At 42.1% G+C, this 72,089-nt stretch overlaps 3 protein-coding genes across 4 annotated transcripts; 2 read left to right on the top strand and 1 right to left on the bottom strand.

The window, feature by feature from the left end:
* Positions 1 to 4,769: 4,769 nt before the first annotated feature.
* Positions 4,770 to 9,345, top strand: LOC135527018 (aristaless-related homeobox protein-like). Its single transcript, XM_064955682.1, has 6 exons — positions 4,770 to 5,454; positions 6,659 to 7,698; positions 7,847 to 8,168; positions 8,330 to 8,375; positions 8,641 to 8,906; positions 9,017 to 9,345. The coding sequence occupies exons 2-6, from the start codon at positions 7,560 to 7,562 to the stop codon at positions 9,168 to 9,170; spliced, it is 927 nt and encodes a 308-aa protein (XP_064811754.1). The 5' UTR covers positions 4,770 to 5,454; positions 6,659 to 7,559; the 3' UTR covers positions 9,171 to 9,345.
* A 2,559-nt stretch (positions 9,346 to 11,904) lies between these two features.
* Positions 11,905 to 20,365, bottom strand: LOC135526174 (protein FAM199X-like). 2 transcript variants are annotated; one of them, XM_064954316.1, is made up of 7 exons: positions 20,258 to 20,365; positions 19,622 to 19,802; positions 19,304 to 19,520; positions 19,058 to 19,228; positions 18,810 to 18,971; positions 16,943 to 17,212; positions 11,905 to 13,302 (listed from the first exon to the last, which is right to left on the bottom strand). In XM_064954316.1, exons 2-7 carry the CDS (start codon positions 19,786 to 19,788, stop codon positions 13,126 to 13,128), a joined length of 1,164 nt encoding a protein of 387 aa, XP_064810388.1. In that variant the 5' UTR covers positions 19,789 to 19,802; positions 20,258 to 20,365; the 3' UTR covers positions 11,905 to 13,125. The 2 variants fall into 2 exon arrangements, with proteins under 2 accessions (XP_064810388.1, XP_064810389.1); XM_064954317.1 differs by having other exon boundaries at positions 19,058 to 19,210.
* Positions 20,366 to 36,139: 15,774 nt separating this feature from the next.
* Positions 36,140 to 49,615, top strand: LOC135526173 (LON peptidase N-terminal domain and RING finger protein 3-like). Its single transcript, XM_064954315.1, has 10 exons — positions 36,140 to 37,047; positions 41,801 to 41,919; positions 42,034 to 42,312; positions 42,428 to 42,665; positions 42,790 to 42,880; positions 43,247 to 43,483; positions 43,617 to 43,775; positions 45,205 to 45,367; positions 45,480 to 45,629; positions 47,247 to 49,615. Exons 1-10 carry the CDS (start codon positions 36,396 to 36,398, stop codon positions 47,406 to 47,408), a joined length of 2,250 nt encoding a protein of 749 aa, XP_064810387.1. The 5' UTR covers positions 36,140 to 36,395; the 3' UTR covers positions 47,409 to 49,615.
* The last annotated feature ends 22,474 nt before the right edge of the window (positions 49,616 to 72,089 follow it).

Here is a 72,089-nt window from a genome sequence, read left to right as displayed (position 1 = left end):
TTTCTAAATGCATCTTATGCAATTCTGACTGGAGACTTTGGCAGAATCTTTTTTAATACCACACAAATGATTGAAATGGCACTGACAAACTACCACCACTGTAATGTTCTCCCAAGTAAAAATGTGTTACATTTGGACTGTTTTTCTCAGATGTATATCTAGGTCATAAGGTTATCAACAATGTTGCATCCTACCTTTGAAAGATTTTGTCATAATAAGCTCTTAAAAAAACAGCAGTTACCCTGACCTCCACAAGAGGATGTCATTCCTAAAAGGGAAAGCACCTTCAGGAAATCAGGAAATGGAATTCTCTGCCTTCTACCTTAAGAAGCACGGGCGACTTTAAACCCTTCTCCATGGAGGTCAAAACATAGATCAAGGTGCATCAACCCTGCACACAATGACCTATTCTTATTGCACTCAAGTCTCAATGTGTTTTATGATGTGTCCTATACGTATTGTATCATTTGATGTATTTTATGTTTCCTGTATTTGTTTTAGTCTGTTATATCCTACAAAAATATTGTATGAGTGATGTGTACTTAGCTATGTTTATGTATTTAGTCACTGTGTGTTTAGTTAGGGACTGCGGATGAACATTTGCTGTGTTTAGCTAAATGTATGAAATGCATGTTTTTATTAGCATCATAAAATAAATAAACTACTACTACCACTCTCCACAGACAACAACAGGAAACTAATACCAGCTGCAATAACAGAAGTAAACAGCCTAGTTATGTTGTACACTGTGAGACCTGAAGGGGCACAGATCTGTTGCAGCGAGAGCAAAAGGTGTTTGATGGTTGTAATTAGTGTTCAATTATTTGAAACACAGACAGAACCTGAGAACAAAGGTGGCTCATAAGGTCTGAGACTCTTCTAAAACACTGGTCCCTAAATCGTATTTAGCTAGATGTACAACCAGTGCAACACATTTATTAAAAGAAACAATTGTATTTTCCCTCAGCAGACAGTGTATTATACCCACCTTATTGCTAAAGCTAGGAACATCGCTCTAATCAAAACATAGCCCAGCTTGTCATGAAATGTATTAAGTCCAAAGAGTGGGAGAAAAGCCCAGACTACAGTATGTGTCTCTAGCCTAAATTGCATTTCTCTTAGATAAACAAAGACAGCAGAAATACAGTTGTTTAAACTGCTGCCTCGCTATGGCTGGCTTCAGAGACCACAGATTACTGTCAAGATTAAGAAATATATACAGAAAATGAAATTGAATGTGTAGTTCTTCGTATCTGCACTGAGGCTGAATCCTGCTTCTGAATTCATTTTCACAGCCGGAAATATGACTATTGCTTGTGTTAATTACTTTTCAATTACGTAAGCTACAGCAAAATGTGGGGTTTGCCTGAAGAGGAAAAACTCTTGTTTTCCCAGAGAAAACAAGAGGAAAAGGGAACTTTCTGTTTAGATATCGATGATAGACCGATTCTGATATGTGATGTAGATTGATAATGTTGCCCAATTTCTCCATTCCATAATTCACAATCCAATAAATATACTGTACCTTGAGGGTATAGTGGGAAAGAAGAGTTACAGCCTTCATGGATAGAACTACACAAGGAGTAGTCAGGGTTTATGAGTCAATACGTCTCCTGATAATTAAACATGTATAGATGCTACAGAGAGTGTCATTCACATGAACATGCAGATTGTGTTGTGTAAACTATGTAAACTATGACCAATAGAACCCTGACTTAAAGATCCAATGTAGCCATCTTTTAGCTCAACATCAAATCATTTCTGGGTAACAATTAAGTACCTTACTGTATTTGTTTTCAATTAAAATGGTCAAAAATAAACAAAATAGCTTCTTAGCAAAAGAGCAATTTCTTAAGCAAGAACTTAGCTGGCTGGGAGTGGTCTGAATGGGGAGGGGGTGGGATGGGCATTTGACATGTTTTGTCTGTTCGGGTACTTCAATTTTTTTTAACTAAAAAAGTATATACATTTTTAGAACACAAGGCCCGCACTAGAAAACAAATGTGCGCACATTTATCTATATACTAACAGTGCGCAACAATGCCTAATTTATCAAAACCATTACAGATAACAAATCCTAATTGCTAAATTGCCCCATACATATTCAGTCAATAAATAAGCAAGTGCCATTTAAGATTCATTTAATGGAACCGTAATATCAACTGGTTCTATTATAACCTTAGAACACAATCTTCAAAAAGCCAGTAACCTCAGCAGTGGCACTTGCTTGTAGAAGCCTATGGCTGTGCAATGGCATAGCCTTGTTTTGTTCATTTAGCAGACAAACCATCTTATTTTCCGAGCCCTTATCACTGTCAATACGCACCAATTTTATAGTAAAGCAGGATGTAACATAACCGAATGAAATAGAACAGAATAATTTTCCAAATGAAAAAAGTTGCCAGTGTGAAGTGATGGGTATCTCTCATCTGGAACAGTCATTCTCAAAGAGGGATCATTTGAAGGGGGGCTCAATTTGATGAGTTGAAAGACAAGTTTTTCAGGGTATACCAACCATAATCTGTCTTCTTTTCGATATACAGACGTTCAATTTAGTTTATTCTGCCTGGTCATTGGAATTTTCTAAATGGATGAACAATTCTACATTGAACACTGCATGGTGGTAAATTATGGCCACACCAACTGTTTGGTGAGTAGGCCTATGCTTAATAATTCTGATTCAAATATGCTCTTTGTCTTTATCAAGCTAATATTATAACATATTTTCAGTGCGCAACCTGTCTAGCTTAGTTAGGCTAACCAGTTCTAAATGGCACTTGCAGTTCGCAAAGTAGCCTAAGCGGAAAATAGACTGGATGCAATTATTACAAAACTATTACAAACTGCAGCTTGTTGTTTTTTGGTATATTCGGATCCCCATTAGCATTTGCAGAAGCAGCAGCTATTCTTCCTGGGGTGCACAAAAAAACACAAAACATATTGGAGCACATATTTTCCTACTTCAATCAACCAGTTCTTTTAAAATTTGTGTTAAAATAATAATTTGGCAAGGAATGCAGCTTGTGTATCCCATCAGTTAGATACGCTTTTATAGGCATTTAATTGTGTAGGCCTAACGGGAGCTTGTGTGCGCAACTGCGCAGTCAGCGTGCCTGTGTGGAGGTAGTGGTCAGAACTCAATTGAATGAGACACAGAGGGGAACGTGAATTTAGCGGGAACTGTGTGATGCTTGGCTTGGTTTCTTTTTTGTTGTGCCCCACAAATGTACATGTACAAATGGAACACTTGAGTCAGAGCAAATTAACGTTGTCTTCAAGACAAAATTCAAGACATTCCACCAAATAGTTTTAGAGTATTGTAAAAATATTGAATCTCAGTAATACAATTTCACAGTAATACTACGGACTCAGTGTGAAAATATATATAAAACACAGGGAAATCACGTTTTTGACTGCACTGGCCTTTAAAAACAACATACTGTGTATACACTTGATGCTCGTTACTGTAGCTACAATCATTACACAACATGTGCAATGTTGTTCTTTTTGAGGAGTTTTAAAGCAAACACACGGAAAACAACCCACACAATAGATAGATAAAGTACAGTTAACAAGACTCTCAATGAGTTATTGCTCTTTTACACTGAGAGTATCTTTGTCCTCACTCAACCGTTATTGCATATTAAAGATGTTGTAATGCACCATCAGGTTTATGGCACACTAAGTGTGACTCCCTGCTGCCCAGCAAATCAGCATTTTACAGCCCATAAAGGGCCAATAATCGGCCCTAAATGAGTGTTAAAAAAACTGTGTCAAACACATGGTTGCCTTCTTCTGTCAGACTTTCAATGGAGAGAGACAGAATTTCCAATGACTTTGTTCTGTATCTCATTCAGTATTAACCATCAGAGAACTGCAAAATTACACAATATTTAAACCTTTCAAAACAGTTCAGACCAATGAAAGCCATTGTATATATAGCAAAATGTAGGATGTAATTGAACCAACATTGCCTTGGGGCTAATTGTACGGAAGGCCAATTGACAGTGGTGTTTTGAGGTAATTATTAAAGCAAACACTTGTAGTGAAATATGAGAGAGTGGGTTGTAATAAGGAGATGTGCCTGGAAAAGGAACCAGCGTGGCATTAACACCTGGGCCTCATTCATATGCATGACAACCTGCTCCCATGATAAACAATGTGATTCTTGTAAACCATTTAATATAAAAAGCTGTCATGCAGAGACATAAAACTACCTAATTCACACCAAGTTTTTAATTTGAATTCCGACAGCAAATTGGCGAGTGATCAAGATGACCCAGCAGTATTTTGAGGAGGAAGTCTCCTATGTCCCTCTCTCTGTCTCATCAACCAGACCACCTGGGCTGGAGAGATAGAGGGATGGAGGTGGAGGACACCCAGTGTAGCGCAGGATGACAGGAAAGGACGAGGACACACTCTGCAGGTCAGTCCTCACAGGACTCTAATGGGGGAATCGTGAATGCTGCCATGGGACAATATGCTGATCTGAACACACAGAAACATAAGCTGTGAAAGTAGAAAAGTAGCTGAAGCAAAAAGAAACTGCAGCGCCAGCTGTGCCACCAGAGACTCTGGGTTCGTGCCCAGGCTCTGTCGTAACCGGCCGCGACCGGGAGGTCCGTGGGGCGACACACAATTGGCATAGCGTCGTCCGGGTTAGGGAGGGTTTGGCCGGTAGGGAAATCCTTGTCTCATCGCGAACCAGCGACTCTTGTGGCGGGCCGGGCGCAGTGCATGCTAACCAAGGTTGCCAGGTGCACGGTGTTTCCTCCGACACATTGGTGCGGCTGGCTTCGGGGTTGGATGCGCGCTGTGTTAAGAAGCAGTGCGGCTTGGTTGGGTTGTGTATCGGAGGACGCATGACTTTCAACCTTCGTCTCTCCCGAGCCCTTACGGGAGTTTTAGCGATGAGACAAGATAGTAGCTACTAACAATTGGATATCACGGAATTGGGGAGAAAAAGGGGGTAAAATTCAATAAAAAAAAATTAAAAGACGTCAGACATTACAGGGAAGAGTGCACAGTGGTGGATTGGGGGTCAGTAGATTGAATGGGACTGCAGTTGAAACCTCAACAGAAAATAACTTGTTTTTCCACAGTCTTGGAGCAAGGTGTAAGAATCCTTTCTGTCAGAGTCTATAAATCTGACTTTCAACACTTGTTTTTTCCTACCAAGAACCCAAGGAGTCACCCCTTCTCTTCCCGTTCTCTCGATACACATTTACATTTTTCCGCTTAACGTCTTCGTAAGGGCTCAGCACACTGCTGTCTTCAAAAACCCAGATCCCAGAGGTGTTTGACTGACTGCCACTTGGGCAGAGCACAGATATGGTTCTGAGCAATGATCCAACTTTACTTTGAAGCATTCATATTTTGGCTTGGTGACAAAGGTAGTACGTGTCAATGTGAAGCAAAGAGGTTTCCTATCTCACAAGAGAAGAGAAATCTAAGGTAAGCCCTTATGAGCACTACCATTTTGTGAATATTTATGTATTCACTGTGTGCTCAGGTTGCATTTTAAACACAAGGGTCATTCCTGTGGATTAATTGTAAATTCTAAATGTATATTTGAATGATTTTAACTATGACATTATTCCACATGGTATACTACTGCCATCCAGTGGCAATGAACCACAGTAACTGTTGGGACGTTATTATTTTACCCTAACAGCAACATCATAGGACACATTATAATAATGTGACATAGTCTGGTAGAAAATGGTTCAGATTGGTTGTTTTTGAATTTGTTGACTTGAAAATCAAACACGGTGATGCACTACACACGCACGCCCACAAACGCCACGCTCGCATCCCTGCCCGAGTGCACACACACACACACACACACACACCGCACACACTCACCGATTTCACATTATCCTCAATGATTCAAATCAATTTATGTAAAATATCCATTCCAGTGGCATGTTAATTCAAAAATATGATTTGCATAAGTGAAGCCATGCTGGTGCACATTACCACTTCTCACATTTCAAGCATTCACCCATTGGCCAAATGAACAGCATCCTTCTAACATCAAAAAAAGAGTGCTTGGTCAATTAGTCAGTCGGTATGCTGGTATTTTCAAAGTGGCAGCAAAAAAAGCTGTGCAGCATGGAGCAGGCTATAGCTGGCTAATTGAAGGACAGGCTGGCTGGGATTCCAAATGGATGTGAATGGCAATATTGACACCCTGTGTCTGCATGACAAATTGAGGTCAGGGATTTCAAATTGGAGTCCTTCCTGCTGCTTCCCTACAAATAGTCCTTGTCATAAATCATGAAGAGGCAGAGTTCTCCTGTACATTCATCAGAGCCCCCTCCATGCTTCCATTAAACAGCATTAACACCTCATTTTAGGCTGGCCTCCATATGTCTGCCTCCTCACTGATCAAATTAAATAAGCTGATTTTCATATTCCTTTTTTCAAATAGCCCCAAGACTGTTTGGAATGTATCTATTACTGTGGGTGTCCAATGTATGTTTGAATAATTAATGACATTATTCTGGGAAAGCCCTCCTATGCTTGGACTGATTTGTGCTGTATGGACAACAACCAGTCAAAACATTCTGAATTCTGCACCAATGAGCAAGCTTTAAGACTGAGCTTACTTGAAGAGCCTATGTGAGATCCTTGAATCACCAAAATCTCTCTGCAGCACAGCAGTACTGTACCTGTCGATGGAGAATGCTGCAATGATGGAAACCTCTGTCCTGCCACTGCCAGCATGACATACCATGCTCAAGGTAATAAAACATCTTTATAGATAAAATCCATACAGTCTCACTTGTAAAAAATGTACAGGAGGAAAGGGTTCCATCTGTAGCCAATGGTCTGATTTATTGACAAACGGAGCATGTAGAAATGCAGGCAAGAGTCACTTCAGACTTTATAGGACTATTTGTCTCATTAGATCTGGTGTTGAATGTATACAAGACAAATATGTGACAGATTTCAACAAAGATATGCTTAATTTGGACATGTATGTCACTGCTAAAAATGATGTACAATAATCATGCTGTTCTGATCTCATCCTTTTTTGTTCCACACTCAGTTCCACGGGTGGCCACTAGGCAGCACCCATCTCCCATCATTAATAAACATTCTTATTTAGTGTTATAATAGTACTAATTGGGTGAAATCATATTGCAAGTAAAGGAAGTCCTCCATAATAATATATTTAGGATCTATGATTAAATAACCTATTACAACTTTATCTCAAGGAGAAAGCTTTATTTCTACTGTTTCTACTGCTGCTTCCACTTTTACTAGAGCTGCTACTAAAATGTATTTTGGTATTGATAGTAGTATTACTTAGTTTTGCACAATAAAGATAAAGTAGGGCTATCAATAGACATTCACAAACAAGTGGACACAAACATCTTCCTCTTACCTCTACTGTTCCCTTTCCTGCCAAATGGAAAAGTAAAAATGCTAATGACATTGATAACACTACAGTGATGGGCCAATAAAGATCAGCACAGTTTCCACTATTTGAGAGGCAATGCTTTGTAGACAGCTGACTCTATCAGAGTAACTGTGAGATCTGTAAAGGACAAATGATTGAGACAACTATGAGGGGGTCTTCTACACCACAGTCATCACATGGGCTAGAGAAATGTCCATTTGCATCATCTTATTTGATTGATTCCATTCTGAGCAAAGGTGTGAGGAAAGACACTGGGATCAGCAGAGAAGGTACGTGCCATTTGTTTCAAACTAAAATTTGGAAGATTGTCAATTCCCTTTTGTAAGTGGCACAGGGGAAATTGTGTTGGTGGGATTTCCAAATAGGTAAAGAGAATTCTGTTCACATGATAGATAACTGTGTACATATTTTAAACAGTGGATTCCATGGGTCCAACATCTCTCAAAAAGACTGAGAATCAATCCAACAAGTCCGAGCAGATATCAATAGCAGATCATACTGCCCCTGAGGAGAACAAATGCACTTTACAGCCACAAGATACTAGGAAAGAGATGACAGTAAATACTAACAGAGGGACAGAGCTTGGCTCCAACAGAAACCAAACAGAGCAGCTGAAAACACCAAGTTCGGGTGGACACTCAAGGAAGCAACGACGTTATCGCACCACTTTTACTAACTTCCAGCTGGAACAACTGGAGAGGGCTTTCTGCAAATCCCATTATCCAGACATTTTTGCCAGGTAAACACATTATATTATACCATTACTACTAGTTATTGACATTAGTAGTGAGAGGCTTTGTTACTCTTAGTTTTATACTACAACATATTTACTGTTCAATCATGTCAACTATAAAGGACTGTTTAAACTGTTCATAGATCAATGTCTCTTTATTACCCTAGAGAAGAACTGGCAATGCATCTAACTTTAACAGAGGCAAGAGTTCAGGTACAGCTACTTGCTCAATCATTTGTTTTTGCCTTTCATACACTTCACAAATATATGTTGCTTGGCCTTGGAGCTGGTTCTTATTTAGTACTGAGTTAATATGATGCTGCAACAGATATTATTCAGTCGTGGATCCATCAATACACTCTTAATCTCGGCAACCCAGAACCAAATCTCTAAATGCATGCTTGCTTCCGGCCAGCTAATGTTTTTGTTGTCACGAGACCATTATAGACTGTTGGCTTTTCTCCACTCTTGTGTCTAGGTTTGGTTTCAGAACCGCAGAGCCAAGTGGCGCAAGAACGAGAAGGCTGGAGTGTTGAGCTCCCTCCCTGGGCTACCTTTAACCAACTCCCTGGGCGTTTATCTGGATGTCCCCTTGCACCAGGCCACTTTGGTGGAGCCATCCTGGGGGGGAGCCCGATACACAGCCTCAGTGTATGAGCCTGACTCTGTTGGAAACCTGGGTATTAACACTCTGGCCTGGGCCTCACTGTGTGGACATCCTTTTATCCATCCTAACTTCAGCAGGTATATCAGACTTCTGGTTGATATGTTATACTGTATACTGACTAGGTTACAAGACTTGGGTTAACTCAGCAGCGGATTTAAAAACCACTTAGTTGTTTTTCTCTCCTTAGGTTTTTAACCCTGTTAAATCCATTGGGTAACAATCCAACCTTGATGACCAAACCTTCCAGAATATCCCAGGCCAGCCCAGGCGCCATGCTGGACAATGACAGGAGGCTACTTAGCACTGGCCACAACAAGGAGCACTCTGTCCACATGCAGTAGTCCAACACATTGCGGGACATTGTCCTGTCCACCTTGTCCATGCCTGGTTACAATTTGTGCAATGTTTTGTTCACGTATGCTAGCGTAATAACATTATGTTTCAATGTTTGTGTTGCATAATTTACTGGACAGCAAAACGTCTTTCCTAAATATTTTCGATAAACGATGTAACTATATAAACAATAAAAAAAATGTGTGTACCACTTGAACATTATCTTTTCAATATGCACCTGACATTTCCAATGGCATCGTGTCAGAGGGTTAAATACCTTTATTCACACAGCTAACACAGGTTATGTTCAGTTGTAAATGATAGTGACCAAGCTTTCACATAAAGTGTGTATGACTTTGTTAAAAGGGAAAGAGGCATTAACCTGTCACTCTGTAATTGGTCCATCAACACCTCCTTAAAATGCCTTACACATAAACACACCATCTGAAAAGCAATAGATCTGCTAACAAGGGGACAGGACACCATGATACAACAAAGATATAACTAGACAAACACTTTCTCCAGATGAGTCCATTAAGGTCCTCTATCTAAACAATAGTTAGGTTGGATTTCAGGAGCAGCCTGCCTGTCAACGGAAAACACGTAAGGCAATAACTGATTGAGCAAAGCTTTAGATGACTGATGAAATCAGATGGGAATGACTTTGGTCCTACCTTATCTGTTGCCCAGAGTCACTTACCAGACAAATAAAACACCTATTGTGACGATTACTGCTCAACTAGCCAAGAAGACAGGGGCCATTAAATTGTTTCATGGGTGAAGAGACTCACACTCACCACCACATCTGGACTCAGAGCATTATCAAAATTAACTTGACTCATCCGCTTCTCTGCCGGTTCACCTTATCAGTTCTAACTGATACAATCAGCACTACAGTTCCTACACATGTGCAAGTTTGATTACGTTCTCCTAAAAAGTGTATTGCCTCTGATATTGGTTGTGCGCTTAATATTCAGTAAGAAGCACAGGAAGCAATGTGTGGCTCTGTCTCACCTATTCTCTTGGATGGGGACAAATCGAACCATCAGAAAGGCAATGGTGCATGATGAAATACTTATTTTGGCTGTACAGTCTGTGTACACCACAGAAAACAACGATAGCTGCTACATTGACAATAGGTTCTTCTCATGCAGATTGTTTTCTCAGATTATGCTGACTTGGCAACATAGGGCTCAATCATAGACCCACTTAGCTCAATTCAGAGAAATTGTGGGTGCAGCAGTACTGTATCTGATGACTTTGTGGAAAAAGGGATGTACTCATTTGAAAGTGGACCATCCCTTCTCAGTAAGATTTTTAAGGTTTCTTAGTAAGCAATAATCACAATAAATTAATAAACTGGCATAATCTGTTCGGTAACACTTGAGTTACCCTATTACATTAGTTCATCAAGCACGTGTTGGATGCTCCATAAATCGTATACTATTCATTTGCTTGGGCCCCATACATTACCTTGTCCATTAAATAAGGCTGAAGGCATTGGTGTAGCAGTGTCGATGGCTTAACTGTGTAACAGTCCCATTCCCTGGCAGCAATTCTCAGCACAGCCTGCCTCATATGATGGGAGAATGGTCACCTTGTTCTTGTTTATTGGCTAATCACCAGTATGCCTGGAAGTTAATTACTGTAAAAAGCCCCTCTACTGAAATTTGCACCTGCTGCCAATTACCTTCAAGGTTTACTTAAAACCATCCAATCAAAAACTATGGCAGTGGGATCGTGGAAAATACTTGCCAGAATGTATTCCCAGTCCAGACAAAAGAACCAGATTTGGTCCAAGAGCTGGACTGAGTTTCAGGCATCATTGTATTTGAGGGAAATGGACCTCTAATTGAGTAGGTGTCAGAAACATTGATAGGCTACATTAACTATAACTTTTTTGATTAACATACATCTTAATCAAATATAAAATTACAAGGACCAAGTTTATTCAGATAATTTTGCATCCAGTTTAATTTAGTGGTTGTAATAGCTACTACATAGGATCCAATCAAAATGATATGAAGCATCTATCACCATTACTGTCCAGCTGAGGATGTGCTTGTATCTATTCCAGATAACACTCATGTAGCTAAGCAAACACATTTCTAATGTACCCTGGACTGTGGAGTCACTAAGACACTATGATTAATCACAGATCTATTTCACTGCCTTCATTTACACGCTATCTTTCCCTTGCATAACTGTTCTCTTGGTTTATACCTATAATGTATTTGTTCTAGCTAATGCACTACCTATTGACCTTCAGTCTCCGATAGATGAAATTGATTTGCAATGAAGCTCAAATGATGAACTCCTATGCCACTGCATGCTGTTCCAAATACTGAAATGTGTAAACACAATAAAATACATTAGTCTTAACAAATGTAGATCCCAGACATGTTACCACCACATTAAGTACTACTTCTAATAGGCTTGTAAAACGTACTATTAACAAGATAAAACTACTACATTTTAGGATTAGTTTGATTGTAACATAAGACATATTTAGCATGCATTTTGTGAATTAATTTCTTTACAATGTGTAATTGTAATTTCTGTCAGAGATTTTGTATATTGCCTTTGTAAGTGGCTTTTGAGTGAACAAATATTGGAGGACATTGCTCCATTGCGACCATTTTGTGTTGCAATAGCCAATCAAGAAGTATGGTTTATCAACGTATATAGTCAAGCAAGGTGATATCGCTCTCACGTGAAAATTAAGACAAATCTGAAGGAAAATTTGATGCGATGACAATTTATTTCTCATTTTGCATTATTGAGTAGATCACACAGAAACAACTGCATTCTGGTATGCTTCTGTTCTGCAACTACATTTCCCAATATCTCCCTCACGTCAAAAATACATTGCAGTGGCATATACAGCAACTTGAAATTGGACACCCAAGAAAGCAAGCAATGAATACTCCCTAACTTGGTGCAGCAACATTTTTTTCCACCAAATGAATGGTATTTCATGGCTATTCATTTATTTATTCAAAATAAAGATCTACTCACAACATCTAGTTGATCTAATATATTGTTTTTATAATTACTCAAAAGGGGAAACTTTATACAGGAAAAAGACAAAGCGACATACAGGTGATAAAGCTTCTTTAAGTAAATACATTTTCTAATATACAGTAGTTAGTGTTGTGTTCATGTTGAAAGAGTAAATACTGTCGCTCCACAGGGTGGGGTCCACCACAATATCCAAAGATGTCAAGAAATACCTTCCCATCTAAAGAACATGCAGTCATACTACAGTTCAATAGCATTAAATATGGGAATCTCTAATTTGCACTGGATAGCTGCATTATTTTACATTTAATTTAAGTCTACCCCCCCCCCCCATGCACAAAATACACAAGGAAAACAAAACAAATTCATGTGACTTATTAAATCACCTTTGACAATGTAGGATTAAATGCTTCATTTCTATGTATTTGTTAGAGCCCAAGTCTGTATCACCACTTAACCCTGTTGTGTTTATGAACATGTAGGCCTTAACTTAAGGGGAAACAATGTAAAAACAGTTCTTTATGATTTAACTGCATTTATATACAAAAACCACAATAAGAAGCCACTGAAAATGTGTTAAGCATTTTACAACTCATAATGCCAACTGTTAATTCACCACAATGCCAACGGTGATGACTTCCCATGCATTGATTCAGTGTTCCCTCTATGCCTTCAAGATTAAGTTAAATCACCAGAATGAAGTTAGTCTTGGTAGTTTTTACTTGAACTCATTTTCAGAAAAATACTCCAATGTTTATACAGCTTCAGTTTTTAGAATTCTGTGCAGTTCTAAGGACATAAAATAACTCCAGACTGATTCCAATAGTGCAGCTTCGCTTCAACGTAAACTAGGCTCTAGGATGTGGGACCACCTGCGACGTTTGTGGAAGATGTTATTGTGAGGCTTAAGATTAAGAAGGAACACTGACTCATTCACTCTTGTCACATCAAGACGTCGACCACATCTTCTCCACGATCCTCCTCCTCTGTGACTTTGAGTGACAGCACCTCTTCGTTGAGGAAGAGGCCACTCAGCCTCTCCTTGCGAGCCTGTCTCTGCTCCTTCAGCTGTCTCTTACGCAGGGCTTTCTGCTGCAGCTTTCTCTGCTTAGAACGTTTCTACAATACAAATAGGAAAATAAATAAATGTGTGGCAGTGACACACCAAGCACACAAGATGCAGGGTTCTCCCCAAAGAATGTAAGAGGCACTGCATCACTTTCTGGACTGAAGTGGATTTAACAAGTGAAGGATCAAAAAGGATAATAGCTTTCACCTGGATTGACATGGTAAGTCTATATCATGGAAATAGCAGGTGTTCTGGATGTTTTGTATACTCAGTATGTATGCATGCATGCAGAGTATTCGGGAAGTATTCAGACCCATTGACTTTTTCCACATTGTTACGTTACAGCCTTATTCTAAAATGGATTAAATTGTTCCCCGCTCCCCCTCAATACACAACACGCCATAATGACAAAAGCAAAAATGGGTTTTAGACATCTGAAATGTAACATTTACCTAAGTATTCAGACCCTTTAATAAGTACTTTGTTGAAGAACCTTTGGCAGCGATTACAGCCTCGAGTCTTCTTGGGTATGACACTACAAGCGGTATTTGGGGAGTTTCTCCCATTCTTCTCTGCAGATCCTCTCAAGCTCTGTCAGGTTGGATGGGGAGCGGCGGTGCACAGCTTTTCCAGGTCTCTCCAGAGATGTTCGATCAGGTTCAAGTCCAGGGTCTGGCTGGGACACAAGAACATTCAGGGACTTGTCCCGATGCCACTCCAGTGTTGTCTTGGCTACGTGCTTAAGGACGTTATCCTGTTGGAAGGCAAACCATCGCCCCAGTCTGTGGTCCTGAGCGCTGTGGAGGAGGTTTTCATCTTAGATCTCTCAGTACTTTGTTCCGTTCATCCACCCCGAATGGTCTCCCAGTCCCTGCCTATTAAAAACATCCCCACAGCATGATGCTGCCACCACCATGCCTTAGGGATGGAGCCAGGTTTCCTCCAGATGTAACACTTGGCATTCAGGCCAAAGAGTTCAAACTTAGTTTCATCAGACCTGAGAATCTCAGGCTGTCATGTGCCTTTTACTGAAGAGTGGCTTCCATCTGGTCACTATCATGAGGGCCTGATTGGTAAAATGCTGCAGAGATGGGAGAACCTTCCAGAAGAACAACCATCTCCACAGAGGAACGATGTAGTTCGGTCAGTGTGCCCATAGGGTTCTTGGTCACCTCCTTGACCAAGGCCCTTCTCCCCCAATTTCTCAGTTTGACCAGGCTGCCCAGCTCTAGAAAAATAGTCTTGGTGGTCCCAAACATATTCCATTTAAGAATGATGGAGGCCACTGTGTTCTTGGGGATCTTCAATAATGCAGAAATGTTTTTGTACCCTTCCCCAGATCTGTGCCGACACAATCCTGTCTCAGAGCTATACGGACAACTCCTTAGACATATCATGGCTTGGTTTTTGTACTGCCAAACTTAGACAGGTGTGCCCCTTTGAAAATAAATGTCCAATCAATTGAATTTACCACAGATAGATGTTTACACAACTTGATTGGAGTCTCAAGGATGATCAATGAAAACAGGATACAGCTTTTTACTTGGCTCATCGCACAATAGCAACTCCCTGTGGCGGGCCGGGCACCTGCAGGCTGACATCAGTTCAATAGTGTTTCCTCCGACACATTGGTGTGGCTGGCTTCCGGGTTAAGCAGGCAGGTGTGAAGGAGTGCGGTTTGACGGGTCATGTTTCGGAGGACGCATGACTCGACCTTCACCTCTCACGAGCACGGTGGGGAGTTGCAGCAATGAGACAAGATCGTAATTGGATTGCAAATTGGGAAGGAAAAAGGGGGTAACATAAAAAGATACAAATAAAGTACTTTCCAAATGCATTGTACACACATACATACAGTACCAGTTAAAAGTTTGGACACCTACTAATTCAAGGGTTTTTACATTCTAACATAAGTGAAGACATCACAACTATGAAATAACACACATGGAATCGTAGTAAGCAAAAAAAAAAAAGCATTAAAAACATTTGATTTGTCAAAGTAGCCACTTTTTACCTTCACAGCTTTGCACTCTTAGCATTCTCTTAACCAACATCACCTGGAATGCTTTCCAACAGTCTTGAAGGAGTTCCCACATATGCTCAGCACTTGTTGGCTGCTTTTCCTTGACACTTTGGTCCAACTCATCCCAAACCATCTCAATTGGGTTGAGGTCAGGTGATTGTGGGAGCCAGGTCATCTGATGCACCACTCCATCACTCTCCTTGGTCAAATAGCCCTTACACAGCCTGAAAGGGTGTTGGGTCATTGTGCTGTTGAAAAACAAATGGTACTCCCACTAAGCGCAAACCAGAAGGGATGGCGTATCGCTGCAGAATGCTGTGATAACCAGCATGGCTAAGTCTCTTGAATTCTAAATAAAATCACTGACAGTGTCACTAGCAAAGCACCGCAACACACCACCTCCATGCTTCACGGTGGGAACCACACATGGAGATCATCCATTCACCTACTATGCATCTAAGTGTTAAAAAAAAGACACCACAGTTGGAACCAAAATTTTCAAATTTGGACCCATCAGACCAAAGGACAGACTTCCACCGGTCTAATGTCCATTGCTCGTGTTTACGAGCAATGGACCATGGCCCAGGCAAGTCTCTTCTTATTGGTGTCCTTTAACAGTGGTTTCTTTGCAGCAATTCGACCATGAAGGCCTGATTCACATTCTCCTCTGAATAGTTGATGTTGAGATACATCTCTTGAACTCAAGCATTTATTTGGGCTGCAATGTCAGAGGCTGGTAACTCTAAATAAAGTGTTGTCCTCTGCAGCAGAGGTAACTCTGGCTCTCCCTTTCCTGTAGTGGTCTTCATGAGAGCCAGGTTCATCATAGTGCTTGATGGTTTTTGTGACTACACTTGAGGAAACTTTAAAAGTTCTTGAAATGTTGCACATTAACTGCCCTGGCCTTAAAAATAATGATGGATTGTCTGTATACCACCCCTACCTTATCACAACTGATTGGCTCAAAAAGCATTGAGGAAAGAAATTCCACAAATTAAGATTTAACATAGCACACCTGTTAATTGAAATGCATTCCAGGTGACTACCTCATGAATCTGGTTGAGAAAATGCCAAGTGTGCAAAGCTGTCATCAAGAAAAAAGGTTGACTACTTCAAAGAATCTAAAATATATTTTGATTTGTCTAACACTTTTTTGGTTACAACATGATTCCATGTGTTATTTCATAGTTTTGATGTCTTCACTATTATCCTACAATGTAGAAAATGGTACAAATAAAAACCCTTGAATGAGTAGGTGTCCAAACTTTTGACTGGTACTGCACATACAGCTGTGTCGGTTACCGACACAATGGTGCGGGAAACTTTGCAGCCAGTGCAAATTTGTATCAACTTGTAAGATCACTAGCGAGAGTGCATGCTCAAGACAGACAGGCAGAGTAGACAGGAAGAGTAAAAAGAAACTAAACCAACCTCCATGCATCGTCAATGTGTTTATAGAGGAGATTCAATTCCATCAGGATATTTTCTGCTGGGCAATGTGTCCAGCAATGTTTTTGTTTGTTGTTCTTTTATGTCATTTTTATCTGCCAAAAGCCAGCAATTACTGGCAAATGAAGACACTGGTACAGTCCAAAGTATTTGATGAGGAGGATCACAATACCAGCCATAGTGAACTCTTAACAGGCAAAGTGAAGCTCCTTCCTTACCTTGGAGTCCCGGATCCGCTCAGCAGCACTGGACAGGTTCCCGTCACTGTGGGCGCGGCTGATGTTAGCCGCACTGCAGTTGGAGGCAGAGTTGCCTGTGGAGCCTGTGGATCCGGTGGAGCTGCTGGCACTGCTGACCATGCTAGCGTTGCTGCTGCTGGCCCCACTCACCCCGCTGTTGCTAGCACTGCTATGGCCACTCCTCTTCCAGCTGTCCCGGGTGCTGCAGGGGCGCAGTCGTTGACTGTGCTCCCGGATGTAGTTTCTCACCTGTTCGATAGGAACGCTTAGGCCTCAGGTTCAACACACTTCCGACAACATTTAGATTGGAGTATACTGCCCATCATACAGGGCCACAATCCAAGTACAAGAATGTTGTCATTTTGCACCTAGGGATGACACGGTTATCGATTTCACGATAAACCACGAGTTAGTATGACCGTTTCCAATTTGAATTATCATTAAAACACGGTTTGAAAAAAACACAGTAAATACTGTCCAGCATCAACAGTCTGACACAAGCACAGCATGCAACGTAGGTTTTGTTTTGTGTGAAAACATGGCGGAAAGCAGTGACAATGCTCGGGAGATATTGCAGCCCTCTAAGGGGACCAAATCTGAAGTGTGGTCATATTTTGGGTATTACAAGAGTGCCGAGGAAAACTTAAAATTGCAGATGGTCACCCTGTCTGCAGCACATGGAGAGGGGAAAAAATTAAAAATTTGCTGCGAAAGGGGGCATCACTTCAAATCTGGAGTCATCTTCATGACCGCCACCCACTATTTTATAGCAAATGCAAGGTAAGTTAACTTCTAGCTCAATTCATGATGTGGGACTTCAGAACAGGGGAAAATGTCATGGTATGTGTAACTTGCAAATAGCTTGTCAATAATGTGAACTGAAGCTTTCAGTGTTACCTACTCATGAACCTGTAGACTATTTGCCCATTGCATACGATACCACGTTATGTGGTTTAGTCACCCAACCAACATATTTGGTTCATTTAAAATCCGGCAGATGCCGACTTGGTTGAAAAAGTGTTCCAACAGGAGAAACCCTTAGACTCCTATACAAGACTCCTGTATTTATGTCAATTGTTGTGCCCATTGCAATTACTATCACTTTCTTAAGACTCATTTGTAGTTGTGTAAATTGTGCATGGGGTCATTGCATAGCCTCAAATGCAACACAGAAGACAGTGTGCGTAAGTGAATAATACTTATAATGTAACACCAATAATAATACATTTGCTATTCCCTTGTTTACAGAGTGGGCGCACAGAAGGCAAACATGGTGATACTACTGGTACCTCACCCAACAGTTGACAGACACTCAAGCAAACATTTAAAAGGCAGGCTGCTTATACACCCACATCAAAACAAAAAAAATGCTTTAGACCTCAATGCAGCCCTTTCATATTGCATTGCAAAGGACACAATGCCATTTCAAATTGTTGAGAGGCCTGGCTTTCTGTGGCCGATGAAGGTTGCCGTGCCTCACTACAAAGTGAGTGCTGCTAATTTTATTTGTTGTTTATTTGCTTACTTAAGGTTGTGTTCATTTAAACCTGAACTAAGGAAACTTTCAACTCTCATGGTCATATGGTGCCATCTTTAAATGTTATTATTTTAATGTTTATGCACACAAAAAGTGCATGGTGCTGCTAATTTTATTTGTTTGTTTTTTGTTGATTTTCAGAATAAAACTTGGTGAAATGATTTCAGTGTGTGTATCAGTGCTTCTAAAACATGTCCAGCACATTTTAACCATACCGCGATAATACTGATAAACGTGACAATTTTGGTCACTATAATCGTGATATGAAATGTTCATACCATTTCATCTATAATTGTGCCATTCACTCACCTGTTTCAGTTTCTCATCAGTCAGACAGTTGAGCTCGATGATAAACTCGCTGTCTGTGGGGGATATCTGTGCACACGGGTCAATGATCTTGATAATATCCAACTGCTCTCGTAGCCCCATCTCCGTGCTGACCTTTCTGCTCAAATATTCAATATATTCCACCTGAGAGGCAGACAAAGCATGAAACACATATGCAACTGCTGCTTTACAATTCCTGGCATTGTGAAATTGAGAGCAGGTCTCCATACCTGTTCATCATTGGTCATAGCACTCCAGGGGAGCTCATCCATATTTCTATGTGGTTTGGTCTTTCTCTTGGAGGAAAGGCATGGGGAGCTGGGAACACTGGGTATGATGTCAGAGAGCACATCACTTCCACTGGCTATGTCGCTTCCAGGCAGCTGTGGATAAGCAAAACACTTTTATTCCAAATGTAACAACTACCAACATACGTAAACAATAATATTTCTGTCATCACATTAAGTGTAGCCTACCTGCCACTCAAATTCACTGTCTGACCAGTCCCAGTAAGTGCTGATAGAGGACACGTCGCTGCAGACGCTGCCCTCTGGGAACAGATCGAAGGAGGTGAACTCCTGGTCGTCCAGGAGGGAGTAGCATTCCTCCTGGTCTCCCACGGAGACCGAGGAGAACAGCTCCTCGCTGCATTCTGAGCTGGCCACACTCGTTCCACAGGAAGTCAGGTTCCATCTGAAAACAGTGGTTAGTTTAGCCTATATGAACAACTAAGTTACACTACCGTTTGGTTTTGAAAGCTGTTAGGCGTGCCACAAACAGGTATCAGGTCCTACCTGTTACCATGGAAGCGGCGCAGAGGGTCTGTCCGGTGACAAGAGGACAACTGAAAGCCAAAGTCACTGACATCCAAAGTGCCTGCCTCACTGAAGTTCCCTCGCTGCGACAGCAGTGGAAAGGGCTCCTCGGGGGCTAGGAACTTTCCATAAAGAGCCTCAGACATAACGATTTCTCCCCCTGAGGAAATTGTTAATAAGGCCAAATGTTAAACAAGGCTCTTTTCACTTACATAAACAGATTACCACTAGCGTGTTAGTTACTTGAGCTTGGTTGGCAAGGCAAGAAAGATAGTGTAACAGACCGCTAGTCGCTACGCTAACAAAATATTGCTAACGCTACCAAGCTACGTTAACTTCTCCAGCAAACTTCCGAGCTGGCTGGTTACCTTGTCAATTTAAGTGTTAACGAAATGGTTGACCCTAATAAGTTATTTGGGACAGAAAACACGGAATAATCTTGAAGGCAAACAACGAGGCCTCGTTAGCTAATTCAGCTAAATCGCGTCGCGAAAATGAGTCGTAAAAGACAGCACGCCAGCGGGCTTGTTCGAGATAATCCATTATACCACGACATTATTGTTCGCATAACATCTTGCCTGATTTACAGAAGAATAAGTTGATCAAGCAACAGACCTGCCGTTGTTCAGAGAAAAACCTCCTCCATTTGCAAATTCGCCTCGCCGAGCAAATTATTACAAAACGACGCAACTCCACAACCACACACGTCAATGCCACGCTCTAAAAACTACAGCGCCCTCTTGCGAGAGAAAAATAAAAAAGATGACGTAGCGGGAGTAGCTTCTTCTTCTGTGGGTTTTATGGCGGACTACAACCCTAAAAGGTATATTGCCGCCACCAACTGGGCGGGTTGAAAAACCAAAACATGGCCAAAAGAAAATCCATGCGTAATAGGGAAATTTACTTAATCCACCCAAATAAAATAGTACATTTACAAAAACAAAACAAAACTAACATTTCTTCCTTCTTTCAAATCTCAATATCTCCCTTCCAAAGCTCTAGGGCCTGAGAGGATGCTTGTGACAATATCCCATGTAACTCCTCCGCCTAGAAATGTTTCTAGAAATCTGCCGTATCAACAATGATATCCTCATCCTGGAACTTCTCTCCAGCTTGGCAGTGCCATTAATCACCATAGCTATAAAGACCACAAAGTCCACCTTCTTAACGGTTAAAATGTCAGGATCCTGCTTGTCAAAAGCAACCCCTGCAGTGAAGGCCTATCCACCACCATGGATTATTCAGGTGCACCATTCAAAACCTCAACCCTTTTAACAGCTGCTGCATATGAAATGCTCTGGACAGCCCTGACTTTGGCCACCTCATTTTCTTTCACCCCTGTCGGGCATTCGAAAGACGTGGCTTCATGGTTGCCACCACAATTGCAACATGTCACATTTTCATCACTTTTAAAACACATGACATTATCTTTTCCACAACTTGGACATCTCTGTTTCTCCCTTCTGCAAACACTTGAAACATGACCAAAAGCTTTACAATGATCTAACTGCATTGGTCTTGGGATACATGCTCTGTAGTTTATATACCCCAACTCCACTTGAGTAGGGAGAGAGTCCATGTAAAAAAAAAAAAGAACACATAGATGTTTTCAGTTTTTCTTCATTCACCACACAATTCATCTGACGTGCATCACTCACTCCAGGAATATTTTTAATCTCTTCAACATCGACTTCCCACGAGATGCCAGATATAACCCCCTTGAGGGGTGCCCTGTTCGGAAGAGACAAACATGACACATCAAGCTTATCAAATCGGGTGAGACTAAACAAACGTTCCTTCTGATCCGCAGAAACACAAACAATCCAAACAAGACCTCCTAACATGATCCTCACAGTCTTCACTTTACCCAATAGCATCTCATAGTAGTGGGGACGAAATTGACGAGAGGGTTGGAGAAGCAGCAGCTGTGCAGGAATGCGAACAATATGGGTGTCAGTTCATATGGTATGGAACGGGAGATTGCGGGTCAAGGACCAGAATGGTTGTTAGTGGAAAGACAAAGAGAAGAAGAGAGATCACGATACAGAAAGCAGTGGAGTAAAGAAAGCATAAAAGGGCCAAGGTAGGAAGCAAGAATAATAATATTTTGGAGTGGAAAGCGGTGATGGTGTTACAACCTATCCAACTAACTAATGCCGTACAGAAAGAGGTAATTTAAGTCAAATTAGCTCGGTTCATTGGAAATGGTAGACTGTTAATATTTTGTGGTAGCCAGGCTCAGTAAAGAGAAGATTTTGAAAATGGAAAAGCTTAATGGGAAGATTAAAAGCCATGTCCCTGATGCTTATGCTTGATTGAAGGGAGTCATTGCTGGGGTCCCAATATATATGTCCATAGATGATTTTAAAGAACATGTGAAGGGAGGCAGAGTGATTGAGGGTAAAAGGTGGATCAGTAGTAAATAGGGTCAAAGTAGTGAAAGCTTATCACTGCTGATGAGGTTTGGAAAAGTACAGATTGGAGCAATGTCAGAGAATTTGTCCCATCCCCATTGCAGTGTTTTAAATGCAAAAGAATGGGACATGTAGCTGTAGCTGATTTTGAAAATTTATTTTACCTTTATTTAAGTAGGCAAGTCAGTTAAGAACAATTTTTTATTTACAATGACGGCCTAGGAACCATGGACTAACTGCCTTGTTCAGGGGCAGAACGACCGATTTTTACCTTGGGGATTCAATCTAGCAACCTTTCAGTTACTAGTCCAACACTCTAACCACTAGGCTACCTGCCACCCCATTTACAATGTAAAATAAGGAGATGTGCCAAGTGTGGAAGGGAACAGGATTACAGTGAATGTGGGAGCAATGTGAAGCTTAAGTGTTGTAATTGTGGGGTGGAACATAGTGCAGCATTTGGTGGATGCTAGGTTCAGAGAGAGGCTAGAGAGGCTCAGAGATACAGCATTAGCCATGATGTATTATATGCAGAGGCTGTAAAACAGATTGGTGGAGGTACAGTGTGGAATGATGGAGCTTCCATGGCTGCTCCTGTATTAAGTGGACCGAATGTCAAGGGTGGTGTTTCTGCTGGTCTTGGCATGGTTTCGAGGCCTGATCAGAAATCTTGTGCTCATGAATATACAGTGTCAAAGCACTGAATAATGAATAATGAATAATGTTGACTTCATAGCTTTTATTGGTATGTTTATCAATACAACCTGGGTTGTGGAAAGCAGAAATGCCAGGTTGAAGGTTATTTGTGGAGATGGCAAAAGAGATATTGGGGGTAACAGATGTTACTGTTGAATTGGTTGTTGACATGCTGAACAATCCTAAGGGTGGAGAGTTTCAGCATGTTATAGATCAAGTTTAATGGGGTAGGGGAAGGTTTTTTGGGGGAGTGTGTGGTAGAAGTTAGTAGGGATTTATTTGGTTGTTATTTTAATTTCATGGTAGTACATAATTGGGCAGATCATGATTTATCGTACGTTCCTGCAAAGTAGGTGGCGGCATGGACTTAAATCAAAGATTGTTATTGTTCTGTACTTAAATGTTTGTTTGCGGACCGCAATGATAGAATCAAAGAAGAAGAGGAAGATGATGATGATGGCATGTCATGTCATGTGATCTCATCTACCAATCCAGAAATGGTCTGAAATAAACTAACAATCGAGTCACCTAAAAAACATAATTAGAAAATAATTTACACAAATATAGGTTTGTTCAAGAAGTGTAGATATATATGAAGTATCATGTCGTTAAGCCATGCCAAAGTCGCGGTTGGTGCATCCACAGACTCAAGTTTTTTGGGAGGAAGGATTCCATCAGAAATCAAAATCATGGCAAAACAGCTGAAGGTTGTAGACCAATAATTGTTTAGAAAAATACTCAAAGGTTGGTAATTTAGTTGCATCCCATTCACTTTGGAACACTGAAATTAACTAGTTTCAAAATCAAATCAAAATCAAATAGTTTCCATTTCTCTCTTTGTCTCTAGCCACACACTAGCTCTCTGAAAACCCAAGTTGTCTTATATTGAGGCGGAGTTGTGTTTTGATAACATCGCAGGGTTTTCTAAAAACATTGAGGCACCATAAGTCAATTCTTGTTAATTCTGTAAACCCTTTGTCCTCTAAAACAGCGGTCCTTCCGAGCTGTGCTGAAATTCATACTTTCAATAAAAACTTTTTGCGAATACAAACACCAACTTTTACCTCGTTGCTCATACTACGTAAGATGAGATTCAATTGGGACTCGGCTGTTTGTTCACCCGTACCCGCCCTCAATTGCTAATAACGCATTTGCAACCCGTGTCTATATGTAATAAAGTGAAAATCTGAGGCCCGCACTCAACCCTAACCCACACAGATAGAAAATGCTCTAGGCTACAGTCAAAGTCTTCAGAACAATTTGTTTACATTTTGGTAGGCTATTTGTTGGTCTACTTGTGTCACGGATTTCGTTGTGGGAAGGAGGAGCGGACCAAAATGCAGCGTAGTTTTGATTCATTTTATTAAATACGGAAACTATACACGATAAACTAACAAAATAACAAACCAACGAAAACCTAAAACAGCCCTATCTGGTGCAAAACACAGAGACAGGAACAATCACCCACAAACACACAGTGAAACCCAGGCTACCTAAATATGGTTCCCAATCAGAGACAATGACTAACACCTGCCCCTGATTGAGAACCATATCAGGCCAAACACAGAAATAGACAAACAAGACATCCAACATAGAATGCCCACTCAGATCACACCCTGACCAATCAAAACATAGAAACATACAAAGTAACATATGGCTAGGGTGTGACAGTACCCCCCCCCCCCAAGGTGCGGACTCCGACCGCAAAATGGCGGCTCTGGTGCTGGACGTGGCCCCCACTTCACCGCAGGCTTCCCCCACCTTGTCCGCTTCCGTGACCTCCCAGCCACGGCAACCCTACTTAACAACACGGGACAGAGGGGCAGCTCGGGACAGAGGGGCAGCTCGGGACAGAGGGGCAGCTCGGGACAGAGGGGCAGCTCGGGACAGAGGGGCAGCTCGGGACAGAGAGGCTCTTCAGACTCCGGCAGCAGCGCCGGGCATGGCGGGAGACCCTGGCAGCAGCGCCGGACAGGCGGGAGACCCCGGCAGCAGCGCCGGACAGGCGGGAGACCCCGGCAGCAGCGCCGGACAGGCGGGAGACTCCGACAGCGCAGGAGAGGAGAAAGGCTCCGGCAGATCCTGGCTGACTGGCGGATCTGGAAGAATCTGGCTGACTGGCAGATCTGGAAGAGTCTGGCAGACTGACGTTTCCGGCAGATCCTGGCTGACTGGCGGATCTGGAAGTGTCTGGTTGACTGGCAGATCTGGAAGAGTCTGGTTGACTGGCAGATCTGGAAGAGTCTGGTTGACTGGCGGATCTGGAAGAGTCTGGCTGACTGGCGGATCTGGAAGAGTCTGGCTGACTGGCGGATCTGGAAGAGTCTGGCTGACTGGCGGATCTGGAAGAGTCTGGCTGACTGGCGGATCAGGAAGAGTCTGGCAGATCTGGAAGAGTCTGGCTGACTGACAGATCTGGAAGAGTCTGGCTGACTGGCAGATCTAGAAGAGTCTGGTTGACTGGCAGATCTGGAAGAGTCTGGTTGACTGGCAGATCTGGAAGAGTCTGGTTGACTGGCAGATCTGGAAGAGTCTGGTTGACTGGCAGATCTGGAAGAGTCTGGCTGACTGGCAGATCTGGAAGAGTCTGGCTGACTGGCGGATCTGGAAGAGTCTGGCTGACTGGCAGATCTAGAAGGGTCTGGTTGACTGGCGATCTGGAAGAGTCTGGCAGATCTGGAAGAGTCCGGTTGACTGGCAGATCTGGAAGAGTCTGGCTGACTGGCAGATCTGAAAGAGTCTGGTTGACTGGCAGATCTGGAAGAGTCTGGCTGACTGGCGGATCTGGAAGAGTCTGGTTGACTGGCAGACCTGGAAGAGTCTGGTTGACTGGCGGATCTGGAAGAGTCTGGTTGACTGGCAGATCTGGAAGAGTCTGGTTGACTGGCAGATCTGGAAGAGTCTGGCTGACTAGCGGATTCTGGCAGACTGGCAGCTCCTTGCAGACTGGCAGCTCCTTGCAGACTGGCAGCTCCATGCAGACTGGCAGCTCCTTGCAGACTGGCAGCTCCTTGCAGACTGGCAGCTCCATGCAGACTGGCAGCTCCATGCAGACTGGCAGCTCCGGCTGCTCCATGCAGACTGACAGCTCTGGCTGTTCCATGAAGACTGACAGCTCTGGCTGCTCCATACAGACTGACAGCTCTGGCTGCTCCATGCAGACTGACATCTCTGGCTGCTCCATGCAGACTGACAGCTCTGGCTGCTCCATGCAGGCTGACAGCTCTGGCTGCTCCATGCAGGCTGGCAGCTCTGGCTGCGCTAAACAGGCAGGAGACTCCAGCAATGCTGTAGAGGCGGAAGGCTCTGGCAGCGCTAAACAGGCGGGAGACTCCAGCAGTGCAGGAGAGGAGGAAGGCTCTGGCTGCGCTGAACAGGCGGAATACTCTGTCAGCGCTGTAGAGGAGGAAGGATCTGGCTGCGCTGAACAGGCGGGAGACTCCGGTAGCGCAGGAGAGGAGGAAGGCTCCGGCTGCGCTGGAGAGGCGAGGCGCAATGTAGGCCTGATGCGTGGTGCTGGCACTGGTGGTACTGGGCCGAGGACACGCACAGGAAGCCTGGTGCGGGGAGCTGCCATCGGAGGACTGGTGTGTGAAGGTGGCACAGGATGGGCTAGACCGTGAAGGCGTACTGGAGATCTTGAGAGCAGTGCTTGCACAGGACATGTGAGGCTAGGAAGGTGCACAGGAAGCCTGGTGCGTGAGGCTGGCACCATCTTAACCAGCCGACTAACACGCACCTCAGGACGAGTATGGAGCGCTGACCCAGGTGCCATCAAATCCCCGACACGCTCCGTCGGGCGAATTCCATATTTAAAGCACCAACACAGCAACTCCCTCATTACTCTCTCCTCCAATTACCCCATTAACTCCTTCACAGTCTCTGTTTCGCTCACCTCCAACACCGGTTCTGGTTCTGGTCTCCTCCTTGGCTCCTCACGATAAACAGGGAGAGTTGGCTCAGGTCTGACTCCTGACTCTGCCACACTCTCCCTGAGACCCCCCCCAAGAAATTTTTGGGGCTGACTCTCGGGCTTCCATCCGCGTCGCCGCGCTGCTTCCTCATACCTGCGCCTCTCAGCTCTCGCCGCCTCCGGCGATATTCTCCAGGCTGATCCCAGGGTCCTTCTTCGAACAATTCGTCCTCCCATGTCCATTCCTTCTTTTGTTGCTCCTGCTGTTGCTTTTGCCTGTTACCACGCTGCTTGGTCCTGTTGTGGTGGGAGATTCTGTAACGACGTTCTTCTGTTGAAGGAGGAGCGGACCAAAATGCAGCGTGGTGGTTACTCATGTTTATTAATGAAAATATGACTAGACATGAAATAACTGAATGTACAAAACAACAGACGGAACGTGAAAAACTATACAGCCTATCTGGTGAACATAAACACAGAGACAGGAACAATCACCCACGAAACACTCAAAGAATATGGCTGCCTAAATATGGTTCCCAAACAGAGACGATGATAATCACCTGACTCTGATTGAGAACCGCCTCAGGCAGCCATAGACTATGCTAGACACCTCACAAAACCCCAAGACAAAAACACACCACAATAACCCATGTCACACCCTGGCCTGACCAAATAAATGAAGATAAACATAATATATTTCGACCAGGGCGTGACAGAACCCCCCCCCCCCCCCTAAGGTGTGGACTCCCGGACGCACATCAAAACAACAGGGAGGGTCCGGGTGGGCGTCTGTCCATGGTGGCGGCTCCAATGCTGACAATTTGAGACTAAATTGATTTCATTTATGTATTATATTAATAAGTTAAAAAAAAAGTGTTCATTGTTCATTCAGTATTGTTGTAATTGTCATTATTATAAATATATATATATACATGTATATATATATATATAATCGTCCGATTAATCGATATCGGCTTTTTTTGGTCCTCCAATAATCGGTATTGGCTTTCAAAAATCATAATCGGTCAACCTCTAGTTTGAACTCTGTATCTCAACACGAGGTTGAGACCATAAACTCACCTCCCGGCCATACTGGTATGGCTGATTAGCTGTCCTAAGTAAAAACTCTTCAAACCATCCTATTCTACTACTCTTATAAAATCACTTTTTTTACCTTTATTTAACTAGGCAAGTCAGTTAAGAACAAATTCAGCAGCACGGTCAGGTGGACTGGGGACAGCAAGGAGTCATCATGTCAGGTAGTCCTGAGGCATGATCCTAGGGCTCAGGTCCTCCGAAAGAGAGAAAGAAAGAGAGAATTAGAGAGAGCACACTTAAATTCACACAGGACACCGAATAGGACAGGAGAAGTACTCCAGATATAACAAACTGACCCTAGCCCCCCAAAACATAAACTACTGCAGCAAAAATACTGGAGGCTGAGACAGGAGGGGTCAGGCGACACTGTGGCCCCATCCAGGGACACCACCGGACAGGGCCAAACAGGAAGGATATAACCCCACCCACTTTGCCAAAGCACAGCCCCCACACCACTAGAGGGATATCTTCAACCACCAACTTACCATCCTAAGATAAGGCTGAGTATAGCCCACAAAGATCTCCGCCACGGCACAACCCAAGGGGGGGGGCAACCCAGACAGGATGACCACATCAGTGACTCAACCCACTCAGGTGACGCACCCCTCCCAGGTACGGCATGAGAGAGCCCCAGTAAGCCAGTGACTCAGCCCCTGTAATAGGGTTAGAGGCAGAGAATCCCAGTGGAAAGAGGGGAACCGGCCAGGCAGAGACAGCAAGGGCGGTTCGTTGCTCCAGAGCCTTTCCATTCACCTTCCCACTCCTGGGCCAGACTACACTCAATCATATGACCTACTGAAGAGATGAGTCTTCAGTAAAGACTTAAAGGTTGAGACCGAGTTTGCGTCTCTGACATGGGTAGGCAGACCGTTCCATAAAAATTTAGCTCTATAAGAGAAAGCCCTGCCTCCAGCTGTTTGCTTAGAAATTCTAGGGACAATTAGGAGGCCTGCGTCTTGTGACCGTAGCGTACGTGTAGGTATGTACGGCAGGACCAAATCAGAAAGATAGGTAGGAGCAAGCCCATTTAATGCTTTGTAGGTTAGCAGTAAAACCTTGAAATCAGCCCTTGCTTTGACAGGAAGCCAGTGTAGGGAGGCTAGCACTGGAGTAATATGATCAAATTGTGGCGGTTCGTGTGAAAGTATATGATTACTGTGAGAATAGTTTCTAAAATGTATCAATGATAAGTGTCTATTTCTCTCTCTCTTCCTCCCTGTCCATCTCCTTTGTATCAAGCCACCATAGGTTGTGTCAGTCCGCTAGGGACCTTTTCTCATGAACTAAGTCTGTATGTTTATCCTGTGTTATTATTTAGTTAGCTAGTAAATAAATAATTAAACCAATTTGTCTAGTACTGAATCATAAGTAAGGCTGGGTTTTTTGCAGATGCAGGAGGTTATGAGAATGATGATATGATATGAGGTTATGATTAATACGTTGATTGTTTTATGGATGTGATAGGTAATGACCTTTAGAGTGTAATTTGGGAGATGGTAACTCCTTAAACAACCGCGCTTGTGGTGCCCCAAATTCCTAATGAGTTAATTGTTACATTATTAATTTAATCGGGTATCAATTAAACAAAATGTAACATAACAAAATGTAGAAAAAGTCAATAAGTATGTATATAATATCCACACCAATTTGTAAAGGACAGATGTAGGTTGTTTGTAATCAAGTTTTGAATACACTACCGTAAACAATTTCTGAAAACTGACAAAAAGGTGAAAGGTATTACGACCATCCGCGTTTTACCCTACGAGCAAGAAGGGAAAAGTCAGTGATTGTATTTGCTCAAATATTTTATTAAAAGTATGAATTTCAGCACCCAGAGGAAGGACTGCAATTTAATAGGACAAACGGGGTACAGGTAAGCGTTTTCAGAATTGACATTTTTACAAGACTCAACTGATTGTGACTCAATTTGTTGCTAGTAAATCCCGCTACCAGTCATCAAAACTCAACTCGGCCTCGATATAAGAGAATGGAATTGAGTGTTATATATATATAGCTAGGCTATACCCAGTTTATAGCCGGTGTAGTAGTATAACTCGAGGCGTTGGAATACGATGATACCAGCCAGCGCTTATTTCAAAGAGTGTGTAGTAAACCACGCCTCCAGTGGGCAGAGAGCCTGGCATGTTGCACTGAACACGTTTGAATATGGAGAAAAGCCTCTAATTTTACAGTAGTAGGCCTAAACAGGGAAACAACGACAAGTCCCAGACAGTTTCAATAGAACATACCAGTGGGGAATTGTTTACTACCTAAATGATTTAGATAATCTGGTTACCACCATTGTTTGGAATACATTAAACATATAATTGAATGGTGTTTCCTTTGAAGAGATGGGCCTGGCTGAGAATAGAACATTCCAGTTGTCTGCCTAAGTGTGGCGCTGTTTACCACAAATTTCTGGAAAAGTCTATAATTAACCTGTACAGCTCTTGACCCATTCCCCACCTTACACTGCAACAACTTGTCAATGATTTGAGCTTTTATAGAATACCCCCCTTTTACAAATGACTTAAAGGTGTGTGACCATTAACATTGTCTGCATATCCACTGTAACATTGTCTGCATATCCACTGTCTCCCAAAGTTTGGACTTGCACATTTATTTTCATCTCAGGAATTTAACAATGGTGTGGAGTAGCTCAAGCCAATGTTTACACCGATCCAATGCTTGGATATCCACGAGGAGAGGAATGGACAATTGCTATGCAGCCTTTGGTTTCAGGTGGCTTCATCAACAGATGGAGTGTGTCCCAAATGGCACCCTATCCCTATACTGTGTCTAGTGTGCAAATTTTGACCAATCCCCAGTTAACCTCAAGTTTCGATTGACGCACCGGTGTCGATGTGCCAACTTATGTTTGGTAGCGTCCTAACTGCTTGGGTTACAAACGGTTGGTGTTCTCAGGTTTGCTCTATGACCTTCAAACCTTCTTCTGAAGATAACCTATACTGGTAAAAAATAAAATAAAATGGAAGTGTGAAAGTTTTGTGCCTACCCAAAAAAAGAGGTTAAATATGTGTAAAAATATATATATATATACAGTACCAGTCAAAAGTTTGGACACCTACTCATTCAAGGGTTTTTCTTTATTTTAACTATTTTCTACATTGTAGAATAATAGTGAACATATCAAAACTATGAAATAACACATATGGAATCATGCAGTGACCCAAAAAGTGTTAAACAAATCAAAATACATTTTAGCCACCCTTTGCCTTGATGACAGCCTTGCACACTCTTGACATTCTCACAACCAGCTTCATGAGGTAGTCACCTGGTCCACAATATGACCATCTTAAAACAATTCCATATGTCAGCTCATTGATCTCACTGTGATACTGTAGGCCTACTTACATTACCTTTCTGAGTCAATTCAGGTGTTTAATGTTCTGTGTTTGTGTTAACCATGGCAGACGGCATTGAAAATAAAAACAATCAGCCTCTGTGTCTGTGGATCTTTTTCCTTTGATGTATTTTTCATGTCTGCCAGGCCCATCTTTTCAAAGAAACACAATTTATTTTAATCTCTGGTCGAGTAAAATAAATCGTTTTGTTCTGGTCACAAGATAATTTCCGGTAAACAGCATCACACTTAGGCAGAAAACGGAACGTTCTATTCCGATGCTCTGTCTAATAACAAAATTTCCTCAGGCGGCAGACAGCTTCATGAATAGAGGTGCAGTGCATTCGAAAAGTATTCAGACCGCTTGTCACGATCGTCGTAAGAAGCGGACCAAAGCGCAGCGTGGTGGGAATGCATCATTTAATAGATGACAAAAAAACACGAAGTAAACTGTACAAAAACAATAAACAAATAACGACCGTGAAGCTATCATAAGAACTGTGCTGACACAAGCAACTAACATAGACAATCACCCACAAAACAAACAGTGAAACCCAGGCCACCTAAGTATGATTCTCAATCAGAGACAACTAATGACACCTGTAACGTAACAAAATTTGGAAAAAGGGAAGGGGTCTGAATACTTTCCAAATGCACTGTAGAACCTTTTTCTGAAGGTTCTATAAAGAACCATGTTCAAAAGGTTCTACATGGAACATTTATGTTGCGATAAAGAACCCTTTCCTCAGGTTCTATAAAGTACCATTATAAAAGGTTTTATATAGCACCAAAAAAGGTTCTGCTTTTGTTACAAGCCTTTTTGGTGCTGTTGACAACCCATCTTGGTGCTATAATGAAATCTTTTTAATGGTTTCTCAATCTCAAACATTCTACAAAGAACCTTTTTTATTTTACCTTTATTTAACTAGGCAAGTAAGTTAAGAACAAATTCTTATTTTCAATGACAGCCTAGGAACAGTGGGTTAACTGCCTATTCAGGGGCAGAACGACAGATTTGTACCTTGTCAGCTCGGGGGTTTGAACTTGCAACCTTCCGGTTACTAGTCCAACGCTCTAACCACTCTAACCACTAGGCTACCCCTGATGAAGAATACAGTTTTTTAAATTCTGGTAAGCCATATTATATTCTTAAAATTCCATAGACATTATTGTGTCAATTCACAAGTTGAATCAGGTGTACTTGTTCTGGAATGTCTGTGGGTCCCTGCGGAGAGAATTGAGAACAACCGATTTAGACAACAGTTCTGCATTGACACACGGCTATATGTAATTATTTCACAAGACACTGACCATAGTCATATTTATGTAACATGTAATGGCATTACACCACAAATTAGATCAACTGGAATGACACTCAAAAAGAGCTGGGAGGAAACCACATTCCAAAATATTAGAATATGCCACCACCCCTACATTTTAATGAAACACTTAAAGTGCTCATAGGGTTCTTAGAGTCATTAAGCTTCCACATAGAACCATCACCCTTACCAATAACCCTTGATGAACTCCATTTTCTAAATGTGTAAGAGTAGGGTGAGGGAGGGGAGGGTTGATTTAAGTTTGTCTAATGCATATAAAGATTGATATGTGTAATTACACAGCCTGCAATTATATATCGGAGTTCTAAATAGCTTATTTGTTTGCAGCAGCGTGTACCTACACTGTCCCTGCTTATGCATATGTAGCTACAATATGGTTTAGACTAGAGCATTTGGGTTACATTTTATGGTGAAGGATTGTGAGATGACACAGTCTGGTATACCCAACAATTTCCTCAAACAAAAATAGTTTACTGTGTTCACATGCCACATTTCAATGCAGATTTTGACATGCTAATATTTTGTCATCATCGGGGCACTCTCAGGTCAATCTCCAGTTGCACAATCAGATCACAGGAAAGTTAGCCTCAATACTACACTAAATGATCAGATATTGCTTATGTTTATTTTAATCTCTAGGTGCCTGATTCCAAATTTAAAAAACTCTGGTACAACGTTGCACTTATTTTTAAAGAGATTAATGATCTGGAGAAGAGAAGCGTTTTGAAGATTAAAGATTAACTGCACATGTCAGTAAGGTTATTGAAGAACTGATACAATTCTTCATACTGTAGATATGAAATATGATCAATTGTATTAAAATGGGAGTTTTATTAGCACTTGACTAAAATACAGTATTTAATGTTTTGTTTACAGTAAATGTAGTGTTTGTTTCTTTATGGTACTTATAACCATGTGATTACCTATAGGACCATAACATAAAGTTGCCCAAGAATTGCAAATGACATTGGAAAAAGTTATGGTTCAGCCACAGGATTTGGGCAAAACCTCCTCATCCAGGTCTAGACGAGCTGACTGGGTCACTGTCACGGGTGTCGTTGGAAGAAGAGGACCAAGGTGCAGCGTTGTGAGCATACATTTTCTCTTTATTTGGAAAATAACACCAAACAAAACAATAAACACTACAAAAACCAACCTTGCCGCTAAACGCTATGTGCCCTAAACAAAGTCAACTCCCCACAAAGACAGGTGGGAGAAGGGCTAAGTATGGTTCTCAATCAGAGACAACGATATACAGCTGTCCCTGATTGCGAACCCTACCCGCCCAAAACATAGAAATACTAATAATAGAAGATAGAATACCCACCCCAAATCACACTCTGACCAAACCAAATAGAGACATAAAAAGGATCTCTAAGGTCAGGGTGTGACAGACACACCGATGGCCCACTTTCAGGGCCACTGTAAGAAAGTTGCCTTGGCCCTGATATAGAAACCTAGCTGTCTGAAAGTGGGATTGAGTTCATATGCAAGTTTAGAAGACCTATTTGTGGAGCAATTTGTGTAACCCCCTAGATGTATGCATTCAATGGACACTTACATTCTATGTCTCAGTAGGATGTAAAAAGACATATAGGCTACAGTAGCCATAATTACATATTATTGAGTTTTTAACCAATTGTGACACATAATTAGGCAATGTGCTAGCTAGAGGCAGTGAATAAGAAGTAGAAGAATAAGACATTTGTTTTCAATCAATCAAGGACTAATGTAGGGTTTCCCAAATTCGGTCCTCGGGACAGTGTAGGTTTAGATTTTTTTGCCATAGCACTACACAGCGGATTCAAATATTCAACTAATCATCAAGCTCTGATCATTTGAATGAACTGTGTAGCGTTAGGGCAAAAACCAAAACGTGCACCCCTTGAGTTCCTGAGGACCGAGTTTGGAAAACGCTGGACTATATATACAGTTATGCGCTGTTATCCGAGCGTCCCGTCATGGAATGCCTTCAGCCGAAAGAAATCTATTAAGCATTATTCCCATTTCAGGACATTTACCAATTTCTATCCACAGACGAGACGCTTTCTGTTTTACAACTGAATTATTAGGTAACAGGGTCCAATTGGAACATCTGACCGTGGTCACATGACACAGTTTACGTAAGATTTTTTTTTTTTACAACGATAGTATCACTAATGGTGTTCTATGATATCGTCTCAGAATAGTGAGTTGAACAGGGAGGGAAGACCTCAGAAAATAAGATAAACAGACCTGTTACTACTAAAAGGGAAGATTGATTTAGCGACTATACTACACAACCGCAATCATTATGGAAGCGGATAGTACCGATTGTATGCTGCTTCTTGCGGCAGAAGCGTTTCAATCTAAAAACTTCGGGCTCGCGGCGGACATATACGAATGCCAACTGCTGCACCTCTGCGACCCTAGTACGCAGCAACATCTCTTGGTGAAACGGGCCGATGCCCTGGCATTCGCTGGTAAATTGACCGATGCTTTCGAGATCTACCGAAAAGCCGCAGAAATCGACAGACTACGACCAGTCCATCTGGATAATCTTATTGAATATCTCTCTAACAGTATTAAAATACAAGATGGGACAGACAGTCAAAACAACAGACAGGAGACACACTCTGATTGTGTTGGATATGATGCATTTACCTGCAAAATATGTTATGGATTTCTATACGAGCCTGTTACCTTGCCTTGTGGACACTGCTTTTGCAAAAAGTGCCTGGACAGAGAAAAAATGCCTTTCTGCTGCAAAGAATGTAATGACAGTCGGCACACTACAAAAACCAACCTTGCCGCTAAACGCTATGTGCCCTAAACAAAGTCAACTCCCCACAAAGACAGGTGGGAGAAGGGCTAAGTATGGTTCTCAATCAGAGACAACGATATACAGCTGTCCCTGATTGCGAACCCTACCCGCCCAAAACATAGAAATACTAATAATAGAAGATAGAATACCCACCCCAAATCACACTCTGACCAAACCAAATAGAGACATAAAAAGGATCTCTAAGGTCAGGGTGTGACAGACACACCGATGGCCCACTTTCAGGGCCACTGTAAGAAAGTTGCCTTGGCCCTGATATAGAAACCTAGCTGTCTGAAAGTGGGATTGAGTTCATATGCAAGTTTAGAAGACCTATTTGTGGAGCAATTTGTGTAACCCCCTAGATGTATGCATTCAATGGACACTTACATTCTATGTCTCAGTAGGATGTAAAAAGACATATAGGCTACAGTAGCCATAATTACATATTATTGAGTTTTTTTTAACCAATTGTGACACATAATTAGGCAATGTGCTAGCTAGAGGCAGTGAATAAGAAGTAGAAGAATAAGACATTTGTTTTCAATCAATCAAGGACTAATGTAGGGTTTCCCAAATTCGGTCCTCGGGACAGTGTAGGTTTAGATTTTTTTGCCATAGCACTACACAGCGGATTCAAATATTCAACTAATCATCAAGCTCTGATCATTTGAATGAACTGTGTAGCGTTAGGGCAAAAACCAAAACGTGCACCCCTTGAGTTCCTGAGGACCGAGTTTGGAAAACGCTGGACTATATATACAGTTATGCGCTGTTATCCGAGCGTCCCGTCATGGAATGCCTTCAGCCGAAAGAAATCTATTAAGCATTATTCCCATTTCAGGACATTTACCAATTTCTATCCACAGACGAGACGCTTTCTGTTTTACAACTGAATTATTAGGTAACAGGGTCCAATTGGAACATCTGACCGTGGTCACATGACACAGTTTACGTAAGATTTTTTTTTTTCTTTACAACGATAGTATCACTAATGGTGTTCTATGATATCGTCTCAGAATAGTGAGTTGAACAGGGAGGGAAGACCTCAGAAAATAAGATAAACAGACCTGTTACTACTAAAAGGGAAGATTGATTTAGCGACTATACTACACAACCGCAATCATTATGGAAGCGGATAGTACCGATTGTATGCTGCTTCTTGCGGCAGAAGCGTTTCAATCTAAAAACTTCGGGCTCGCGGCGGACATATACGAATGCCAACTGCTGCACCTCTGCGACCCTAGTACGCAGCAACATCTCTTGGTGAAACGGGCCGATGCCCTGGCATTCGCTGGTAAATTGACCGATGCTTTCGAGATCTACCGAAAAGCCGCAGAAATCGACAGACTACGACCAGTCCATCTGGATAATCTTATTGAATATCTCTCTAACAGTATTAAAATACAAGATGGGACAGACAGTCAAAACAACAGACAGGAGACACACTCTGATTGTGTTGGATATGATGCATTTACCTGCAAAATATGTTATGGATTTCTATACGAGCCTGTTACCTTGCCTTGTGGACACTGCTTTTGCAAAAAGTGCCTGGACAGAGAAAAAATGCCTTTCTGCTGCAAAGAATGTAATGACAGTCGGCACACCAAACTCAATGATGTGGACAATTATAGAGTTAATGTTGTTCTTAGTAACTTGTTGTTAAAGTGGTTTCCAAGTCAATTACTTGCTGTTAATCTGAGACGTGAGGGGAATGGACTATATTCAGATAAAATAATGGATGCTGCTTTGGAAAAATACAACGAAGCAATACAAATAGGTATGGTATTTTAACTTTTCATTTAAACTAATTCGAAATGCAATTTAACACTTGAAATGGATGGCCTATATCTTATGCAATGTTGTAACAGCATTTAGGCTACTGTTTCCAGTGCGTACATGAGCTGGCCTAATTGACAGCTGAATCAGCAGGTGTGTGATGTAACTTCCGCGTGGCGTAAGCTGCTCTACATTGTAACAATTCAGTGGGGAAATTATTATAACAGTGTATCATGTTTATTACTAGGCTATAATTATCCCCTTAATTCAGAGAGATTCATGCATATGACATACATGGGCAGATGTATGGAGGGTGATTATAGGGCCAGTTCGAAACTGCTAAAAAGGAATGTGAAATAATACATCCATTTTTATTTTCATATCAGTGTGCAAGATTCGTGCCACAATGAAGTTGCAGTTTTAAATGAAAATATAAAATGGTTAAAGGAGAATTGTAAATGGTAAACAGATTCTAAATAAACATGGTAAATGGAAAAAGCCAAATGGTAAACAGAAATTCGTAAATGCAATCTACATAGTGAAATTGAAATAGATCTTTTCATTTGTCAACTACCCAATTAGGAATTCTATTTTCAATTAACAATGTCAAAGTGTATGCAAATTACTTCTTGGAGGCATGAACTAGGAGAGCAAAATAACACCCCCATGTAGTAGTTCACCCTAGCCATGCCATGCTGTACATTCATTTCAAACTAGTGTAACCAACAAACAGGGTGCGAACCCAGGTCTTCTGCGCACCAAAAGAGCATAGGCCCACTAAACTGAAGCCTAGGCATTGATACTGGGAGCCAATGCAACTCTTCATGTCTCAGGTAAGGTTAGGCCTACTCATCATGCATGTGTGGTAACTGAACCAACTCAGTTACTGATCACCATCTGTTTGTCCTCCTCCTCCTCCTCCTCCTCACAGAGACCCATTTGAGCCACAGCACATATATGATTAACAGGGTTTGAACAAGTGTCTTCTGCACATCAGAAGAGCACATTAGTACGCTAAACCAACGATTATAGCTAACTCTTAAAGTTTCAGTTAAGGTTACTCATCATGCGAACAACTAGGAAAAAACTGGTTCGGTGACCATGCACATGTGATGAGTAACTTTGCACAGTGTTGAATAACTTTGCCTGAGACCAGAAAGTTTGCTTTGGCTCCCCAAGCTAAAGCTTTGGCTTAGCAGCATGTTCTTCTGGTGTACAGGACACCAGGGTTGAACCCTGTTGGTTGCACTAGTCTAAAATCAATGCACAGAGAGCATGACATGGTTAGGATGTATCACTGTATGGTGGTGTTGTGTTTATCTCCAGGAAGTAATTTGCATACACTTAAAACATTTAAAGAGAAAAGAGAATGCTAAATAAGGCAGTTAGAAAATGATAAAAGCCACTTTACATTTCACTTTGAACATTTCACTTTGAACATTGCATTTACCATTTTCTGTTAGCCATTGAACATTTTCTGTTGACCATTTTCATTTAAAATTCTGTTTACCGTTTCCAATTTTCAATTAAACATTTTAGTTTTTTATTTTAACAGTTTAATTGTGGCATGAATCATGTGCATTGATATGAACATGTAAATGCATTTATCATTTCTACATTTCAATTGAGCATTTAAGCGTTGCATTTTCATACTGGCACTGACCACCCTACACATAGATGGGCGTGTGAAGGTTGAATAAGATGTTATGTAGGCTAGGGGACCAAACATTGCTTAAGGTAAAAAACAATAAAACAAATGTAGGTCAAGGGTACTAAAAGTTCGACAGCAGACAGTAGTATTGGTTCCACTCTTGTGTGCCGCATTAATATTATTATTGATTATCTAATCAAAATGTTATTAGTCACATGCGCCGAATACAACAGGTAGACCTTACAGTAAAATTCTTACTATCGAGCCCTTAACCAACAATGCAGTTTAAAAAAAAAATATGAGTAAGAATAAGAAATTAAAGTAACAAGTAATTAAAGGGCAGCAGTAAAATAACAATAGCGAGATTATACACAGAGGGGTACCGGTACGGAGTAAATGTGCGGGGGCACCGGTTAGTTAAGGTAATATGTACATGTAGGTAGAGTTATTAAAGTGACTATGCATAGATGATAACAACAGAGAGTAGTAGCAGTGTAAGGAGGCAGGGGGGCAATGCAAATAGTCTGGGTAGCCATTTGATTAGATGTTCAGGAGTCTTATGACTTGGGGGTAGAAGCTGTTTAGAAGCGTCATGGACCTAGACTTGCCATGCGGTAGCAGAGAGAACAGTCTATGACTAGGGTGGCTGGAGTCTGACAATTTTTAGGGCCTTCCTCTGACACCACCTGGTGTAGAAGTCCTGGGTGTAGAGGTCCTGGATGGCAGGAATCTTGACCCCAGTGATGTACTGGGCCGTATGCACTACCCTCTGTAGTTCCTTGCGGTCTAAGGCCGAGCAGTTGCCGTATTAGGCAGTGATTCAACCAGTCAAGATGCTCTCGGTGTTACAACTGTATAATATCCTTTTGAGGATCTGAGGACCCATGCCAAATCTTTTCAGTTTCCTGAGGGGGAAAAGGTTTTGTCGTGCACTCTTCATGACTGTATTGGTGTGCTTGGACCATGTTAGTGTGTTGGTGATGTGGACACCAAGGAACTTGAAGCTCTCAACCTGCTCCTCTACAGCCCCGTCGATGAGAATGGGGTCGTGCTCGGTCCTCTTTTTCCTGTAGTCCACGATCATCTCTTTTGTCTTGATCACATTGAGGGAGAGGTTCTTGTCCTGGCACCACACGGCCAGGTCTTTGACCTCCTCCCTATAGGCTGTATCGTCGTTGTCAGTGATCAGGCCTACCACTGTTGTGTCATCGGCAAACTTAATGATGGTGTTGGAGTCGTGTCTGGCCGTGCAGTCAAGAGTGAACAGGGACTGAGCACGCACCCCTGAGGGGCCCCTGTGTTGATGATCAGCGTGGCGGATGTGTTGTTACCTACCCTTACCACCTGGGGGCGGCCTGTCAGGAAGTCCATGTTCCAGTTGCAGAGGGAGGTTTTTAGTCCCAGGGTCCTTAGCTTATTGATGAGCTTTGAGGGCACTATGGTGTTGAACGCTGGGCTGTAGTCAATGAATAGCATTCTCACATAGGTGTTAATTTTGCTCAGGTGGGAAAGGGCAGTGTGGAGTGCAATAGAGATTGCATCATCTGTGGATCTGTTAGGGCGGTATGCAAATTGGAGTGGGTCTAGGGTTTCTGGGATAATGGTGTTGATGTGAGCTATGAGCAGCCTTTCAAAGCACTTCATGGCTGCAGACATGAGTGCTACGGGTCGGTATTCATTTAGGCAGGTTACCTTAGTGTTCTTGGGCACAGGGACTATGGTGCTCTGCTTAAATCATGTTGGTATTATAGACTCAGACAGGGAGAGGTTGAAAATGTCAGTAAAGACACTTGCCAGTTTGTCGGTGCATGCTCGTAGTACACGTCCTGTTAATCAGTACACGTCCTTGACCTGTTTATAGATCTTACTCACATCGGCTGCGGAGAGTGTGATCACACAGGTGCTCTCATGCATGTTTCAGTGTTATTTGCCTCGAAGCGAGCATAGAAGTAGTTTAGCTCGTCTGGTAGGCTCGTGTCACTGGGCAGCTCTCGGCTGTGCTTCCCTTTGTAATCTGTAATGGTTTACAAGCCCTGCAATGGTTTGCAAGCCCTGCCACATCCGACAAGCACCAGAGCCAGTGGTGTATGATTTGATCTTAATCCTGTATTGACGCATTGCCTGTTTGATGGTTCGTCGGAGGACATAGCGGGATTTCTTATAAGCTTCCAGGTTAGAGTCCCGCTCCTTGAAAGAGGCAGCTCTAGCCTTTAGCTCAGTGCGGATGTTACCATGGCATCTGGTTGTAGTATGTACGTACAGGGTATGTACTTACGGTCATTTTGGGGTGGACGTCATCGATGCACTTATTGATGAAGCCAATGACTGATGTGGTGTGCTCCTCAATGCCATTGGAGGAATCCCGGGAACATATTCCAGTCTGTGCTAGAAAAACAGTCCTGTAGCTTAGCATCTGCTTCATCTGACCACTTTCTTATTGATTGAGTCACTGGTGCTTCCTGCTTACATTTTTGTTCGTAAGCAGGAATCAGGAGGATAGCATTATGGTCAAATTGGCCAAATGGAGGGTGAGGGAGAGCTTTGTATGCATCTCTGTGTGTGGAGTAAAGCTGGTCTAGAGTTTTTTTTCCCCTCTGGTTGCACATTTAACATGCTGATAGAAATTTGGTAAAACGGATTTAAGTTGCCTTGTATTAAAGTCCCCGGCTACTAGGAGTGCCGCTTCTGGGTGAGCGTTTTCCTGTTTGCTTTTGGCAGAATACAGCTCATTCAGTGTGGTCTTAGTGCCAGCATCAGTCTGTGGTGGTTTGTCGACATGAAATGATGAAAACTCTCTAGGTAGATAGCGTAATCTACAGCATTTCATGAGAGATGTAAATGTTTATCAACAATCATTTTCAACAATAATCCAAAATCTGCACATTTTCACTGTGAACTGAAGAAAACTGGTCTTGTGTGACAGAATGATGGTTTAATGAATAGATGATCAGTTTCAACCTCTATTTCTATTGAATTTGACCTTGATGTTTTCGATGTATGGTTCAAAATGATTTTGTATCAAGATGTCATGTACATTTATACTTCTGGAATAAAGTAAATCTCTATCTAACCAAGTAAATATATGTTTTTCTGTATTTTCCAGCTCCAAGGGACCATGTGCTGTACAGCAACCGATCACAGATCAATTCCAGTCTGAGGAATTACGAGGATGCACTTCATGATGCAGAGATGGCATGCAAACTCATGCCTCTTTGGTCAAAGGTGAGAGTTGGATTTTTCCACCATGTTTAATTTAGATCTACCATCAGAGCTTCACAATGCAACATAATGATATTGTTCTACTGATGAATAAACATTTGTTTATTTTTCTTCCAGGGACATATTAGAAAAGCACAAGCTTTAGTCTGTCTTGGGAAATGTGAAGAAGCGTTAAGAGAGTACCTGGTCGTCATTACATTAGATCCTGAAAGTAAACTGGCAAAAAGAAAGGCGCAAAAGATTCTGAGTGATCTTCTGGCCCCTGTCACTGATCAAGTACACAACAGAATCCTGGACTGCACAAGTCTACTGTCTTCCAGAAATAAAATCAAAGGTGGCATCCTGAACACCTCAACCTCAAGCTGCAACAACACCACTTCCTCCAAGTCTTACAAGGTAAGAGAAATCGTCCATCTTTGAGGTTTTTAAATACAATAAAGTATTGTCATCTCATGCATTGAGTTGAGCCCATGAACTAATTCAAATCTTCTATCATCACCCTTTCTCACAGGAGTACAAGAATATTGCCTCTCATGAGAAGTTGACATCGTCACCTACGCTGAGTGAACCTAAGACAGGCGGCTTATTTGAGACGATGGCATGCGGCGAAAAGAAAGGAGAAGATCAGGTGGGCCTGAATGTCTGCCATCCCACTGTCATTGACAGGAGCGTCTTCCTCAAACGCAAACGTAGCTCATCCGAGGGCAGCCAAGTGGATAGTAGCCAAACCTGCAAGCGCTCCAAATCTGGTACGTTTTAAGACTTTTTGCCTCGCCTCTTAAATCAATGGAGCTATATTGGCATGATATTTACTATAAGTGAAGCAGTTGTTGAGATTCACTGTCTAACTCAAATGTTTCTCCTCCTTTACAGAAGTGACCCAGAATGAAGAGGAGACTTCCTGGAGTGCAGTGCTTTCTGACCTCATAGACCCGGCTGACCTGGAGTGTTCTCTTTGTATGAGGTGAGAACATCTCCGTGTAGCCATTCATCCGTGAAAAAACTTGTATCTGAATTGTAAGCATTTGCCACTTTGCCAATGATAGTAATATAGTGTTCTGCTTTTGATTCAGATTATCTATGATTAGTGAAACTCACAGCCAAGATATTCATCTTCCCTTTCTGATAGTATGAAACAATAAAGATTCGGTATGACGCAATAAAGATTAATAGGTAAACATTTAGTCTTCTTTTCACAGTTATAGCCTACATTTAATTATCAAACAATGTAAACAAGAAAACCTGAAAGTAAACAATAATAGAGTAGCGAGAGACATTGTACCACTCTATTGCACAATATTGTGTTCTTTATCTCCATGGTATACCCTAGGCTCTTTTATGAACCAGTCACCACTCCTTGCGGCCACACCTTTTGTCTGAAATGCCTTGAGCGATGCCTGGACCACAACCCCAAGTGTCCCCTCTGCAAGATGGAGCTGGAAGAGTATCTGGCAGAAAGTAAATACAACAAGACTGTCTTGATGGAGAACCTCATCTGCAAGTATCTGCCAAATGAGCTCATGGACAGGCAGAAAGTCAACGCAGAGGAGATTGCAGATTTATCCAAGTACGATTAAAAGCAGCATACAGACATTATCCGATTGCTTCTGAACTGTGTAACAATGACATCAGACACTTTATAAAATGTTACTTCATCTATAACTTTGGATATATTATATCCTCAACCCTTTCTTTTGCAGTCTAAACAAGAACGTGCCTATATTTGTTTGCACCATGGCCTTCCCCACCGTTCCATGCCCTCTTCACATCTTTGAGCCCTGCTACCGGCTGATGATCCGCAGGTGTATGGAGATGGGTACCAAGCAGTTTGGAATGTGCCTCAGCGATAAGCTCAAAGGGTGAGTAAAGCCTGGACAAAGCAGAGAAACATTGTGTTTAGTGTTCCTTAGTCAGCCAGGGGATATTGGTGCCATCTGGCAGTCAATTTGAATAGCTGTTGTGTCAACTCTTGTTTGGCGCCATTGAGGAGGGCCTTAGGCTATAATCAGAGCTGAGCAGGTATTGCATGTTGTATTGCAGCATATCCCAAACTCGGTCCTGGGGAGAGGTCTCCTCGTGTCCAAAAAGTTGGGCCTGTTCTGAAATTGACCCAGGGCTTTCTTCCCAGGATCCTACCCGAATACATTTATGTTTTAAATATAGATACCCGGTCCGAATGGATCCAAGGACAACCAGACCTGGCCCCGTATAGACCCACTCAGGTCCAGAGCCAGTCCCGATCCGAGTCAGGGAAGCAGCAGAAAATGTATATTTTTAGCTATGTTATTAACTGAAGCTGTTAATTCACACACCAAGGAATAGAAGAACGGAGCTAGTATCAGGCGGGGGGGCAGGGCCATGCTGTGTCCGGCTGAGTGGTGCGAGGAGGAGGAAGAGGGAGACAGCGGCAACCAAGCCAACTCGCACTAGTTACTAACATCAAGCTGCCAAAGCTAGGTTATTTATCATCCAATCTGATTACATAGTACCTGTTTTGACTGCATCAAACCAAGAAGAGAAGCTAGTTAAGCTAGCTATCTAGCTAGCAGGGTTGCCTAATCATAGCTTCATAGACTGCGCTTTCCCCCGTCCTAAACGATAACAACAACTCCATTCAAAGTATTAAGTAGCAGCATCCCTGTTGGCTCTTGGTCGTTGAAACATGTCCTTCTCATTTAACCTTTAATTCCGTAATTTTAATTCCATCTTCCATTGATCTGCTAACTTGCATACCACGACACACACAGAGCCAGAGGCCAATGCCCGCTTTGATGACTTGTGATTGACTGCCAAAAACAACAAGCTACATGTGCCTCTCTCGTGAAAATCCGCAGCAGAATAAATAAGACAATTTTCAATCACTACTGCAGCAGTCGCGTTCTGGTATTTACGGGTCCTTAACAGCAAATTTAGTACTAATATATCAGAGAACCGTGACAATCAAATCTGACCCGGATCCGAGGGTCAACTGCAGAATTTTGGACCGGTCTCGGGTCATTCCCGGGTAATGTTCTGGTGGACCTGTGAAGACCTCTACCAAACGGGTGCTCAATGTGGTTTTTGCCCCAGCACTACACAGCTGATACAAATAATCAAAGCTAGATGATTAGTTGATTATTTGAATCAGTTGTGTTGTGCTAGGGCAAAAAACAAAACATGCACCCAGAGGGGCCCCAAGACCTAGTTATTTAAGCAGATAGTTTATATAGCCTCTTTTATTGTTTGTGTCACCTGTGAATGCCTAAGACACATTTTGGATCCATATCTACTTATTTGCCTTCCCCATAGATTTGCCGATTACGGTAGCCTCCTGGAGATCCGAAACGTGGAATTCTTTGCAGATGGCCGCTCCGTTGTGGACACCATTGGGATAAGAAGGTTCAAGGTCATTGAGCACCACCAGAGAGATGGATACAACACAGCAGACATTGAATACCTGGAAGACGTTAAGGTAATTATTAATCATAAACTAAAGCATTTGCATGAATGTTGTCTGAACTATTTTTTTTACCTGTATTAGTGTATCTTGTTGTGCTAATAAATGCATTTCTTGTTCTGTAAAGGTGGAGGTTGTGGCAGAGAAGGAGCTGCAGAGTCTCCATGATGCAGTATACGACCAGGCCTTAATCTGGGTCAACTCCCTGAAAGAAGAACAAAAGGAGAGGATCGTGGAGCACTTTGGGCGCATGCCAGAGAAAGACTCTGAGCCACAGGTAAATACATGAATCCTGGACATACAGTGTATTCGGGAAGTATTCAGACCCCCAATACCCCATAAAGACAAAACAAAAACAGGTTTTTAGAAATGTTTACAAATCTATAGAAAATAAAAACAGAAATACCTTATTTACATAAGTATTCAGACCCTCTGCTATGAGACTCGAAATGGATCTCAGCTGCGTCCTGTTCAGTTGATCATACTTGAGATGTTTCTACAACTTGATTGGAGTATACCTGTGGTAAATTCAATTGATTGGACATGATTTGGAAAGGCACACCTGTCTATATAAGGTCCCACAGTTGACAGTGCATGTCAGAGCAAAAATCAAGCCATGAGGTCAAAGGAATTGTCCGTAGAGCTCCGAGACAAGATTGTGTCGATGCACAGATCTGGGGAAAGGTACCAACACATTTCTGCAACTTTTGAAGGTCCCCAAAAACACAGTGGCCTCATTCTTAAATAAAATAAGTTCGTAACCACCAAGACTCTTCCTAGATCTGGCCAAACTGAGCAATTGGGGGAGAAGGGCCTTGGTCAGGGAGGTGACCAAGAATCCGACGGTCACTCTGGTTGAGCTCCAGAGTTCCTCCATGGAGATGGGAGAACCTTCCAGAAGGACAACCATCTCTGCATCACTCCACCAATCAGGCCTTTATGGTAGAGTGGCCAGACGGAAGCCACTCCTCAGTAAAAGGCACATGACAGCCCGCTTGGAGTTTGCCAAAAGGCACGTACAGGACTCTCAGACCATGAGAAACAAGATTCTCTGGTTTGATGAAACCAAGATTACACTCTTTGGTCTTAATGCCAAGCGTCACGTCTGGAGGAAACGTGGCACCATCCCTACGGTGAAGCATGGTGATGGCAGCATCATGCTGTGGGGATGATTTTCAGGGACTGGGAGACTATTCAGGATCAAGGGAAAGATGAACGGAGCAAAGTACAGAGAGATCCTTGATTAAAACCTGCTCTAGAGTACTCAGGACCTCAGATTGGGGCAAAGGCTCACCTTTCAACAGGATAACGACCCTAAGCACACAGCCAAGACAACGCAGGAGTGGCTTCGGGACAAGTCTCTGAATGTCTTTGAGTGGCCCAGCCAGAGCCCGGACTTTAACCAGAGACCTGAAAATAGCTGTACAGAGACGCTCACCATCCAACCTGACAGAGCTTGAGAGGATCTGCAGAGTTGAATGGGAGACAATCCCCAATTACAGGTGTGCCAAGCTTCTATACCCAAGAAAACTCGAGGCCTGTAATCACTGCCAAAGGTGCTTCAACAAAGTGCTGTGTAAAGGGTATGAATACTTATGTAAATGTGATATGTCATTTTTTTAAATCTATGAATTTGTAAAAAAATTCTGAAAAGTCTGAAAACCTGTTTTTGCTTTGTCATTGTGGTGTATTGAGTGCAGATGAATGAGAAAACAACAACAATATAAACCATTTTAGAATAAGGCTGTAACGTAACAAAATGTGGAAGATGGGGCTGAATACTTTCCAAATGCACTGTAGATCACACATACGTTAAATCTATTTTGACACAGTTTATGTTGAACAGGTTGTGGCTGGATTCTTATGGTTATTCTCCTGCTCTCTCCCTCTGTAGGCCAGTGCCAATGGGCCATCCTGGTGCTGGTGGCTGCTGGCAGTCCTTCCCCTGGAGGGTCGAGCCCAGCTGCCCTTCCTGGCCCTGACGTCCCTGAAGGACCGACTCAGTGGTATCCGCAGAGTACTCCTCTTCATGTCCCGCAACCGCTCCTCTCGATGACTCCAACCCTCACACAACCATCTCCTCCATGTGGGTGTCTGTTTTGTCTGTTTTTTGTTTTTATCTGAAAGACCGCATTTTAACGAAAGCCTTTGTGTGAATGGGTTACTATTGGCAAGTGGACTTTAATTAGATTACCGAAATGTGATCCAAGGATTAGAAGAGGCTACTTATGGACTGAATATTTTAAAGTGTGCTGTAAAGGTGATTAGTGTTTTGACTTTGTTTTTGTTATTATTTATGAACATCGCATCTGCATGGAACATGTTTACACCACTGGGAGACAATTACAATGATGACTTATTATTTCCAAAGGGTTTATTAACCACAAATGACATATTATAAAACCCAAAACCCCTTAGAATGTGTAGAAAATTAGAGGGGAAAATTGCAATACGCACAGTACCTTGTTCTGATGACGCTTTAACTGTATCATTCAGAGGATAATGCAATTCTCTTCCTGTTTTGGTGTAGATGAGTGCAGTACACCTGCAGTTAAAATGAGCCATCGTTTCTTGGTATTTATAGGATCTACTTAGCACTGTAGTTGCAGCAACAGCGTAACTGATAGTCACTGTTTTCCGTGCATGGTGAGCAAAGATGGGTTGTGAGATTTGCCTTCAACAAAGGAAGACATTTTTAGTTTTGTTGGATGTTACATATTTCTTTGTCCACCAGACTTTTTTCCAGAGTTTTCTACAGTTCTTTTTATGTTAATGCTGATCACCTTTTTATACAGACGATATTGAACCAGGATGGTTATGCTGTGAAATCTTGGGGAAATGTGTTAATTAACAAACATATTTTTTTTTATTGTAAGGGGCAATTTTAAGTTATTGCATTTATATAGGGCTTTCTTGGCTCGGCTATTATTTGCACCAGGTATGCTCATAAAGTAGGGGTGACACAAGTGACAGACAAACAAAGTGATTGCAATAACTGTCACCACTTGTGCTGCGTGATTCCTGGCTATTATCCAAAAAAAAGACAACGACGTGAATGAGAAAATGCAAATAATTGTAGACAAGGGAAATATAAACTTTTAGAGTGTAGAGAGTTCCGGATTTATCAGCCCTGCTGTTTTTACCACTTTCCAAAATTCTAAAGTTTGATTTGAGAAGTTTTACGTTTGGTTGTCATGTCCCAAGCCGAAGACACTCTGAAATGACCATTCGAAAAACTCACGAAGTAGTTGGAAGACTGCTTCCTGTCATTTGAACCTCATCGTCTTGTCTTTCAAGCTATCGTCCGGTGGAACCATAAACTGTAGCATCAAACACTGTGATTTCTAATCTTTTTCAACATTTAGTGCCTTAAGTTGGATTTCTTCCATGATGCCAGTACCAAGAAGAATCATTTAGACAAAGATAGCATTCCAGTGAGGAAGACTTGGTTGAATATGTGGTCTTCTCTTTTGAGGACACAAACAGTAAATAAAACAATTCCAGTCTTGGTTCATTGTATGACGAGTCTTAAGGTTGTGGTTACAAATATTGGTAAAACTCAAATCCTGGTTCATTGTATGATGAGTCCTGCAATTGTGGTTGCAAATATTGGTACTATAGTTCTTATCACAACTAAATGAAAGTCTTCTCAATGCAAGGACACAATGTGAATATTTTCTATTGACTTTTGTATAAAACAACAACATTGAGACTTGGTTAAGGTTGAATAAATGTTTTTTGAATAAAAGTTGATTGATTGGCATGTCAATTCAAGTAGCTTATATTTCCTCACCAAAATCTCATACTTTTACATGTATATTAATTTGATCTGGCGGCGGTTGCATGTTAGCCAAATTGTCATTCATCTATGTATTTTACCCATTTACATCAGAAAATGCCAAAACAATAGAAATTCAAAGGTAGTACCTTTCTGACCTTTTTGAATTCCACATTGAACATTGCACTAGTGACCTAAGTCAATCTACCTCTGACACTCCTGTAGCTCTTTCACCACAGAACATGCTTATTGATTCATATTGACATGTCATTTGTTTCTATGGAGATGACGTGACCATGGAGTCTTACTTTGGTGGTTGTGTAACACTTGTATAATGGCCTCTAACTATGTGTTTACAAAAATGAATGTATGTGGTTGGCATCTTATCCAATGTTATATTTTTAGTTTTTATAGAAATGTAGTCATTGCAATGTAATACAATGTACAAAAAACACAATTCTGAATAAAAAAGGTTATTCTCTTAATTTGTGGAATAAGGGCTAAACCGATGGTCTTTAATCTGAAGCATCCCTAATCCCGTGTTCTATATTTCTCTACTTTGGTTACGTGCTTGTCCGTTGAAAGAAGTATCAATGTAGCTCTTTAGAAATGTCTAGAAAGCTTGGACATAACAAATATCTTATGAAGCGGTGCATTGAGTTTACATAACACTGTGAATGTAGGTCACGGTTTGAAGGATAGATACGCTATTCCGCTCCCCTCTGACCCATACCACACCGAATTGCATCACAGCACCTCCATGACTGGGAGGGATGATGGACTCAGAGGAAGGGGGGGACAAGTAGTACCAATGTAATTTGCAGGCTGTCTGTCTGGTGGGAGTGAGGGAGAAGCCAATGAGGATATTTTTAATAGGGCTTACATAACGGGGGCAGAGTCAGACGTTATGTAAACTTTGAAATCGGGTTAGCATCTGCAGAGTATCCGTGTATCTTGTTCTCCTGCCTTTGAGCGAGGGCTTGTTTCAGCAGTAGGTCCCGGAATATCGCTTACTTTAATTTTTTTTTTACATAAGGTGTCCTGCTCTGTTTATTCAGGACCGAAAAATGCAGAAACAAACTTCAGAGTGTCAAAGTGGGGTCTCAAAGGCATGAAGAAAGGTATTATTAATTCAACTACAGAGAGTCCCACTGGAAATAGATTTTTCAGCATCGGCCTTAAATCAGATCCTTCATCAGTGTGCCCTGGCCAGAGACTGGCCACATAATACTAGTCTTGTGTTACACGCCAAGTAAGGTTATAACTGAAAGGTTAAGGTCACGAGATGCAGGGGTTGCTATGGGAACATGGCATATACACCTAACCCCCGATTTTACAAAACATGTAACACACTGACAGAAGTAGGGCAAAGCAGTGCATTGTGGGAAAACTGGTTACCTAACTCACCCAGAAAAGACATCTAGGAGGTTAAGTTCCCTGTTTGTGTGCTGATGTGATGACAGAACACCTGCTCAGGGCTAGTTATCCCATTGTAAATAGTGTGGGAAACTGCGTGAGGGGGCTGTGTGTCAGAGGGCTTGAGTGTGCCCATGTGAGAAGTACATGACCGTGTGTGCCTCAAGTTCGTATGATACAGTGTGAGCTGTAAGGAGGACTCTGTGCATTGATGTTCCTACTCGCATGATCAATGGAAAGCCTCACATGACGGGTTTGGGAGTGGAACTGTGCAGTACAGTGGCTGATGCCCTGTTGCTGCCTGTGGATGGATGAAACAGGGGCTGGGCTCTGGCTGCAGTACTCCCTCCTATCGCCTCACTTCTTCAAACACTTCCAAACTTTCAGGCTAACTGTGCTGTGCTTGTGTAATGTGCAGACAGCCTGCCCTCATGTCTCATCCTCAAGCTGCTGGCGAGGCTGAGGCGTCGTTGCGAATGAATACATAATCATTTTAATGTGTTTGAAGTGTTGTATAATGGTTAGACATCACATTGCAGCAGATATTGTAGGGTTTGTCTTTGTATTCTTCAATGGAAAAGAAAAGCACAGATCCTTTAGACTTGCAGCTTGCTCCTCTAAAAATCGTTACACAATAATTAGGCAGTGTCTCCACGGCTGTGTAAACTTGTTCAGTGTACACTGAGTGTGTACAGGCCGGGCCCCTGTGGTGGTCATTATACAGTCATTATACACCTACTGAGTAAGGACCACCACAGGGGCATGGCCTGTACACACTCAGTTTGTACAATTGATGTACAACACATTTGACACAACACTTGTGATACAACAGAGAGTTTGTCTGCAAAAAAGGAGGCACAGACCAATGCTTTGTGGAAACTCTGTTTCACAAACATTTTGTATCACAGGATTGTGTCAAATGTATTTTACATCAGTTGTACAAGTTGGGCAGAGTGTGTATGGGGCAATAGTCTATCTTGTATTCCACTTGTCTACCCTAATTCAATAAAAATAAAGATGTACTATTTTTAACACCAGGGGAGGGGGCAAAACAATTAAACAGTAAGATTTGAAAAGGCTATCAACATGAGCTAAAGCACAGGAAATATATCTGACACTGAAACATTCCTGAAACATGCAACTGAATGTGTGATCTGTGCTTCCAACAAAACAGCTCACATGAGAGCTTAACCCATGGCCTGAAATGGAAGGTTGTGGAACTAAAAAGAGATTTCACGAGTTAGTGCCTCGGCTAACTCCCCTCTCCGATCCACTATTGTCATCTGAAAGTACATGGTATTATGTGCATGATGTAACAAATACCTCCTCTCCGGTCAGGTCACTCACAGTCAGTGGGATACAGTATTGGACTCAATGGACATTGGGCATACTGTAGAACAACACTTTTTTTAGTGACATGTAGCTCAATTAAATATATGTCAAAATAAAATAATACATAAAATTTATGATGATTTTGGTGTGTAACCCTTTAACACTGTGACCATGGCATAGGGCTGGGCAATATATAGAATTCATTTCATTAATTCAAATGTATGCTTTTGCGGGATATTCCAAATTCATACGTTTTTATGAGCGTTTATGTCCGCTTGTTCTCATTTCAAATATGTTATATTGAACACACACAAGAATGGTGTATAGGTATATAAGACAGGTATACAATTCTTATCTAAACATAAAAGAGCATACAAGAATAACAAGACCCAGAGTTCTGGGTGCAAAGCAAATAATACAAAACACGGCATACAAAACAAGGACATGTAGAAAGAAAGAGGGTAGATGTCACCCCCCCCCACTTATCCCCCCAGAAGCGGGTCTGGATCTATTGAAGTCTCCAAAACTTCAGAGAGGATCCCAAAATTCCACACCAATAACCATGCAAGCTAGAGCATAGGGCAAAGCAGTGGACTAGTGTACCCTGTGCAGCCTGACATTTATCACACGTAGGGGATGTGTCAGGAAATATCCTATGCAGTTTAGTTTTTGAATAGTGTAATCTGGGTAATACCTTGAATTGTATGAGACGATGTCTGGAATGAATGGAGCATGTGTGGATATACTCCAAGCTCTCTTCCCAGTCTGCCACCGACATGTCAGCCCCTAGTTCTTCCTCCCATTTTGCCTTAATGGCATCTGTAGAAGGTGTGCTAACAGATTGAAAAGCATCATATAGACGCGATATCAGTTTGTCTGAGGTGGGGCATATTTTTATGCATCAGTCAAACATGGAAGGTTTAGCATTCCCAAATGTTGGGAGGTGTTTTCTAACGTAGTCTCTAATTTGTAGGTATCTGAAAAAATTACTTCTGGGAAGATTATAAGTTTCCATCAGCAACTCAAAGGAAGTGAAGGTCCCTTTTATATATAAATCCCCTATGATACTTATCCCCAACTCTCCCCATCGCTCAAAGGTGTTATCAAGGTTAGAGGGGGCAAAGGAGGGATTCCTGGTGACAGGGAGCATGAATGACATTGGTCTAAGCTCAAAGTGGACTTTAATTTGCTTCCAGATTCAGACTGTGCTATGTATAATAGGATTGTTACAATAAAGTGACATCTCCAGATTGACAGGTGACAAAATCACAGCGCCAATAGAGAAGGGGTGACACTCCTCACACTCCATACTAAGCCAGCTGGATGCCGGAAGTGCGTCATCCAGCAGAAACGTAACAACGCGGAGGATAGCGGCCCAGTAATAAAATATACAATTTGGGAGAGACAATCCTCCTTCCATCTTGGATTTACAGAGGTGTTTTTTTACCTATCCTGTGTGTTTTATAATCCCAGATGAAAGGATTGATAATTGAGTCCAGTTGTTTATGAAAGGATTTAGGTATGAATACTGGGATGTTCTGATATAGGTAGAGCAGTTGTGGGAGGAAGACCATTTTAATGGCATTAATTCTTCCGAGCAGAGAAATTGGGAGAGTTCTCCAAAATAGTATGTTTGCCTTGAGTTTTTGCATCAGAGAGGGGAAATTCTCTTTAAATAGTAAGGAGTATTGTTTGGTAACTACAATTCCTAGGTAGGTAGATTTTTCTGAAGATAACTTAACTGGGAGATGTTCTAGCCAGGAGGTGTTTTGCGACCGTATGGGCATTAATTCACTCTTGTTCCAATTTATTCTGTATCCCAAGAAGGTACCAAACAAATTGATCACATCAAGAATAGCTGGGATTCTGGGGTTCTGTTACATAGAGGAGGATGTCATCGGCGTATAGGAAAATCTTATTTAGAGTATCTTTAGTATTATAGCCGTGTATTGCTGTACGAGATCTAATCGTCTGAGCGAGTGGTTTGATAATTAGGGCAAAGAGCATAGGCGACAGCGCACAACCCTGCCTTGTCCCTCTGTAAAGGTTAAATCGGGGCGACAATGATTGTTAGTGAGTATTCTGGCACAGGGGTTCCTATATAAAAGCTGGATCCAATTTATGAACCCATCTCCAATATTACATTTCTGTAGGACCTTGAATAGATAGGGCCACTCAACTTGGTCAAAGGCCTTTTCGGCGTCAAGAGATATGACGGCAAGGTCCACGTTGGGTAACCTCTGAGAATACATAATGTTGAAGATGCGCCTGAGATTGAAGAATGAGTTTCTGTTAGGGATAAAGCCGGTCTGATCCGAATGGACCAATTTGCCAATTAAAGTGCTAAGCCCGTTACCCAAAGTTTTTGCTAAAATCTTTTGGTCTGTATTAAGGAGAGATATTGGTCTGTACGAACCTACCTCATCCTGAAATGTACCCTTCTTATGTATAACTGTAATGAACGCTTCATCCAAAGTAGAAGGAAGAGCTCCATCCTCATTGGCCTGAACCAACATTTTGTGCAGGTAGGGAGAGAGCATGTTGCTGAATGTTTTATAGAATTCACCAGGGTATCCATCTGGGCCCGGGGTCTTGCCACTCTTTAGAGATTTAATTGTTTCTCGATTTTCATCAAGAGATATTTCCTTATTCAGGAAGTTAGAATCTTCCTGGTTCAGGGCAGGAAGATTACAGTCCTCCAAAAATGTTTGCATAATTAAGGGGTTAGGATCTGCTTTTCAGTGCAGCAAACTCTCTCCAGAAGTTAAGTGAGGATCTCTGAGTGATCCAATGTTGACCTAAAGGACTAATGATGATAAATACAATCCACCTGTGTGTAATCAAGTCTCCGTATAAATGCACCTGCACTGTGATAGTCTCAGAGGTCCGTTAAAAGCGCAGAGAGCATCATGAAGAACAAGGAACACACCAGGCAGGTCCGAGATACTGTTGTGAAGAAGTTTAAAGGCGGATTTGGATACAAAAAGATTTCCCAAGCTTTAAACATCCCAAGGTGCACTGTGCAAGCGATAATATTGAAATGGAAGGAGTATCAGACCACTGCAAATCTACCAAGACCTGGCCGTCCCTCAAACTTTCAGCTCATACAAGGAGAAGACTGATCAGAGATGCAGCCAAGAGGCCCATGATCACTCTGGATGAACTGCAGAGATCCACAGCTGAGGTGGGAGACTCTGTCCATAGGACAACAATCAGTCGTATATTGCACAAATCTGGCCTTTATGGAAGAGTGGCAAGAAGAAAGCCATTTCTTAAAGATATCCATAAAAAGTGTTGTTTAAAGTTTACCACAAGCCACCTGGGAGACACACGAAACATGTGGAAGAAGGTGCTCTGGTCAGATGAAACCAAAATTGAACTTTTTGGCAACAATGCAAAACGTTATGTTTGGCATAAAAGCAACACAGCTCATCACCTTGAACACACCATCCCCACTGTCAAACATGGTGGTGGCAGCATCATGGTTTGGGCCTGCTTTTCTTCAGCAGGGACAGGGAAGATGGTTAAAATTGATGGGAAGATGGATGGAGCCAAATACAGGACCATTCTGGAAGAAAACCTGATGGAGTCTGCAAAAGACCTGAGACTGGGACGGAGATTTGTCTTCCAACAAGACAATGATCCAAAACATAAAGCAAAATCTACAATGGAATGGTTCAAAAATAAACATATCCAGGTGTTAGAATGGCCAAGTCAAAGTCCAGACCTGAATCCAATCGAGAATTTGTGGAAAGAACTGAAAACTGCTGTTCACAAATGCTCTCCATCCAACCTCACTGAGCTTGAGCTGTTTTGCAAGGAAGAATGGGAAAACAATTCAGTCTCTCAATGTGCAAAACTGATAGAGACATACCCCAAGCGACTTACAGCTGTAATCGCAGCAAAAGGTGGCACTACAAAGTATTAACTTAAGGGGGCTGAATCATTTTGCACGCCCAATTTTTCAGTTTTTGATTTGTTAAAAAAGTTTGAAATATCCAATAAATGTCGTTCCACTTCATGATTGTGTCCCACTTGTTGTTGATTCTTCACAAAAAAATACAGTTTTATATCTTTATGTTTGAAGCCTGAAATGTGGCAAAAGGTCGCAAAGTTCAAGGGGGCCAAATACTTTCGCAAGGCACTGTACACATACACACATAGAAACATTCATACCCCAGAATAACAATCTACACTGATTTAAAATATACACATACATAATACTAAAATGCTAAGAGAAAATAGTAATAAAGTACAAATAGCAATTATATGTACGCACACCTACACAGACACAAGCACTAGAGAGGGAGAGCGGCCCACGGCTAGACAAAGGCAGAACGGCGCAAAACATCAACTTGCTAACCAGGTGTCTGCGTCTGCCCCTTCCCAACCATCACCCCCAGTCCCCTGCAAGCAATAAATAAATGGTATGGTAATAAGAATAATGTAAGGATTGAAAAATAAATAACGAAACAAAACAAAAATGGGGGAATATAAGTATATCCATCCGAAGGTGTCAGTGATCAACCCTGGAAGTAAAAATATGCATTGCTCTGAGCACAGCCGGGATGAAAGTGAATTTAACGTTAAATGAGAGCTCTGACCGCCATCCATTGGTCGGGTCAGCGTCTTACATGTTCGGTAGCCCTTGTTGAGCCCGTTTAATACGGTTTCATCCATTATGGTATAGTATGGATTTGAGTCCATGAGCAGACCCTAACACACAATGACAAGGCACTCTAACCTGTACGGGGGATTGGCTTATATTCCCGGATAAACTTCTCTGCGTCCAAAACCGAGGAGAGCCAAATCTTCTCACCGGAAGGCGGGGTAATTCTTAGTCTTGCAGGGAAGAGCAAGGCTGGGCGAAGATGGAGTTTGTAGAGTTTGGTCATGGCATCTCTGTAGTCGGTGCGATGCTTTGCCACATCCTCATAGACATGGAATGGATGCCCTTTGTGTGACAGGTTGCCCCTCATTCGAGCTTCACGCAGGATAAGATCCTTGGTCTTGAAACTGTGACAACAGATGATTACTGGGCGAGGGCGTTGGCCCGGTCTAGGCACTGGGACAGGGGAGCAATGTGCACGGTCCAGCTGGGGATCCGAAGCCAAAACATCCGATCCCATTGCATCCCTCAATAGCTTGGCGAAGAAGTCGGTGGGTTATTACGCGAAGGTTATTACGTCTGGATCGGCCCTCCAGGTCCACCACTTTCACAGAAAGCCTCTGCACACTATCCTGCAATGACGTGCATAGCTTCTCTAACTTGTTGATCCTACCAGCGTTGAATTCAGAAGCTTTCTCAAGGTCCACAATACTCTGGCCATGCGAAGAGACCGTTCGAATGATGTTCTCGATTTTGGTGTCCAGTTCAGCAATAGTGGCCTTAAGATCCTCAGCTATAGCAACACGTAGCTCCACCAAAGCCCGGGTAAGTTCTTTAAGTGTCACGTTGTTGCATTTGCCTTCCTCCATGTCTGTCTCGTTGTTTAGTGGGGAGTAGGCCTCTGCTGTGGATTTATTGTCCTTTGGTCGCTTATTACTCGGCATTTTCATATAAAAACCATCTCCGATCAGACAGCGTAGGGCAGTGGCTACACAGCTGATGAATGGTTAGACTCTACCAGACCAGAATATGTGCAGCGCGAGCTGAATATGTTACAAATGGTAAGGCCCTCAAACTCTCGATGAGTGAAGGTGAAGACTAGACATTTACAGTCTGCAGCTGTAATGTAAAGTAGTCTAGAACTTTGATCAAAGACACGAGGCGCACATTTCATCAATGGGAACTCCTCGGAGCAGGGCCCACGATGTAGCTACTCCTCTAGTAGAATGTTCCACCACAGCAAACGGCAAAGGCTGGCCAACCAGCTGATATGCTATAGTAATAGTGTCCACAATCAAATGTGAGACTCTCTGTTTCGATAGGCTCTTCCCCAGAACTCTCTGACCATAACACACAAACAATTGCTCCGACTGTCGTATTGTCTTAATCCCTCACCGGGCACAGCACACTTGGGGAAAGACCCAGCACACTTGCAGCCATGGGAGGTGCGTATGCTGACAAATGTAAGGGCCTGGTTCACACGTCTGTCAGACAGGACATTCAGCGAGAAATAGGTTAGGCCGGATGATAACACTCCCCTTGTCTGCACCCATTTGGAAACATTCAGAGCTCACTGAAAGAGCATGCAGTTCACTAACCCTCTTAGTAGAGACAATAGCCAACAGGAATGCCACCTTCATGGAAAGGTGCTTCAAAGACGCTAACCACAGGGGCTTGAAAGGTGGCCTATCAAGTGCTGACAACACCACGTCAAGGTCCCAGTTTGGTACCGAACGGGCCTTTGCTGGACGCAGATGCTTAACTCCCTTCATAAACTTGGAGAGAAAGGGGTGATCACACATGGGAACCTCCGGGTCATCGTCACGGCATGCCGAAATTGCAGCCAAATTGCAGCCAAAGTAGATGCCGCTCTGCCCTTATCAAATAGTGATTGTAAAAAGTGTAAAACCATTTGTACATCACACAACTCGGGGGCAACATTATGACCCTCACACCAAGCGCAGAATATACCCCACCACATTTGATATGGCGTGTTGGTGGAGGAAGCCCTGGCGTTCTGCAATGTGTTGACCACAGTGTCCTGAATACCTAGACTTGCCCATTTACACCTCTCAAGGGCCAAGCCCAAAGCTGGAGGTGGCGTGGATCCGGATGCCAGAGCACACCAAACCTTTCCCACAGCTGTGACACCATCTGAGTGTGTCGGCTCCAGTCCCCCTCCGGATGGCCATTTCTCAAAAGCATGTCCTCTGCCCGGTTCAAGACCCCGGGTATGTGCACTGCCCGCAGTGACACTAAGCGGGCCTGAGCCCACAGCAAGAGCTCCTGGGCTATTTTGTGGAGGTGCCGTGATGCCCCTGGTGACTGATATATGCCACTTCCGTGGTGTTGTCTGATTTGACCAGGTCATGCTTCCCCTCCAAGTAGGGCAGGAACTGTTGGAGTGCCAGGCAAACCCCCATTTCTCTGCCCCTGTTGTCTCGTGGGGGAGGAGGAGGGTCAAGATGTTGCTGGAGCACTCTTGAGACATCCTGCCCTGTCTTCCAACTCCTTTGAGGGGTGGCGGTAGGGTGCGCAGTTGCCAAAGGTGGAACCTGGTGTGAAGGGGAGCTCCAAGAATGTTTTCTGAACTTGCAGTGGCAGTTTAGACTGTGCCAGCCAAAGATGGTAGCGTGAAGTCCCCACTGAAGCCAAAGGCTTGCCGTTGGCAAGTGCTATGTCCATCTGGAGCAGAGTGAGCAGCCACCTCTGTGACCACATTAACCTTTCTAGCACAGGGGTTCTAGCGGAACCCCTCGACAACATTCTGCTGAAAAGACAGCATGCAAAATTCAAAAATATTTTTTGAAATATGTAACTTTCACACATTAACAAGTCCAATACAGCAAAAAGAAAGATAAACATCTTCTTAATCTACCCATCGTGTCCGATTTCAAAAATGCTTTACAGCTAAAGCACAACATATGATTATGTTAGTCGGAAAAAAAACACAGGCATTTTTCCAGACAAAGATAGGAGTCACAAAAAGCAGAAATATAGATAAAATTAATCACTAACCTTTGATTATCTTAATCAGATGACACTCATGTTACACAATACATGTATGTTTTGTTCGATAATGTGCATATTTATATCCAAAAGTCTCAGTTTACATTGGCGCCTTACATGCATTAATGTTTAGATTCCAAAACATCCGGTGATTTTAGCAGAAATACTCGATAAAATATACTCATGTTATTCACAGAATTAAAGATAGACTTCTCCTTTATGCAACTGCTGTGTCAGATTTCAATTTTTTTTACGGAAAAAGCATAATCTGAGAACGACGCTCAGAACCCAAAACACCCAGAGGAATAGCCGCCATTTTGGAATCAACAAAGAAACAACACCATAAATATTCACTTACCTTTGATGATCTTCATCAGAAGGCACTCCGAGGAATCCCAGTTCGACAATAAATGACTGATTTGTTCCATAAAGTTCCAACATTTATGTCCAAATTGCCACTTGTTGTTAGCGTGTTCAGCCCAGTAATCCATCTTCATGAGGCGCAAGCATTTCATCCAGACAAAAACTCAAAAAATTCCGTTACACTCCTTTAGAAACATGTCAAACAATGTTTGAAATCAATTGTTAGGATGTTTTTAACATAAACATCAATAATGTTCCAACCGGAGAATTCCTTTTTCTTCAGAAAAGGCACTGGAACGAGAGGTAACTCTGTCGGGAGCGACGGTTTCAAACGACGGTTGACGGTTTCAAACGACGGTTGACATCTAGTGGAAAACCTAGGACGTGCAACCTCATCCATATCTCAATATGTACTTGGTCGGCAAAGCTTTGAAAAACTACAAACCTCAGATGGCCCACTTCCTGGTTGGATTTTTCTCAGGTTTTTGCCTGCCATATGAGTTCTGTTATACTCACAGACATCATTCAAACAGTTTTAGAAATAGAGTGTTTGCTATCCAATACTAACAATAAGTCGCTCTGGATAAGAGCGTCTGCCAAATGACTTAAATGTAAATGTAAATGTAAATCATATGCATATATTAGTATCCGTGACAGAGTAGGAGGCAGTTCACTCTGGGCATGCTATTCATCCAAAAGTGAAAATGCTGCCCCCTATCCCAAAAAGGTTAAGAAACTCATCACCACCCCTTGGGAGGCGAGGGATCAGCAGGGCGAGGTAGGGTTGCAGCCTCGTAGCCACGTTTACGAGGTGCACCATGAGGGAGAGGGTCCTGAAAGTGCTTTGTAGCCGTTCATCGCTTACTCTTTCAGGTCCTGGTTTGAGGTGAGGCCCCTTGCCAACAATCTCCTTGTCAGGGAGGATCATAGCAGTCACCATGTCATCCATCACCAGATAGTGGTTTAGCACTGAGGACTCTGCATCCATTAGGAGAGTCCACGGCCTGGTCTGGTTGTCGATTTGGAAGCGCCCTCCCAATCTGATATTACTACAGTGCCTTCAGACAGTATTCAGACCCCTTGACTTTTTCCACATTTTATTATGTTACAGCCTTATTCTAAAATTGATTACATTTTTTTTAAATCCTCACAATACCCCACAATGACAAAGCAAAAACAGGTTTTTAGAACATTTTGCAAATTTATATATAAAAAAACAAATAACTTATTTACATAAGTATTCAGACCCTTTGCTATGAGATTCAAAATTGAGATCAGGTGCATCCTGTTTTCATTGATCATCCTTGAGATGCTTCTACAACTTGGAGGCCACATGTGGTAAATTCAATTGATTGGGCAGGATTTGGATAGGCACACACCCGTCTATATAAGATCTCACAGTTGACAATGCATGTCAGAACAAAAACCAAGCCCTATAAGGTCAAAGGAATTGTTCGTAGAACTTTGAGACAGGATTGTGTTGAGGCACAGATCTGGGGAAGGGCACCAAAAAATTATGCAGCGTTGAAGGTCCTCAAGAATAGTGGCCTCAATATTTTTTCAACGGCCAAACTCAGCAATCAGGGTAGATGGTCACTCCAGAGATCCTCTGTGGAGATGGGAGAATCTTCAAGAAGGGCAAACATCTCTGCAGCACTCCACCAATCAAGCCTTTATGGTAGAGGTAGTAAAGTGCACATGACAGCCCGCTTGGAGTTTGCCAAAAGGCACCTAAAGGACTCTCAGACCATGAGAAACAAGATTCTCTGGTCTGATGAAACAAAGATTGAACTCTTTGGCCTGAATGCCAAGCGTCATGTCTGGAAGAAACCTGGCACCATCCCTATGGTGAAGCATGGTGGTGGCAGCATCATGTTGTGGGGATGTCTTTCAGCGGCAGGGACTAGTCAGGATCAAGGGAAAGATTAATGGAGGAATGTACAGAGAGATCCTTGATGAAAGACCTCAGACTGGGGTGCAGGTTCACCTTCCAGCAGGACAATGACCCTGAGCACACAGCCAAGACAATGCATGAGTGGCTTTGGGACAAGTCTCTGAATGTCCTAGAGTGGTTCAGCCAGAGCCTGGACTTGAACCCGATCTAACATCTCTGGAGAGACCTGAAAATAGCTGTGCAGCGATGCTCCCCATCCAACCTGACAGAGCTAGAGAGGATCTGCAGAGAAGAATTGGAGAAACTCCCTAAATACAGGTGTGCCAAGCTTGTAGAGTCATACCCAAGAAGACCTGGGGCTGTAATTACTACCAAAGGTGCTTCAAAAAAGTGCTGAGTAAAGGCTCTGAATACCTATGTGATATTTCAGTTTTTTTATTATTTTTAAATAAGCAAACATTTCTAAAAAACAATTTTTGCTTTGTCATTGTGAGGTATTGTGTGTAGATTGATGAGAAAAAAAACACAATTTAATCCATTGTAAAATAAGGCTGTAAAGTAACAAAATATGGAAAAAGTCAAGGGGTCTAAATACTTTACAAATGCACTCTACGCCAATGCAACGTACTTGCAGAAGGAGCTGTCTTCTGCTGGCACAGTGTTTTTTTCTGGTGCAATGTCGGCTGCAAATACTGGCCATATTTACAGACAGTTGTACACTCTCCTGTCCGTTATGCATGCAAAGGCGCATTAATTGTCTTGTGAGGAAATTGTTTTCCTTCTTGACTTTTTTTTGTTATGCAGAAAGGATATTGTAATGTCTTTTAAAATAATAGAATGAATACATTATTAAAACATTTTTTTGTTCATTATGGCGTTATAGCTCAAATGGGGAGGCCGCAATTAGCCTGGTGCTGGCAACACAACTGGAGAGGAAGTCGAGCAGGTGAATAGTTTTATATCCAGAGGTGTTATCACGACAAAGTACACATGATAACATCAGCCATGTTGAAGAAGGTTTATGAATGCAACATAATTCCCTTAATAATGTGTAACTATTAATTGTTGCTTATATTTCAGTTCCAGCACACTTCAATTAGTAAGATAAACCTAACTGCCCCTCTCCTGGACTGTCACTTTGCTGCGGTGGAGAGGCTTGAGTACTCAAATGACCCTGAGAGCTAAGGCTGAGGGTGTATATACTCTGTGCAGGTGCAACCATGCCAGGCCAGGTCAAAGGGTAGGAGGCAGACAAAGTAGTCCATAGTCCTCCATGTTGGGGGTTGGGCGGGGGTCTAATTATCCCACCATAGAAAATAATGAACATTGACGAATGGAAACCAAAGAAATTGCCCCAAAGCAGGACATTGTCTTGGACACATGTTATTTCTGAAGGGAGAATCTGACAGTGAAGGACATTTACTTTTTGGGGTTAACTGATAATGCTATGATGTAATGTTATGCTATCCTCAAAATGGTATTGTTGTTGTTTTTTCCATTTTACACATGACTGTATTTGCAGTCTTTATGTTGATTGGTTAGGCATACAGTAATACTTTCTAAAAAAAGTTGACTGAAGATGTATGGACAGACTTTCTCACACTACTAGCATTGGGCTGCATTAATAATATGGATTGTGTGTTGGCAAAGAGATTTGTGAAAGTATTTTTTGTTTGGGGGGGGTTCTCGTTCTTGTTTATCTATTTTTACATGTCTGATCTTCTGTCTGCAATCCTGGCTCAGCTTTTTATTATTTTTACTTGATGTAGTAAAACATCAAGATGACTGTCTACATTAAAGACACTTTTTTTGTGTGATTCACTTGACAAATTAGAAACTTCACATATGTTATTCCTTAAAAAAAACAAAAAAAACAGAATGTCAAAAGACTGAAAGAGGAGACTAGCCTCCTTGAAGAAAAGCAGGCAGGGCTGGACATCAACGGCACTGTGCTTCAGGGGTGAGTTGCTGAGCTGCAGCAGTGGCCTGAAGGTGTGTTAGGTTATGAAAAAATAGAGCAAAAACTAAAACGGACAACCAGAAAAAACTCAAACCAAGTTTATTCAACCCACAAACATTCCATTGCAACTGGCATGCCTTATCAGGAACTGAAACTAGCATATATTTATACCTTCTGACTAGGTGGAGTATGTCTTGTATGTCTAAGATAAACAATCCATCTCTGTTGTTAGGCAGAAATGCAGTAGGTTCCTCTCACTGGTATTGTCATGACCTGCCTAAGTCTAGGACCCTCATGGGCGTCGTATGGGATAGAACTGTACAGTCGGGGCCAAAAGTTTGAGATTGACACATATTCATTTTCACAGTCTGCTGCCTCAGTTTGTATGATGGCAATTTGCATATACCCCAGAATGTTATGATGAGTGATCAGATGAATTACAATTAATTGCAAAGTCCCTCTTTGCCATGCAAATGAATTGAATCCCCAAAAACATTTCCACTGCATTTCAACCCAGCCACAAAAGGACCAGCTGGCATCATGTCAGTGCTTCTCTCGTTAACACAGGTGTGAGTGTTGACGAGGACAAGGTTGGAGATCACTCTGTCACGCTGATTGATTTGGAATAAGAGACTGGAAGCTTCAAAAGGAGGGTGGTGCTTGGAATCATTGTTGTTCCTCTGTCAACCATGGTTACCTGCAAGGAAACACATGTCGTCATCATTGCTTTGCAGAAAAAGGTCTTCACAGGCAAGGATATTGCTGCCAGTAAGATTGCACCTAAATCAACCATTTATCGGGTCATCAAGGAGAGCGGTTCAATTGTTGTGAAGAAGGCTTCAGGGCACCCAAGTAAGTCCAGCAAGCGCCAGGACCGTCTCCTAAATTTGATTCAGCTACGGGATCGGGGCACCACCAGTACAGAGCTTGCTCAAACATCCTGAGACCATTCATGTGTGGGGTTGCTTCTCAGCCAAGGGAGTGGGCTCACTCACAATTTTGCCTAAGAACACAGTCATGAATAAAGAATGGTACCAACACATCCTTCGAGAGCAACTTCTCCCAACCATCCAGGAACAGTTTGGTGACGAACAATGTCTTTTCCAGCATGATGGAGCACCTTGCCATGAGGCAAAAGTGATAACTAAGTGGCTTGGGGAAGAAAACATCGATATTTTGGGTCCATGGCCAGGAAACTCCCCAGATCTTTATTTTTTATTTTTCTGTTAAACTACCCAGATCTTAATCCCATTGAGAACTTGTGGTCAATCCTCAAGAGGCAGGTGGACAAACAAAAACCCACAAATTCTGACTAACTCCAAGCATTGATTATGCAAGAATGGGTTGCCATCAGTCAGGATGTGGCCCAGAAGTTAATTGACAGCATGCCAGGGCGGATTGCAGAGGTCTTATATATTGACTCTTTGCAACAACTTCATGTAATTGTCAATAAAAGCCATTGGCACTTATGAAATGCTTGTAATTATACTTCAGTATTCCATAGTAACCTTTGACAAAAATATCTAAAGACACTGAAGCAACAAACTTTATGGAAATTAATATTTGTGCCATTCTCAAAACTTTTGGCCACTACTGTAGTTAGATGGTCTTTAGGACGGGCCTCAATGGGACCCTTTCCAGCACTGTCTTCTCTCTTCACCTGTTGACCTTATCCCGAGTTGAGTTCCACATCCCTTTTTGTCCTAGTTCCATTGCAACTGGCATGCCTTATCAGGAACTGAAACTAGACTGCTACTCTTTGCCCCCTTCCTTAGAAATATAAATATGAAGTAATAACATGTTTGAAAATAATATTAACTTTCTGCATCATTGTCTCACTCAGCAACTTTTCATGCAGAAAGTTCCTATTCACTGTTCATTGACCCCTAATATGTACATTTCTTACACAGTACATGTCAAGTAATCAATACGTTCTAATATGATGATAGAAATAAGTATATTTCAAGCCATAATCCAACAGGTAGAAAAGTGAATGTTTCTCTGTCTCTCAACTTCATAATTGCATTGATGTCAGTGGAGACATGTTTGTAACATCCCCTATGTCTGACAGCCACACTTCAATAAAGTCAGACAGGGCAGATGGGTGATCTCCAGAAGAAGATTGAAGGTCTTTACCTCAGTGTGAAACAGAGGAAACACTACCTCTACCGTTTGACAGGTAAGCCCCAACAACAATATGACCTCAAACGCATTATTAATCAAGCAGTAAAACTGATTTGAGAACGAATATGCATTAGTCACACACATCAAAACCACATTTATGATCAAATGTAGGCATGACCTACATTATTAATTGACCTAATGTAAAGAATTTCATTAAACTGAGAAATTACGTGACCATAAACAGTAGAGTATCTTATGAGCCACAACTCAGCATGCCTTGTATAATGTTATAACTGCATGACAACACATGCCTTAGAAATTAGTTGATTTCTTTGTACTCTCTTTGTTTGTGTCTCTATAGTAGCTCTATAACTTATAGTCATGTAATATATATGAATCTACAGTCCGTTTAATCACCCCTTTTTATTCAGACGACAACAAGAGAAGGCATCAGAGAAATTCAGGTGATTCTGAGAAAAATTGTTGAGGACAAGGCAGACTTGACAGCTGCCATAGTTCAACTTCACGAGCATCAGGCAGAGTTTAGGCTCCCCACAGTGGATGAGCTGCTCAATACTGACAACTTTGTGTGGCCATAGGAGGCCCTTGGCACCAGTAAGTATATTGATGCAGAAGGTATCTATTGTGATTGTTTACCTTCATTGTAGTCTGCGATCATTGCTGTTGTTCTGTTATATACCTCTGTGAGTTTACATCTCACAGGCAACAGTCTTCTTGCCATCAAAAAGGCAATCTTTGACAGACTGATGTTGGTGAACAGACTGCAGGAGGAAGAGTGAATCCTGGTGCAGGAGATGAAGAGGCACCGGGGAGCCTACAAAGTTGAAGTTTATACTGTTTTTTAGACTGACCTTTTTGTCTTGCTTTACAAATATCCTCCACACAATTTTATGTAGTGGAATTGTAATAATTTACTGCTTTTACATATGACTTTTAGGCAATGCAGTGGAGTTGTCAGAGAGAGGGAGGAATGGTCATCTCTGCCTAGTGAAGAGAAGATTGAGTGAACAATTTTTTTGATGACTCTCATGTAGATGAAAACTCAAATGAATAGAAGTTCTATTGCTGAGAGCTCAGATGATGACTGCTATGCTTTTTGAAATCATACACCACCCATGCCTCTTTCTCTCGGTCTCGCTCTCACTCTCAGGAGAGAGAGAAGACTGCCATCACCTCCCTTGGGAGCAGCCTGGTCTTTCGACGTTGACCCCTCACCTTCTAAACACATCAAGTCAATTTTTATTTGTATGATGATGTACTAGTGGAGAAGAAATGTCTAATTTCAGGGCATTTGTTGCCATTTCCTCTCCTCACCTCCTCTCCTCCGTTTCTTCCGGTCCTAGACAATGGCAACATCATCAGCAACTGTTGGTTGAGGACCTCTTTACTGAGGAATGTGGTTGTTCTTCATAATTCATCATTTCTTGGAGTATTTTCTAGGCTGCCATGATTGTGATTTGTTGCGTAATTGTGAGTTGTAAAAGAGTCCTTGGTGTCAATGGGACTGCTAAAATAAATAAATAAAGGTCTTAATAAATTAATAAATGCACCTCTACAGGATTGGTGGGTCTCCCGCGGGTCGGTTGAGCTAACGTAGGCTAATGTGATTAGCATGATGTTGTAAGTAACAAGAACATTTCCCAGGACATAGACATATCTGATATTGGCAGAAAGCTTAAATTCTTGCTAATCTGTCCAATTTAAAGTAGTTATTACAGTGAAAGAATACCATGCTATTGTTGGAGGAGAATGCACAGTTATGAACTTGAAAATGTATTAATAAACCAATTAGGCACATTGGGGGCGTCTTGATACAACATTTTGAACAGAAATGCAATGGTTCATTGGATCAGTCTAAAACGTTGCACTTACACTGCTGTCATCTAGTAGTCAACATCTAAATTGTGCCTGGGCTGGCATAAAACATTGTGGCCTTTCTCTTGTATTTCAAAGATGATGGTAAAAAAGAAAAACAAAATGATGGTACAACGTTTTTTATCTTTTACCAGATAAATTGTGTTATGTTTTCCTACATTAATTTAACATTTCCACAAACTTCAAAGTGTTTCCTTTAAAACGAATATGCATATCCTTGCTTCAGGTCCTGAGCTCCAGGCAGTTACATTTGGACATGTCATTTTAGGCAAAATTTAAAAAAAGGGGCGAATCCTTAAGTTATCCTTAAGTTGTGTTTCAATCGATTACATACTGTAGTATGAATGGATTATTTTGATGTAATTAAAAAGTGCTGGTGCAGCATGAAGTAAGCAATTGCTGCCCCTTGCAACATTACAAGTACAACATCACCTTTCTAAAAAGTTACTTGCCAAATCTAACAGTAGCCTATCATTCATTTTTATGTTTGACTTTAAATCAGTAAACGTGTATCAATGAACATTTGATACTGAGTGGAATCCCTTGTTGCCCAAACCCTATATTTCAGCAGTGCATTGTACCCTACACCAGTATTTCAAATGGTAGTACATTGGGTCTCTTTCCATGTATTCTGTTGAAGCTTACTGGCTGATGAAGTACAATAACGTACTATGCCTATTTACAGCAGCATATTTTTGTCATTCACCCAATGGGTCTGATGGACACATTATTGGGGTTTTAAAACAATACAGCCATAACAAGTTACATAAAAATACTTAATACTTAATATTTACAGGTTGACTTATATCAATTACAAGCAATATAGACAGCACACATGGTTAATATTCAAATCAAATCAAATTTTATTGGTCACATACACATGGTTTGCAGATGTCAATGCGAGCGTAGCGAAATGCTTGTGCTTCTAGTTCCGATAGTGCAGTAATATCTAACAAGTATTCTAACAATTCCAAAACAACTACCTTATACGCACAAATGTAAAGGGATGAAATAAGAATCTGAGCGGCATAGGCAAGATGCAGTAGATGGTATAAAATACAGTATATACATATGAGATAAGTAATGTAAGACATGTAAACATTATTAAAGTGGCATTATTTAAAGTGACTAGTGATCCATTTATTAATTAAAGTGGCCAATGATTTTGGTCTGTACGTAGGCAGAAGTCTCTCTGTGTTAGTGATGGCTGTTTAACAGTCTGAATGATGGTAGAAGGGTGAACAGGCAGAGCTCGGGTGGTTGTTGTATTTGATTATATTTTTGGCCTTCCTGTGACACCTGGTGCTATAGGTGTCCTGGAGGGCAGGTAGTTTGCCCCCCGGTGATGCGTTGGAGAGCCTTGCGGTTGAGGGAGTTGCAGTTGCCATACCAGGTGGTGATACAGCACGACAGGATAATCTAAATTGTGCATCTGTAAAAGTTTGTGAGGGTTTTAGGTGACAAGCCAAATTTCTTCAGCCTCTTGAGGTTAAAGAGGTGCTGTTCCACCTTCTTCACCACACTGTCTGTGTTGGTGGACCATTTCAGTTTGTCTGTGATGTGTATGCCGAGGAACTTAAAACGTTCCACCTTCTCCACTACTCTCCCAGACATCTTTCCATTGTTGAATGTGGTGGTTCGCGCTTTCAGTTTTACGCAAATGCCGCTATCTAGCCACGGTTTCTGGTTGGGGTAGGTTTTAATCGTCACAGTGGGTACAACATCTCCAATGCACTTCCTTATAAACTCACTCACCGAGTCGGCGTATAAATCAATGTAATTCCCTGAAATTTTCCAGTATCAGACACTAATCTGTTTCACCTGTCCTTGTGATTGGCTCCACTCCCCTCCAGGTGTCACCTATCTTCCCAATTATCCCCTGCGTATTTAGACCTGTGTTCTCTGTCTGTTGCCAGTTTTTCTTGTTTGTTCAAGCCTACCAGCATTTTGTGCCTGACCACTCTGCATGACCCTGAGCCTGCCTGCCGACCTGTACCTTTGCCCCCCTCTGGATTACCGACCTCTGCCTTACCCTGAGCCTGCCTGCCGCCCGGTACTGTTGCCCCACCTCTGGTTTACTGACCCCTGCCTGCCTTGACCTGTCTACTGCCTGTCACTGTTGTGATATTAAACTATTGTTTATTCGAGGTGGTCTGCATCTGGGTCTTACCTTCATACCTGATACCCGTGAACAAAACAATCTTGCCATTTACCTCTGCTAGATCACAAAAATCAAATTTTACATACAGTATTTGATGGAATTTATAAATGAGCCCCATTGACCACAATTTAAAGCTGGTTTACACACCACATGAGGGACAGAGTTTTACTGTGTGTGTGCAAAATGTATTTCTTGCACTTGATGCATGTGTACTGTGTCTTCCTGTTCTTCTTGCGTCCACACACATCGCAACGCTGCTTCTTGTTGCTACCGGCTGCAATCTAGAATGATGAAACCACTTCAGGAATTTTACTAACATCTCACTCACTCACATATATAGTTACAGCAGGCCAAGGTAAGAGAGTCACACACACACACACACATGCAACATCACTCACACTTACTTCCGGTATTGGAGTTATTGGTTCTGTGGGTTGGGCGGATGAGGCACCAGCATCCTCCTCATGATGGCTGCAGAAACTGTGGTCCTTGGGATATGTTGCCTCCTCTGGATTTGAGGTCTTACCATTGCCTTGTCCAGCTCCTCGAGAAAGTGCCGTCTCCTCTGGAGCTTCCCCTGTTCCAATCTGGGTTCAATGCCATCTCGATGACAAATGGGTTGTATGCCAAGATGTTGAAGAATATCACAATTTGCCAGCGTAGGGTTCTTCTTTTGCAGCTTTAGCCAGTCACCAGCTTGTCTAAATTGTCCACCCCTCCTTTTGTGGCATTGTAATCCATTATGATTTCAGTTTTTGCCATTTTTGCCTTTCTTTGTCACGTAGGACACTAGGGACATGTCGGCCGTGAACACAAACTTGGCCTGTTCCGTGTATTCAACAGCTGAGGTGGGAGATCTGTTTTTCTGTTCCTACCATTGTCAGCTTCCTCTTGAGGAGCTCCTGTCCCAGGTTTGCAAAGAAAAAAAGTTATCATGTGATGTTGTAGCCACAGAGTCCCTGTGTCACGTCCAGGACAACCTGCATCCCTTGGTTCTTCTCAGGGGCTCCTCCAACTGGCTTCCACGTATACACTTCCACGTTCCACGCATATCATGAAGCCGCATCACAGGCAGCCCAGATCTTGATTCCATATTTTGTGGGTTTAGAGAAGGTAGGTACTGCCTTAAGGGGCAGTGGCCCCTAAATGGCATAAGCTGCTCATCAACAGTAACGTTGGGCTAAGGTTATAAAATATGGGAAGGCGGTCCACCCACTTGCCTCCTTATCACATTGGTAGCCATACGAGGTGGCTCATTCCTTGGGCAAGAAGTCCATTCTACCATTTTTTGACATCCATATTTCTCCTTCTGCAGGCTGCTGATGGGCTGGTCCTGGGGCTGGCTGATGGTCAATCTCAGCCTCTTCTTCCAACATCCTTCATCTTCCAAAGTGGGAGACGCTCCATCCACACTAGCTTCTCTCTCTGGAAAAATAATTTCTAAGGCTCTATGAGCAGAGATTATTTTTGCCATACTGATTGATTGTGGCAAGGAGCCACACAGCAAAGCTATTTACTTGTTGTGTACCTCCCCCTATTTGTAGCTGGCTGGGGTAGAGTGTAGGAAAATGCAGAATTTTTTACAATGCATCAAAATAATGTATTGAAATAATTATTAGAATATTGTGCAGGTTACCCTAAGACATTGTGTAGTTTCACACAGTACACCAGTAAAGAGTGCGAGAAATCGTGAGACAGGCAGACAGGCAGGGATACAGACAGGTACTTGGTGCTACAGTTGAAGTCAGAAGTTTACATCCACTTAGGTTGGAGTCATTAAAACTCGTTTTTCAACCACTCCACAAATTTCTTGTTAATTAACAATCTATAGTTTTGGCAAGTCGGTTAGGACATCTACTTTGTGCATGACACTAATTGACAACACGGGAATCAATTGGAATGGATGTATTTCAAGGCCTACCTTCAAACTTAGTTCCTCTTTGCTTGACATCATGGGAATATCTAAAGAAATCAGCCAAGACCACCCCCCCCCCCAAAAAAAAATTCCACAAGTCTGGTTCATCGTTGGGAGCAGTTTCCAAATGCCTGAAGGTACCACATTCATCTGTACAAACAATAGTACACAAGTATAAAGACCATGGGACCATGCAGCCGTCATACCACTCAGGAAGGAGACACGTTCTGTCTCCTACAGATTAACATACGTTGGTGCGAAAAGTGCAAAAATCTGAGAT

The sequence above is a fragment of the Oncorhynchus masou genome, chromosome 32, assembly GCF_036934945.1.
Source record: "Oncorhynchus masou masou isolate Uvic2021 chromosome 32, UVic_Omas_1.1, whole genome shotgun sequence".
NCBI classification, from domain to species: domain Eukaryota; kingdom Metazoa; phylum Chordata; class Actinopteri; order Salmoniformes; family Salmonidae; genus Oncorhynchus; species Oncorhynchus masou.
Note: the sequence above shows the minus strand (reverse complement) of the source record. Positions and strands in the feature narration are given on the sequence as shown.

Excerpts from the sequence above, each read along its gene's own strand:
- LOC135527018 (XM_064955682.1), top strand. The coding sequence starts at position 7,560 with ATGATTGAGACAACTATGAGGGGGTCTTCTACACCACAGTCATCACAT. Across the intron at positions 7,699-7,846 it reads CACTGGGATCAGCAGAGAAG|TGGATTCCATGGGTCCAACA; the intron begins GTACGTGCCATT and ends TATTTTAAACAG. Across the intron at positions 8,169-8,329 it reads TATCCAGACATTTTTGCCAG|AGAAGAACTGGCAATGCATC; the intron begins GTAAACACATTA and ends TTATTACCCTAG.
- LOC135526174 (XM_064954316.1), bottom strand. The coding sequence starts at position 19,788 with ATGTCTGAGGCTCTTTATGGAAAGTTCCTAGCCCCCGAGGAGCCCTTT. Across the intron at positions 17,213-18,809 it reads CTGATGAGAAACTGAAACAG|GTGAGAAACTACATCCGGGA; the intron begins GTGAGTGAATGG and ends CCTATCGAACAG. Across the intron at positions 13,303-16,942 it reads AGCGGATCCGGGACTCCAAG|AAACGTTCTAAGCAGAGAAA; the intron begins GTAAGGAAGGAG and ends TTTGTATTGTAG.
- LOC135526173 (XM_064954315.1), top strand. The coding sequence starts at position 36,396 with ATGGAAGCGGATAGTACCGATTGTATGCTGCTTCTTGCGGCAGAAGCG. Across the intron at positions 41,920-42,033 it reads TCATGCCTCTTTGGTCAAAG|GGACATATTAGAAAAGCACA; the intron begins GTGAGAGTTGGA and ends TTTTTCTTCCAG. Across the intron at positions 45,368-45,479 it reads AATACCTGGAAGACGTTAAG|GTGGAGGTTGTGGCAGAGAA; the intron begins GTAATTATTAAT and ends TGTTCTGTAAAG.